The sequence below is a fragment of the Magnolia sinica genome, chromosome 11, assembly GCF_029962835.1.
Source record: "Magnolia sinica isolate HGM2019 chromosome 11, MsV1, whole genome shotgun sequence".
Classification (NCBI taxonomy): domain Eukaryota; kingdom Viridiplantae; phylum Streptophyta; class Magnoliopsida; order Magnoliales; family Magnoliaceae; genus Magnolia; species Magnolia sinica.
Window position 1 is genome coordinate 16,233,074 of NC_080583.1, and position 72,089 is coordinate 16,305,162.

Below are 72,089 nucleotides of genomic sequence, written 5' to 3' on the forward strand. Positions count from 1 at the left end.
ATAGACCTAGATGAAGGAAAAATAAATAAATATCAGCTTGATCCAAAACTTATGTGACCCCTGAGAGGTTTTCGGTGGTAAGCATTCAATCCCTACCATTTCCTATGGTGTGGTTTACTTGAGTATTCGATCTGCCTCATTTTTGGATCTATAACTAAAATGATTTTTTTAAATGGATGAACGGCCTGGATAAAACACATGCATCACGGTGGTCCCACATAGCACCTGACAGGACCGTCCATCTCTAGATGGGTCCGGGCGACGCGAATTGCGTTCTACCCGCGTCTCTAGCCACGACGGGACAGTTCTGTGGGCCCACTGTGATGTATCTGTTTATCCACTCCGTCTATTCCTTTTATTATATCATTTTAAGGTATGTCCACAAAAATGAGGAACATCCAACGCTCAGGTGGACCACACCAAGTAATAAGCTTTGGTTGCATTAAATGCAAGAGTCATTTGTGCTATTGTCTACTTGAGCGATGGATCTGTTGTATTTTTTTACTAATACCTTATAATAATCTGAGAGAAGATATGGACGGCGCGGATAAATAGTTATATCACGGTGGATCCGCCTACACAACTGACTGTTCGTGGCTAGAGAGAGGTGGGGTATATAGTACGCAATCCCCGCCCTCTTTTGAGAGTTCATTTGGAGACCAGAAATGGTCAGCAACGTTTGATTGGAGTATTCTTTGAGCAATGGATCTACAGCCAGGGCCCACTTAATAAGCAGTCCAGATGTCATCTACGTAAGTACATGGCTTTTATCATATGCAGAGACCATACTCCCATGATTTTGATATTTTCCTTTGTTTCTTTACGGTCACTGAATCCTTACCGTCCTTCTGGTGGGCCTGACAGTAGATAGTATACACATGAAATTCTACCCATCACATATACAAACCCTTGGACCATTGAACATTAATAATTGCACCATCCATTTGAATATAATGGATAAGATAGCGGAGCTTGCCTGATCGTTGTGGTTTTTCTAATATGGGCAGTACTACAAAGATGGCAACAGATGGATGGCGTGGATTCATCGTATTGAAGGCCACACGTGTGTTCACGAGTGGGTATGAACCGAATCGAGTTCATCACAACTAACTATAGAAACTTTGATGCGTCAATGAAAACAATTGCATTAGAAATTCTTGCTTAGATCATGAAGCATTAACGCTTACGATCAGCCTAAGACACCTCCAGACATGGGCTTCTGGACATCTCTGCTCACTAAGTTCTACTAATTCCGCACTCGTGTGGAGGCCTTCCATCCACATGCAGTCACACGTGCCAGTATAGAGCACATGTGCGAGATCAGATCTTTCCATCAAGTGGGCTTCATTGTTTAGATCATTTGACCTAAAAATCAGGAAATTTTACATGTCATATATGCCACAGCGTGACCCACAAAACAAGGGCTAGAAATAAACTGTCAGTTTACTTTCTAGATCGTGACCCACCTGAGGAGTGAAACATGTTGAATTTTGAGGATGAAGATCTAACCATTTATTCCTACCACACGGAAAGCTCAGATCTCACGCATGTGCTCCTTATGAGCACGTGTGCATGCATCTGGATCGGCGGGGCTCCACGTGGAAGCAGCCTGTTGTATAAAGATCCTGCGGTCAGAAAGCCCACCGTGATGTTTATGAGAAATCTACCCGTCCATCCATTTTGCCAGATTACATTATAACATGATCCAAAAACTAACGCAGATCCAAAATAGAAGTGGGCCGCACGACAGGAAACAATGGGGAATGAACTTCCACCGTTGAAACATTCATTGGGCCACGGAAGCTTTCGATCAGGCTAATATTTTTGTCTTTTCAGTTCATCCGAGTAGAAAAGACGTTATTAACCGTTTCGATGGCATATAAACATCATGGTCGAACTCAGGGAGGTTTCAATGGTAGGAATTTCCCTGCCCCTTTTTTCCTCTCGTGCGGCCCACTTGAGTTTTGGATCTGCCTTAGTTTTTTAGCTAAAGTCCTTGACATGAGTTGGAAAAACAGATGGACGGGGTAGATTTCTCACGAACATTACCTATCTTCTGACCGCGGAACTCCCTGCGTACTGAGTTACTGAGTACGCTCTCATGTACTGAGTAAACTATGTTGGCCCACCGTAACTGTATGTGGTTTATCCACTCCGTTCATCCGTTTTACTGGCTCATTTAAGATGTTGGGACCAAAATTGAAGCATATCCAAAGACGAAACCAACCATACCACAGGAAAATGTGGGAATAATGATTTTCACCGTTGAAACCTTTCCAGGCCCCACAGTGATTTTTATTTGTCTTCTAATCTGTTCATGACATCACGCAAACATAGATGAAGGGAAAACCCAAATATAAGCGTGATCCAAAACCTCTGTGGCCCCCAGGAAGTTTTCAACGGTATACGTTCAATTCGCACTGTTTCCCGTGGTGTGGTCCATTTGATATTTTTATGTGTTTCATTTTAGGATTAAACCCTAAAATTACGGGATAAAATGTATGGAAGGAGTGGATAAAATATATAAATCACGGTGGACCCCACAGAGTTTACTCAGTACGCTTGAGTTACTTCGCAATCCTCTTCCTTCCTGCCATACGACACTTCCTCTTAAGAGACCTTCGCCAAGCCCACACGCACAACTCTCCACGCCCACAAGCGCCAACATGCCACATGTGCGTGAAATCCTGTCCGTAGTGGTTGCTTGATCCTTCATAGCCGTCCATTCGTCTTTTACACCGTGGCTCACACGAGTCAAGCAGCTTAATCTTTCGGACCGAGGCATCTAGATGGTGGACCCCACCATATGAACAGTTCGGATGTCTTAAATTCGTTCCAGTCTAGTAATACACACGTGTTGACTTATCAAACCACCCTGACTGACGATTCATCTTAAATACATGAGAATCTCCATTTATTTCCTACATGATCCGTTTCCAGCAAAGGCATCAAAGAACACAACAGCAGAAATGCTGCACCCCATCACCTTTTGCCTACTCGTATTGATTTCTGTCCATCCATGGCCTGCAATCTCCCGATCAGTCATCAGTTCCTTACCAGGCTTTCCTGGCCCACTCCCCTTCTATCTAGAAACCGGGTAAGCTAATTAAAAAAAAAAAAAAAAAAGCTTCCCACAGTGGTTATGGGTGTTTTGATCGGTGATCTGATCTCTTACATAGACTTAGTGTGTTATCGCTGTAGGTATGTGGGAGTGGGGGAATCGAACGAAGACCAGCTCTTCTACTACTTTGTAGAGTCTGAGAACAACCCGAAAGAGGACCCACTTGTGGTGTGGATCACAGGTGGGCCAGGTTGCTCTGCATGGAGTGGCCTTACTTTTGAAATAGGTATGTATTTATTCGCCAACTTGTTATACGTGTGGACATCTGAGTCATTAAGAAGTTCCCCATCATTATGATCAGCCGTCATCAAAATTGAAATCAAGGGAAGGCCGACGATCTAAACCATGATACTGGTTTGGTCCACCTGATGGTTGGATCGGCCTGATTTTAACGACAGTGATCTTTAGCGATGGTCTGACAACTTGAATGGCTTGGATGCTCCACACATTTGACATCAATCATGAAAAGAGGGATAGTACGGTAAGCTTATGGTACTAAGAGGAGTGCCTGACCATTAAAATACTGTACCAAGATCTCCAATACTTGGGGCCTATTTTACCGTGATTTGCTGTTTCACAGCCACCTTGATTGGTTTTTTTACACCCAATTCCGATTTTGGGAAAATAAAATAGTAAAAAGTGTACTGTTTTAATTCTCGAAATCAAAGGGGGGTGGAAGCAAATCAATTTGATTGGGTGTAAAGATCATTTCCTTGGAATTAATTTATGAGGTGTGGTTTACTTGTTTGATGTCCTACAAAATTAGTGGGGCATACCAATTTCAGTTGTGGGCCTAATCGATGTTCGTGTATATCCTATCACTTCGCATGTGGGTCCCATGTTTTCTGCCCATTAGAGCCTGGGGGCCCATCTAATCATGTGATCCTATGAATCGCAATCTTCTCTCTCTCTCTCTCTCTCTCTCTCTCAGAGCACCGTATGCTTTGGAAGATGCTATTTACATCCACTTAATTGATAAATACACCCATCATTTGCACTTTGTTTATAACAATCTAACATTTAATTTAATTTTTTATTTCTAAAAGTCAATGAAGCAATCTGTAAATGGTGGCTATGCAACTCTAGTGTACCACTAGAATACGCGCTGCATTCATTTGTGATGCAAGGATGAACGTAATGAGGTCAGTCACCGTCTTCCTAAGGATAACTACTCCAAATGCATGGAGCTTATCTGAACTCCTCACGGAGATGTCTTGAATCCATGAGGAAAAGAATAAGAAAAGTAAAATAAATTCTAAAAAACTAATAAACTAATTGATAATTGAATATGTAAGTTTACACACCTATATAATTCTAAGCCATGCAAGAATTTTCAGAATTAAACTATAACTAAGACTCCCAGGAATCGCGAGTTACTATAAATAGAAATCTCTCTCCCCTATATCCACAAATTGCACCTGTAAGTGGGTTCTACTGTGATGTGTCACTCGTATCTAACTAATTAGCTATCAAGCAGCCTATCTTTATTCATTTGTTGAATATCCAAATGATTCAAACCGTTCATCTTGTGGACCCCACCATCACAAAATCACAGTAATCATGTGGTCCTAGCCACCCAATCGGGCACTCCTGATATTTACAGTTCATCATTGAATGATTATTGTCCTCGAATCGTGGTTAGAATCACTAGACTGATTTGATTTTTGGGGTATGGCTCATTCATAAGGCCAAAAAGATGAATGGCTTGGATCTTAATTATGCATGTTTACCGACCAAATAAGGAATGGGTGCGGAACATGTTCTGTCTGAATGTTTCATATCATTCAATATTGGATCATCCTTCTACATGATTATCCAGGCCGTTCATCTGGATGGTCCCATCTGTAGATGAGCCACACATGAAATTTCTGACCGACCAAAAATCCTCACCTTTCATGAATTGTCATTGAGAAATGGACTGTTTTTCCTTCAACGGTGAGGATCTTTACCGAGTGAAAAATATATTATGTTGCCATCCATCGTGGTTGGACCTTCTAATGCACGGCCAGGATCATAGGAGGGCCTAAAGGTGGAGCCTCCTTGGATTCATGATGTCCTGATGACAACTACCGAGGTGGGGTCGACGGTCAACATCACCAGTCGAGGCTAGATAAGTTTTGGTAAGGATCCTATCTTGCATGAAAGAAAATCTACCACCAACAGGCGAATCATGGACTTTAACGCAGATGACGGACACTAAATTCGAAGGAGGTTTGTTAGATCTAATACATCCGGACGTATTGCATTTGGACACGCCCGGACTTTTGACTGTTTATCTAGAGTCATTTTCCAATGACCTAAAACGTTTATAGCTGGCCGGCCCCACCTTAGATGGTGGATAACCAAATCATAAAATCTCTTAGATAGGTTCATTGAGCTCTTTTCCATTTAATATGAATGATCTCTGTGAATACCATCATATGAAAAGCAAACTCATTGAAAAGGACCCCAATGGTCTCTGCTCGTTGGTTGAGCTGGTAGAGACATATCCCCTCCCCATAATGACTTGAGTTCGAGTTCTCAAGGAGCCCCACATGTGGCTGTGGCATGAATGCAGAACGGAAGTTTATCCCCATCGTTCATAAAAATTTTCATATCATTTTAGAGTATGAGTCCAAAAAAGAGTAGATCTGTGGCTGAAGTGGACCATGTAGTGGGGATTGAATACCCACCATTAGAAACATCCTGGGGGCTACAAAAGTTTTAGATCAAGCTAAATTTTCTGTTTTCCCATCCATGGCTAAGTGACTTTATGAACAGGTTGGATTGCAACTAAACATTAAGGTTGGCCTTAGGAAGGTGTCGATGGTGGTCGTCATTATCACTGGTACTTCCAGTGGCGTTTTTTTTTTTTTTTTAAAATTAAATTTATGTGGACAGTGGCGTGGTTCATTTTTGGGCTCATACTCTAAAAATGATATGTAAATTTTGAAGACCGGAGTGGATAAAACCCATATATCATGATAACCCGTACTGATTTCCGTCCGGGCAATGGCAGGATGCAATCGGCTTTGACTTTGGACATAAGAATGTTGAAAACTCAGGGTGAGTAGTTGATTTTCGCCAAATGATTAAAAGTTTAATAATTGATAGTGAAATGTCTCGGGTTAGGTAAAAATTGTCATGTGTTAAGTCAACGGGGGTAGGGAAAAAAAGAAATAGGTAACTTTTTTCAAAAAAAAATTGTGTAATCGAGAGGGTTTATTTCTAAAATTATTTCATTTTAAGAAATATGTTAGCAAGAGTGAGCAAGATTAAGTAGGGTTGTATTTTTTTGCCAATCTCTTAATTTATAGATGAAATTTTTAATTTTTAATTTTTTTAAGGCATATCCACGCCTCACACTCACACCCACATTCATAGCACAAGATAAATCAATCTCATGATCTCAGTGTTGAAACAATGTCTATCTACCGCTAAATTATAGAGCCACAGTAACTAATTAAATCAATTTGCAAGATGGACGCCTTCCTTAACTCTTCCTTCTTCTTTTTTTCTTTTTTCTTTTATTTATATTTTATATTTTACGTTTTATTTTATTTTTGTTTCTTTTCCATTGATCGTGCATGGGATTTTATGTGGTACACCATCAACATTAGATCAGTGACTGATTCAATGTTGTGGGCCGGGTATGGCCCACAGTAAATTATCATATGGTCATTGTATCTTAACGTCATCTGTGACGTTGCATATCGTAATTTTCTTATTCTTCGGTCCAGCTTTGGCACGGTTTATGTTATACACAAATTGCATGTTAGTGGAAAATGAAGCACTGTTGGTTAACGTCATCTGTGACGTTGCATATCGTAATTTCCAGCAACAAGACAAATGGCTCACGTTCTCATGGTAGGTGCTAACATAGGGCTGGAAATTTCAAACAACAAACTGTACACGACACTTCATTCTCTTGACAGGTGCTAATGAGGAGCTCGTTGAACCGTGGTAAGATAGAGTTTGAATGAGCATATGACATGAGGTATTTGAAAACTACTTTTCAGAAAAAAATAAAAATTGAAAAGTACTCTTAAATGCGCATGGCTTATACTCATTAAGGCTCCACCTTAGTACCGTCCAACAAGCTCTACAGTATCATTTCCCCTTCTCATACCCCCTCTCTCTTTCTCTTAGCTCCACAACCACCCCTCCACATGTACCTTTATATGCAACACACATGCTAACTTGGTAAGCATGCACAACACGAGAGCAGAGCATACGGTGGCAGGTGCCACCATGAAGATTAGTACACACACTAGTTGAATGTGAACTGCTGCCAAGATATATTTTGGAATGCAAGCAATTTTTCCATTTTACTTTTAATTGGTATGCTAGCTTTATGCGTTTTGTGACATGGCCATTTCAAAATTAAAGGTACATACGAAAACATTACTAGTGTAGAGTTTAAAAATAACATAAAAGATTTGGTTCTCTCAACGCTAGCATTTTACCTATAGCCGGGCATCGAGTTTTGTTGAGCCGAGTTAGGGCTGACCTGACTCGATTTGGTTTTGAAATAGACCTTACCCGTACTTGACTTGGCTCAGTACCAAGTTTAGCATAACTGACCTGATCCGAGTTCGCGTCAGGCCACAAGTACTGAGTCCAATCCGATCACAAGTACCGAATCAGGTCTGGTGCAACGGATATCCACGGGTTGAAATAACAACTCAAAACCTAGGTGCACCTGCCTAATTGTAGCCTCTACATTAGCTACATGGTATCTCAGATCTAAAATGTCAAATGTAGGGTTTACACAAAGACACACAAGTCGGGTTTTGGATCAAGTCGAGATAGTATTGAGTTGGATTTTAGCTCAAATTGAGTCGAGTTACTAGGTGATCTGAACTCGACTCAGTTTGAGTTCGAATTGGATGAAGTCTACTTAGTTCAGATCGAGTTGAGTTACTAGGTGATCTGAACTCGGCTCAGTTTGAGATCGGATTGGATGAAGTCTACTTGGTTCGGATCGAGTTGAGTTACTAGGGGACCTGAACTCGACTCAGTTTGAGTTCAGATTGGACGAATTCTACTCGATACAGATCAACTCAACCACTCGATATAGATCGAGTCGAATCTGAACGAGTTAGACGAGCCGAGTTGTCTCGTGCCTAGCTCTAATTTCACCGGCCAAAGCAGGAGAAGACGCATGTAATTTATAAAATTATAGTGCAAAATGATTTCTAAATTCCATATTACAAGAAATTTGAATTATTAAGAAGTTAATTAGAAGACATGAGGTAGTTCAAATTAAAAGCTAGGAAAAGCTTAAAAGGGCCGGATGGTAAGGAACAACTTAATAACCTATAATTTAAAATATGATCATCAATTGAGTGAAATGGTAGAACAAGATTTATGTAGCTGACCCAATTAGTTAAGATAAATCTTATATGAGAGCCATATTACAAACAATAATAATGATGATGATGAAGATGATGATAATAATAAAATAAATTGATTTATTAAGAGTTAATTTGAATTACTAATAAATTGAGTTTGAATTGCTAACAATATATACCCATCCTTTGATCCCACTTGCAGATAGTTGCACGGTTTTCTGATCTCATCTTATGTTTTTTAACAAACGCGAGGAACGGGTTGCTGGTGCATCTCGGCGTGAATAAAGTCCCAATGGGTCCATTTACCACAATAGGTGGGCCATACAGTGTCCACTTTTCAAGGCCGTCGCTGTATTTTATCTGAATCGTTTGTTTCGTAGGCCTTTGAATTAAGGAATTAGTACTAATTTATATATAACAAAATAAAATTTATAGGGTCCCCCATCCACGGTGGGACCCAATACTTCAGCGGTCTCGATCACTGAACCATGGGTCCATGGCTGTCATTTATAATACAGATGCGTCAAGATCAAATAATTCATAAGAAGAAAACGCATTTTAGTGGTCATATTATATTCTTATTACAATCGAGAAAGTTTACTAACTCCACACGCAACACATGACAAGTGGGCCCACGTCATCACACCCGTTAACTTTTTATAGTAAAACTTTGATACTCTGGCAGCGCATGATAGACAATAAACACGTACTTAGAAATTACTTGGGTCCTTAAACTTGCTCGGGTGGTAGACTCTTCCGAGTTTCAACACCTGATCAAGGGTTCGAGTTATAAAAAAAAAAAAGTACTTAGAAATTACTTAGAAACTGCATGAATTCATTCAGAAAGTCAGATTAAACCGTACAAATTATGCTAGCCAGTGTCGATTTATTATGAACAAAAAACTAACATTATTTTATTTTATTTTTGTCGGACATTTTTTGGACGGTTAAAATTGACAAATATTCAATTTTCCTATTTCTACAAACAATTGTCCAAAAATCAGGCATTAGGCTCGTTCAACCAATCTAATATTTGGGATTGTGACATGGGGACAGCCGACTACATACTTACGTGGTTGTCTCGATCGATCCTTACATACAACGGAGAGAAAAATAATAATAATAATAATAATTCTCAAATACGGTTTAGATGAGGTTTGCTAAGTCCGCACATGTATGGTGCCATGCCCATCCACACGCGGCCACACGAGCTAATATGGAACAAGTACGAGATCCAACCTTTCCATCCGGTGGCACAATGTTTAGGTCCTTTAGGGCGAAAAAAGGTCATGTTGCTCCATCCTCATGTGGCCGGTGTGCAAAACTAATGGACGCTTTCTGAGTTTTCTTTTTCTAGCCATCCATATGTTTTGCAAAGATGATATTTCTGTCAAAAAGATTGGAACGGTGTGGCCCACCTAATAAAAAGCTTGGATATTTCATATGGGTCACATATAGGCATTTGTGGCGACGGGCAGGGATCCACACACGTGTGGCTTAATAAACATATGTAAGACTTTCCATATTTCCATACTCCGGCGTAGCATGAAGGTCGATATGCATGCACTCATAATCTGTCCGTATGGTACACGTGTAAGTAAATTAATCGTTCAAATCATGGACCCACCTTTGATGATCATAAACAAGCAACGCGTTGAACTCATATATTAGTTGGCTAGTTCATAGAGATCAATATTTAATAGTTCAAAATCTAGATGTACATGGATAAAAAGTTTCAAAGACACTGACAAACCTGACATAATTAGACTAATGAACTTTCTACAGTAGGTCCCACGATTTGGATGGTTTAGATTGAAGCACGCTATTCCTTATTCGGTCTGTGATATCTCAGCTACCTTATCTATATATATATATATATATATATATATATATATATATAATTTATTTATTTATTTTTTTTTTAAAAAAAATAGCCTGCCTGAGTAATTATCCAACTACTAGGAAAAGTTACTCCAACTGCTGGTTGGGCTGGGCCCACTGCGTTGCATGTATGCCAAACCACAAATCAGTCTCAGGAAATGCATGGCTCTTTATTAATCAGGTGGGCCACGTTAAAAAAATAATAACGGACAGCCAACCAAAAACCACTGAATTTTTGGGTAGACCGCGTGATGGTTGGATAGGCGGGTGTGGAGTCAGTCAGGTCATTGGGGAATGTTCGGTCAGGTCTTTTAGGTGGGGCTCACCTCTATGACCTGTTAAATATGTCCAATCGTTTTCCCAGCTCATTTTAGTACGTGGCCCAAAAATACGCAAATACAAATATCAGGTGGACCCCACCATAGCAAAATAGTGATTATTGATTACCTATCATTAAAATCTTCCTAAGGTCAACCGTAATGTTTATTTGCCATCCAAACTCGCTGATAATGTCATATAGACCTGAATGAAGGAAAAACATAAAACACCAACTTTATCCAAAACATTTGCAGCTATAAAAAGTTATTTATGGTCACTAATCATTGTTTCCAATGCTTTACTGGTCCACCTGAGATTTGGATATACTTCATTTTCAAGCCTTAAAATGAACTGGAAAAATGGATGGATGGCATGGATATACAGCACATACATCAAGGTGGGCCCCTAGTTCTTGGGAGGTCAAACTGTAATATTTCAGAAGACCCAGATGCATTCCTAGAATAAGCTTGTTCTACAAACGTTGTAGAGGATCCAGCTTCTAATTTAAGTTTGATGCATGTCACACGTGCAGTAATAGTATAATTTGAATGAATTCCATCCAACCAAATCATCAAATAACTATTATTGCCAAAGATGTTCTCTCTGGTAGCTCGTCCTGTTGGTAGTCCTTGTGCCACGATAGAATAATCCGACCGTCTATCTAGAACTTCCGAACTGGATGGTATCCGATAGGCGAGATTCTTTCATGTCGACAGTATATTACGGGTCAGGGCATCTACATAGTCGTACACACCTGATGGACGGTTTAGATTGAACTTCCACACACCATCGTGCGGTTACTTGCTACTTCGGCAGACTTTGATGGTTGATGTGATGTGCAAGCCCTCAGATATAGTACACGTGGCATATGAAAAATTAAACTGTCCAAATAGGGTGAATTACCATGGATAGATCAGCATCTCGCAATTTAGCCATTCTAACCTATGATTAATAGATATGTGATTGCTGACCGTTGATAAAATAAAACTGTCTATTAAACATCTACCAATTTGGGTAGAAAATAAAATCATCGTAATTTCGTTCTACGATCTCTATAAATTACGGTCCACGATTTAGACGGTCTGTTTTGAGTTTTTGCATTACACGTGTAATATTTCTTGAGTGATTGTGTACCACTCATCAAAAATTTCTGGAGTACTAAAGTTTTCGTCATCTCATCTCATCTGTCATTATGCACGTAGCGACGGACAGTCCACCTATGAAAGGCGATCTGCACATGCCAACAGGGCACATGTGTGAGCAATCCTTTACATTCAAAAGGTGGTCCTTATGGTCCATGTGCTGCACTCCAAAAATCAGGCTAGCCCACTGTCCATGTTATCAACACATGCAGGCTGTATATGGTGCCAGTTAATCCTTTTTTTAGCCCATTTCTTCTTGTATGGCCCACCATCTGAACATGATGGATCACTCGCACATGTGCCTCACTAGCTCGTGTATTAAAAAACTGAGATGTCTTTATTTTTATACTGTAGGTCCATTGTATTACGAGAATGAGGTCTACAACGGGAGCGTACCCACCATGGGTTTTAGACAAGATTCATGGGCAAAGGTTCGGATTTCTTTCTACAGCTACCTTTTATAGTTAGTTCAGAAAATCAAAACTCGGACTTGACTCGGTGTAGAGCTGGGACGAGTCGACTCGGTGTACTGACTTGGGCCAGTCTTTATTTGATTTGATATTTAATAAATTAAATAATATAATTTTAGAATGGTATTACATGATTAAAGTAGTTGTATGCACAAAACCATACTGAGTCGAGTTGACTCAGTTGAGTTGTGAGTCATGTCAGCGAGTTTTAGAACTATGCTTTAAATGGCTCATTTTGTTAAGTGGAGTTGAATTTTCAGGTTGCCAGTATCATCTTCTTAGATTCGCCGGTTTGGACCGGATTTTCTTACTCAAGTGGCTCAAAAGATGGAAAGAACGGGGATATAAGATCATCCAAGGAAGTTCATGAGTTTCTGAAGAAGGTGGGCCATCTTTAACGACACTGATCACTGTTTGAACAGTTGAGATTGAGTTAAAGAGCAGACTCCATCGCAGGACATGGACGAGCCTGGCCCACTGAGACCGCTCCTCAGTCCTCACAGATGGTGTATATGCAAGCCAATCAGGAGCATTTAAATCATGGGCCCAACTGTGCATATAGTCTGGGAAATGTACTAATTTTGTGATCCTGACTGTCCAATTTGCGAACAAGTGGATGGTTAGAAGTCAGATGATGAAGATCATCTAATCACTAATCAGTGCCATTTTCAGTCTATGGTAGTTGGAAGGTCCAGATTGACGTGCATGTTGCCAAGTTCCCATGGGAGCCATGTCTACCATTTAAGGGTTATAAATGAGCTCGTATGAAACGGCCACAGGTTTAAACGCGGCCCATGAAATAAATACCAGGGCGGGGCTCGCCCATCTCGCTAGATAACCATATAAGTCAAGGTCCAGGCAGGCCTGATGGGCCTGCTCAGCTGACCCACTTTCATGGCCTGAAATAAAATTCAAGGGTCATAGTTTCAACGTTTATTTTATTTCATTGGTGTACAGTGGTTGAATGATCACCCTCAATTCCTTTCAAATCCACTCTACGTCGGTGGCGATTCCTACTCGGGCATCACCGTTCCTATCATCGTTCAGGAAATATCAAATGGTAATCCTCATCCATTACTTTTTATATTAAGAAAATAATGGGTCATCCAAACCATTCATACTATGGGCCCCATCGTGGCGATTCCTACTCGGGACAATAGATTCAACAGCTTGATTCTGGTTTCGGGTCATCCAAACCATTCATACTGTATACTATAGGCCCAATCGTGAATGCTCTATCGGTAGTCAATGAAGAAATGGTTAATAAAGAAATATAGCAACGGTCTCCATTCAATTAAGAAAAGGCCCAATATTCTATAGCTAGGGCCTTCATTACATGGGACTTCTGCAATGTAGCCCATCAGACAAGTTGTTTTGATATATCCTTATATATATAAAAAAAGTTGTTTTGGACAACTGAACCATAGGCCCCACTTACTATAGAAACCTTTTGGCCCAAGCACCATATAATGTCAAGGTTTACTAGAATATCTGGAAGCATTGCAAAAAAGATATACGGGACTCTAGCCGTTGGATTTGAATTTTTCCAATGACCCAAACCGTTAATTGGTTTGGGATGCTCTAAAATAACTTTTAGACTGAATATTTGAATCCTTTGCTTGAACAAAGGCTACAGTGACCGTGCATAATGAAAGCAAAATGGTATCGATCCATAACTCAACTGGCAGACTGAGTGGAGATACCTCGTTTCAACACTCGAGGTCTTGGTATCGATCCCTAGCGGGGGTGGCTAACATAGAGTGTGTGTACTGACATTGGTGTGTATTAACAAGCTAACCCAAAAAAAAAAAAAAAGCAAAATGGCCAAATCATCAAAGGGTTAATCCAACAGTGAGTTTTTAGTTATTGCCTATCAACCATATAATGTGGGAAACATTATATAAATGGTTTGGAGCATTGGAAGGTTAAGGTCCTTGCATATCTTCTTGCAAAACGTCTGATGCTTCTAACCATTACTGCATGTAGACGAAGTTAGACCATTAGAATGAAGCTTTTTTAATGGCGTCGTTCGACTGCATAAAGTAAAGGTTAGGATGATCACTGCAGCGTGACTACTGGACTATGGCTTAATTATGACAGCACCGATGAGATGGATCGTTCAGATCATTGGAGATATCTAAGTATCTGGGTGCATGTGGGGGCATATCTGCTGAGATATTAAGTGGGGGAAACCGAACTCCAGTGTGCTTTCCATGCAGCCATGCATCTCTTCTATCTACCGATGACTCTTTAGATCTAGCACCACAATGTTGTATATGTGAAATCCACTCCGTCCATCAGGTGTGATTCTAGATGCTAGACCCTTTAGCCATAAATCAGACAGATCGATTACTCAATTGGGACACGACATAGGGAACAATGGGGATGGAACGTGAATCATAGGTTTGTTTTTGGGACCACCATGATGTTTATCTTTCATCAAGCCCGTTCATCAGATATGACTCACCAGGATGAAGGAATGATACAAAATCAGCCTGAACTAGGTGTCAGGTGGGCCCAACATGTGAACTTAGAGGTTGAGGTGCAATTTTGCATCTTCAAATTGGTGTGGCCCATATGAGGTTTTATCTGGCTATTGTGTTTGGCCTGTATAATGAAGATACGATTTGGCACCTAATGGGAGGAGTGGATTTCATTTGGGGCTGGTTAGAAACAGAAACTGCATTATGAATGATTCTATTTCTTGCCTTTTATGTCCCAAATCTATAGTTTGATAAAATCCCCGTAATGGTGTCATTATCTTTGTGATTTTCAAATTTGTATGGTGTTGCAGCTATTGAAGCTGGGCAGGAGCCAATCCTCAATCTCAAGGTATGCTTTTCTGGGACCACATGTCTGCTTTTCTACAACGAACAATGTTTGTTAAACACCTCTTGGGATTGTTTGGACAACTCCTTGAGACAATATGGATGTTCATGTCGATGTCCATATATTGGGTTTGGGTGCATCAACAACGGCCTAGTTGGATGTTGCTTTTTTTTTTTTTTTTTTTGCATTTGGTTGACACCTCTTGGGATTCTGCACAGGAGAATACATTGAAGAGGTGATACTATGGTAGATGTTCCAACATGGCACACATGCACAAGATTAGGTCCATAGTTAGCGGGTCTTAAAACGTGGACATTCTCTCCCTCTCTTTAAAATCGAGCCATATAATGTTAGGCTGCATCTGTTGGAATACAGACCATTTATTTAATACAAGGCTGTCTTTGATAACTGGATTCCAGCCTCTCTCTTGAACAGCATAATGCCTAATATTTTCGGGCAGCAATGTCACAATGGACGACTCTATTTTAAGTGCATGTTGCATCCAAAGCCAGGTTAGACATGCATGCACATCCATGTTTTAAGTAAAATGAGTTACTCAACACATCCAAACACCCCTATTCTCAATTCAAAACATGCATGTATGTTTAAAAAACTGGCATGCAACTTGCATCTATTAGCCATGTCACAAACTAGTCATCTATCTGGAGTGTCCAATGGGTGGGACTCTGCAATGATTTACTTTCTTTAGTCATCAGACCCAGAATTTCGGTGAAACTTCAATATGCAATTCTTGATTCAAAGTTTTGTTTTCAATAAATGACGGACTTTAATAGCCTAGTGCACACCAAGAGTCAGTACACCCATTATCTCCGGATGATAAAAGATGGTTTAGCAGTGTTATTTGAGGAATATAATGAGGTGCGGTGTCTCTCTACACACTTCCTTATTTACAGAAAAAATAAAGTGACAACAAAATTGTTGGGGGATTGCGGAAGCACACAAAGATGAATCTAGGAGAGTAATCCAATTGAATAAACCAAACACTAAGATAACACAACGATTTTAACGTAGAAAATACCCTTACAGGGAAAAAAAAAAAAACGACAGCACAAAGCAACAGATGAACACTATAAAATAAAAAAATACAAAGAGAAAGAGCTTATCCAATTCAAACAACCTCGAATCTAACCCTTGCTACACCCTTTGAGCCCCTTAGACGAATTTAAAACCCAAAGGAATAGTTTCTAATCTCATTTACACCTATATATATAGCCTTGGGAAGAATCCCAAACAAAAAAGAAAACTGGAAAGAATCTCAAACAAAAAAGGAAACATAAAAGTTGATTAATGACATCAAATACAACAAAAATCCCTACACTAATGACCCTATGAGCCATGAGCCTAACATAACACAAATATGGGCCCACTCCAAATATTCTAACACTTCCCCTCAAGCTGAAGTATAAAAATCATGCTTGCCCAACTTGAATAGAATGTGATGAAGTTGAGAAGATACAGAGCAACCTTCGACTTAGATGTGCTTAGTTAGTTTATAGAAGATAGGATTCAAGGTAATGTGGATCACATCTCAATTGTTGTAGAAAAGAAAACTAAAGTTATCATTGGAAAAGGGACCAAAGCCAAAGTACCTGGCACCAGCATAACCTATACAATGATATTTAGCCTTCGCATATGAGCAGACAACAACCAACTATTTCTTAGTCTTCCATAAAATGGGATTTCCACCACTGAATGTATAATTCTCTGAGGAAGATGGTGATAAACCTCATCATGTTCCTCCCTGCGTTAAGAATTGTTAGCTATTTTTTTTTGTCTTTCCACATAGGTTTTAGGCAGAAAATAAACTTCTATAAAAGTTTGTTCTTATGTTCTGAGAAGTTATCTTTGGGTCGAAGTAGAGCAATTGAACTGGAGCTGGGACTTCCTAAGTCTAACATCACTTTTATCTATTTTGGCTTCCCTATCATCAAAGGAAGAGCAAGAAAATCCAGGTTCCAACATCTGTTCGATAAAGTAATTCATATGGCTGAAGGTTGGAAGGGTGTGTGCTTTTCTCAAGTTGAGAGGGCCACTCTAATAAAGCATATGATTTGTAGCACTCCAGTGCATGCTATGGATGCAACTGACATTCTGATGTAGAACGTGTCATAGATATGTTCGTAGCATGGTTGGGCCAAAAGAAGGTGGACCATAACTTTTGATCTGAGTATCGTTACGGGGCACAACCTATCAATCTTTACTGAAACGGGCCATCCGAAGTGAAACGATCTACAAAGTGGGTCGCATCTATCCGTTTCGTCAAAAAATGCGTGCTTTCAGCTCAAAAATGAACTTTTAGGAAAAAAATACTATTTTTAGTAATTCTAAATATTTTAATATTTTCCTATTTTTAGAATTTTAGTTTTTCTTCTTTTTTAAAAATAACTTGTAATGATGCTAGGATTCTTCTAGCAAAAGTTTATTTGGAATTTTTATTTTTAGAAATTAGACTTTAGAAGAGTTTTACCAGAATTATGATTTTTATTAAAGTTAGAATTTTGCTATTTTTGTTAATTACGAATTTTAGTTTATTTTTTCTTTATTAATGGTGTAAGGGGACACATTATTATTATTCATCAATCAATTTCTAATTTTATAGAATTTATTTTCTATTTTTATTGTTCTTTTCCTCGTGAATTCGAGGAGTCTATGAGGAGTTTAAAGAAGTTCCGTGGATTTGGAACAGTTATTCCTTTGAGGAAGACGATGCTTGACCTCATGTCCTTCCCCGCGTTAATTTGGTATTAGAGTGGGGCTTTTCCTTGGATCGATGACTTCTAACGACGAGTCAGGCAAAAATTTTATGCACGGTGCTCCATTAAATCATATTTTAACAGCTTTCAAAGTATCACAACGAGAGAATCAGCAAGCCATGCAAGGGCTGTAGGCTTCCATCGATCGCATGACAGAATCCATAGGGCAAATGTGTTCTTAGCGGTGATCCGCCACCAACAATTGCTGGCACTCATAATCGCCTTGATCACAAGATGGTGCCAACAATGAACCATAAGATTACTCTTAAGAAGGTGAGATCCAACGACATGATTCCACAACATCCTGAATGAGGCAGTGATCGAATGGATCGAGAATTCATGATGATGATCAATCTTCCTAACTTCAATAACCAACTTCACGTCGAAGATTTCCTTAATTGACTTTCTAAAGTTGAGCGAGTCTTTGAATATATGGAAATCCTTGAAGGAAAGAAGGTTAAGTTTGTGGCCTGCAAATTGAAGGGCGGAGCTTCAACTTGATGAGAACAACTTCAATTCGAGTGTACGAAACAGATGAAAGCGCCAATTCGCACATGGTGGCCGATGAAGTAGTTATTGTGCACACAATTCCTCTCTCGATATTACGATCAGGTATTATTCAAACAAAACCAAAATTATTACCAGGATAGCCGATCAGTAAAATGTTATGTAGAAAAATCCTGTTATTTGTCTGTAAGAAACGACCTCATCGAAACGAAATTGCGATAGGTCACAGGATTCATCAGTGGCAAACATATGACCCCTATGGGAATGGAGAACCAACTCAAGACTCCTAAAGTGGAGGGACAATATCTCATAACTGAACGGGCCTTTATTAAATAATCTGAAGAAACGAGAGATATATATCCATTAGTTGAAAAGAAAATATATGTAGAACCTGTGAATATCCCAAAGGATTTGGAACTAGTATAGTAGGAGTTCAGGGTGGTTGTGCTCGATGAACTCCCTAATAAATTGTCTCTCATACGAGATATACAAGATCACATTAATCTCGTCTCAGGGGCAAGTCTGCCTAATTGCCACATTATTAGAAAGAATATGAGATCTTAAGGGCAGAGTGAAGAAACTAATCGATATTAGTCAAGTCAAGGAAAGTATATGTACATGTATTGTGTCAGCTCAAGAGTCTAATGGCAAGTACAAGAAAATGACTAATAAACATCGGCGTCAGAAGCTATCTCAGAATCATGAGCCAAGTCTCTTAAGTAACTCGATGACAAGTTGTTATTATTATTTTTTTTTAAGTGGAGGGGTCTGATGTAAAACGTGTCACAGATATGTTCCTAGCATAGTTGGGCCAAAAGAAGCTGGACCGTAAATTGATTGTAACTTTTGATCTGAGTATCGTTATGGGGCGCGAAACTTATCAATCTTTACTGAAATGGGCCATCCGAGGTGAACTGACCCACAACTATCCGTTTTGTCAGAAAATGCGTGCTTTCAGTTCAAAAATGAATTTTTTAGAAAAATACTGTTTTTAGTAATTTCAAAATTTTTATTATTTTCCTATTTTTAGAGTTTTAGATTTTCTTCCTTTTTAGAAATAACTTGTAATTATGCTAGGACTTTTCTAGAAAAAGTTTATTTGAAATTTTTATTTTTAGAAATTAGGCTTTAAAAGAGTTTTATTAGAGTTAGAATTTTGCTATTTTTGGTAATTACAAATTTTGGTTTATTTTTTCTTTATTAATTGTGTAAGGGGACACATTATTATTATTCATCAATCAATTTCAAATTTTATAGAATTTATTTTCTATTTTTCTTGTTATTTTCCTCGTGGATTCAAGGAGTCTCTGTGAGGAGTCCAGAGAAGTTCTGTGGATTCGGAATAGTTATCCCCTTGAGAAAGACGGTACTTAACCTCACATCCTTCCCCACGTCATATTCTTGCCCCATGTATAATAGAAATGGAGAGAAGCTCTGCCATTTTTTTATTTTTTATTTTGTGTTAGAGCAAAGGTAGAAAGAAATGTCATTAGTTGAATTGAAAAAGAAGCTCTGCCATTTCATTTTCGCTTTTTCAAGGGGCTTTGAGGAGGGATCAAACACTAGAGTGGAGGCCCGGGCTCTAGTACTCGGAGTGATCGCGATTTGCATCAGCTGGGATTTGACAAGATAGGGATAAAGAGTGACTCCAAAACTATGGTTGACCTCCTAAACAAAGGGTATCTAGAAAATTGGAGGATGTGGTATTGGTGGTCCAAGGTTGCTACCTTAGGAGAGGTGCTCAGATTACTGTAAACTATGTTTGGAGGGAAGCTAGCAAGGTAGTTGATGGTCTTACTCGCCTAGGCAACACCTTCCAAGGGGGTCAAATATTTTTTTCAGCTCCAGACCTCCCTCATTTTATAATAGAGGGGAGGCTTTTTCTGGACCGAGTAGGTCTAGGGTTAGTTAGTGAATTTTTACTATGTATAGTTAAAGGGGAATATGATAGATTGGCCCATGTTTTTCTTTTCTTGTGTGCATGTGATGTAGGGATGAACACCCTCTTCCTCAAAGATAACTACTTTGAATCCACAGAGCTTTTCTGGACTCCTCACTAAGACTTCTCGAATCCATCAGAGAAAAAGCAAGAAATAGAAATAGTATTCATGAAAATTCGCAAATTGATTGATATATGAATAAACCAATTTACACCCCTTTTGAATAGGGATACTAAGCCATGGAAGAAGTTTCGGATTTAAAATACAACTAACACTCTTAGAATTCGTGACTTATTTTATATATATATATATTAAACTAGGATCGTGATTCCTACTAATGCGCATTGTTTTTGGCCAAAAATAGTAAGTGTCCTATTTGGCCAAACCATGATGTTCTCCTAACTATTCTAAGCACTTTTCATGTTGTGCGCAACCCCTAAAGCCCAACGGATGAAGAGTTACAATCAAACTAAAACATACTATAAATAATAAAAACGAAATTAAAAGAGGAATTTGGCCGTCAATTTGATGGTATTTTGCAAATTCGGTGTGTGCAACTTGGCAGACTAGGTTGGGAGGCTAAAGTACCTTGTCCTACCCCAAAATCATCTATGATACATCCGATAGATGATTTCGGTTTGTGAGATAAGTACGTTTTAAGTTCTAACGGTCCGGATCACTGATGTCATCGACCGGGCCTTTTTTGATCCATCTTGGCCATGAAACTGTCCGCGACCCGCTCTACATCAGCCTAGGGCCAGCCTTAAGTTGTCTATCCTGTTTTGATTCTTTTACTATTAATAATAATTATTATTATTTTTTTTTTTCCTTTTTCCTTGAGAAAAAGAGAATTTGTTGGGTTGCAACAAATATCATAAAATTTCATGAGTTTAACCACCAAATGAACCCATATAAACCACAATCCCATAATCAGATTGGTTGAACATTTCCAGATGCTTGATAGTTGACATTCTGTAATAAGAATAATTTCCATTTTAGTCATCCAATTAATTTCTCAGTTGATAAAGTGAGGCTTGTCTTTTTCTGTAGCGCCCACCTCGAAGATTAAATTTTATGCAATATTTCTTCAACCAAATTATAAATGATGTGCTCCATATTTCTTTCAAAAAAAAAAAAAAAGAAAAGAAAAAAGGAAAAGAAAAGGAGAAGTAAGCTATAAAATGAGAAATGATACCATATGAAACTCTTAAGAAAAAATCAGAAGAAAATGTTTGTAAATCCTTTTTAGGAGCCACTTACCCCACTTTGATTGGATTACTACCCAATTATGGTAGGTGATGACCTTATGTAACATTTCCACGGATAAAATAAGTGTCTTATTTATTTATTTATTCATGATATATTCAAATTAAGACCCGTAAGTTGGGTAGTTCAAACTGAATTACGTATACAATTTTATCTCAATGAATGCATCATGCTTTACATGTCCAGCATCATCACCACCATCATGGCCATCCGTCGTAATAACATTCATCACCATGCTCACCAGTACCTCCCAAAACAAACGAGGTTCATCGAATTCCACAGATCTTAACCACATGCATATGATAACCACAATTTCTACCTTTGGAAATGGTTGCAGGGTTATTTACTTGGGAACCCAGGAACAGATCCCAAATACGACGGAAGCTCAAGAGTACCGTTTCTACATGGCGTGGGGATCATATCTGACGAACTCTACGAGGTGATTGCATGCCCCATATGCACCAGGACATAATTGCACATTGCACTTACCTGTTTTGGAATCACATGTTCATCCCCACAAAGACACTTATCAGGTTTTTAGTTTGTATGATGTGGGCATTGTGCATGCAACTAGTTTGGGGTGAGGCCACCATGGTGCGTATATGGAATCCATGTACACCGAATCGAGCTGGCCTCAGCTGGACTCGGCTTGGCCACTAGCTGACCCTAGCTTGAACTTGGCTCAACTCGTTCCTCGAGCGTGACTGGCCAGCTCGGCTTGGTTCAGTCAGCAGCTCGGGCCAGTTCGAGCCGAATTCGAGTCAAGATTAAGCTGATTTGGCATGTGCAGCATTTTCACAAATATATGGACTGTACCTTCAAAATCTCGCTGTATGTAAAACAACAATATTGGTTTTACAAGTATTTCATCAAACACCTTCTAAGCAACATAAAAATCAAGAAAAAAAAAAGGATATTTGTTTCATATACATACATTCCTTGCCAACAGCCACACTTCATTGGATCATTCCATCAAAAACTTGGTGAGCAACATCAATATCAAAGTAACCGAGACACCGAACTAGTTCAATTTGAGTTCGATTTGAGTTGTGTTCAATCTGAGTCGAGTTGAGCTCAGGCAAGCTCGAACTTGGTTCGAAATTTTTTTCAAGTTAAAAAAATCAGCTCGACTCGGCTCAAACTCAACTTCGAACCAAGTTGAGTTGAACTTTTTTAAGTCGAGTCGAGCAAGCTAACCGAGCTAGCACGGTTGGTGTGCACCCCTACCCATGTGTCTAACATGATTGCGTTATAATGAAAATGGAATGCCCCAAAAATCATGCCTATTCAACCATTAAGCAGGCTACCACATGAATTTCAAGGGTTTTTTAGGTGGTGGTCCATTTTCTATTATGCGGTCCATATGTTAATTCGATCATTGTATTTTTGGGCCATCCTAATTTTATATTAGGGCACTGTTAGGTACATTAGAAGTCATACACACGTTATAGTAAGCCCCATTTACTGATTATGGATTCGTGCCTTTTGTTTCAGGCAACCAAGAAGAGTTGCAAAGGTGACTATACAAACCCAACCAATCCGCAGTGTGCAGAAGATCTTCAAGCAGTAAACGAGGTGGGCCACGGTTCAGACATCAAACTTCATGCGTACATCATAACCTCTCCCACACGACATGGCACACGTATTTGAGATCTGGGCCATCTATAGAGTGATCACAATAGTTAAGAATATTCCTTATTCTAAAATCAGTTGGCCCATTCCAGGTGGACCACTCGTGTGTCAAGAAACCTCTACAACACTTGTTGCCCGCTCAAGCTCTTTGGGGCCCACCATGCTGTATAAATAAAATCGACTCAGTCCATCAGGCCGTTCCTCAATGTGCGCGTTGGGAGCACAAATCATCCAGAACCACTACTCGGGTGGACCACACATGACCACAAGTTTGTGTGTTAGGCCACCATTGTGTATATCTTTCCTCAAATCCGTTCATCAGGTGTGATTCACAACGATGAAGGGAATATACAAAAAACAGCCCGATCCAAAACTCAGTGAGGCCATAATGATTGGACTTAGAGGATTTGGGTGCAATTTTACAGTGGACCATTTGAGTGGCCCATCTGGGTTTCTTTCTCTGTCTGATATTTTTATGTACGGTGAACATAAGCGTTTTCATCAGAAATCGGATTGCGAGCTGAGTTACTCAGTACGCTCTTACCGTACTGAGTAAACTCAGTTGGGCCCACCTTGAATGTACGTAGTCTATTCACACCATCCATCCGTTCTTACCGTACTGAGTAAACTCAGTTGGGCCCACCTTGAATGTATGTAGTCTATTCACGCCATCCATCCATTTTTCCATCTAATTTAAGGCGTTGAGCACAAAATTGAAGCATATTCAAAGATTAAGTGGATCATACCACAAGAGACAGTGGGGATAATGATTTCCACCATCGAAACCTTGCTAGGCCCCACAGTGATGTTTATTTGTCATCCAACCTGTTCCTAAGATCATACAGACATGGATAAACGGAAAGAACAAATATAAGCTTGATCCAAAACTTCTGTGTCCCCAAGAAATTTTCAACGGTAGAAGTTCAATTCCACTGTTTCCTGTGGTGTGGTCCATTTGAACATTGTATATGCTTCATTTTTGGGCTCAACCCATAAAATTATCTGGGAAAATGGATGGACGGACTGGATAAAATACATAAATCATGGTATACCTCAAAGAGTTTATTCAGTACGCCAAGCGCAATCCGCTTCCTTTCATCCAATGGATGGAATGAAAACAAGATAGACGATTCTGGTGCATTTCTAACCTGATGAGCGGCCTGACCTGATTTTTTAGAATGGGATATTATCACAACCTGTGAACGTCCTGGATTGTACACACGTGTTCCACGTGGGAACGTGTGGGTTGTTTATGGAAACAGCATTCCGCTTTGTATAGGCCTGTTTTCACCTTTTCACTTTTGCATGATTCTATTGAAAATGCAGTGCACGATTGGACTAAATACAGTCCACATATTGGAGCCCCTGTGTTTTTTTGCTTCCCCAAAGCCCAAAGTAATGGAGAAGCGGAGGAGTTCTTTGGAGGAAGATTCAAGGGTGTCCCACTACTTCCAAGCGCCCTTTCAATCTTCTGATTGCAGGGTAAGAACACTTGTACGCCTCCATCTAGTGAATATTTCTTTCAATGTTTATATATGATACTGTGATTTTTTGCAAGAAGTGCATGTGCATGTGTGTCCCCGGAAAAATAAAAATAAGGTAAGAACTAGTGGGGGTGGTCGACTAGTGGGGGTGGTCATGTATCGAAAACAATACATTCACACTTTACGAAAGTTGGAAGTTTAGAAGTTGGATACGATGTCCATTTCAATGATCCAAACCGTTGATATGATGGGACTCACCATGAAACTGGGGTACCAGTAGAACTTTCCGATTGGAATTATTTCAACCTTTTTATTACACAAAGGCTAGGGAGAGTATGATCATGTTAGAAAAAAAATGAGTTAAATGATCAAAAGGTTTGAATATTCCATTCTAAGAGCTTTTACTATCAAGTGTTGGTGCTGCAAAAGCATAATATGAGTTGAATCACACAAACGAAAGATAAACACAAACAAAGCAAATCAAAGAATACATGATTTTATGTGGAAAAACTTTTGTGGAAAAAAACCCACGTTACAAATTGATGAGCAATTCACTATGAAAACGAAAGTATAAGTGGTTAGATGAACTTGCATATGCGAAAATCCTAGTTTCCTTTCTTTAAAACCCTAGAAATGATTTTTGCTCTCCTTTTCCTACCCTAATCCCATATTACACTCATATATATAGTATTACATCTGGAATATGAAACAAATCGTGCAATTATGTAAAACTGCATGTACCACCATTTTAAGCATCGATCGATCGACATCAATTGAGCAACCTTTGATCGATCGAGCCCTCATGTTCGATCAATCAAACATGCTTGAAAGTGTCCAAAGAGTTAACAAAAAAATTTTAAATTATATTTATCAGTCGAACTTCCAAAGGTCGATCAATTGAAAATGTTTAAAATTGTCTACAGATCAACTTGTTTAATCTGGGGTTCTCTTAATTGATCGATCGAGCAACCTGTTTGATTGATCAAAATCCCGTATTTTTTTCACAGATTAAAGCCGTTCAAACAACAATCACCATGGCTTCATTCATTACGAACCACGGCACCAAGCTCCATCTCCAATTGTCTTCATCATATTAATAACATTGTTGCTGCTTCTCGTGCACACTTCGTCTTCATCAAACCTTTTTTACGCCTAGAAAAGTTAAACATAATCCTTCTCAAGAATAACACTGCTTTCCTCATGCACATATCGGATAAAATGATGATGAACATCAATATGCTTAGTATGAGAATGATATACTGAATTCTTTGCTAATTAATTGTGCTTTTTATAGCACAATTAACCGTCATGACTTCCTTTTGAAGCCTAAGCTCGTTCATCATTACTCTCAAGCAAACACCTTCTTTGAATGCCTCAATCACTACCATATATTTAGTTTCAGTTGTGGAAAGAGTAACTACAGACTGAAACTTCAAAATCTAACTGATCACTCAACCTATTAGTACAAACAAGTACCTAAAAGTTGACCTTCTATTGCCTATATTTCCTACATAATCAAAATCCATATCGCCTATAAGTTTTCCTTCTAAATTTTCAAATGTCAAGATGTAATCCAATATACCTCATAGACATTGAAGTAGTCATTTCATTACTTCCCAATGTTGCTTGCCAAGTTTTGAAATGTATCTACTAACAACATCGACTGCATGTAAAATATCCTATCTCATAGAGACCATGTCATACATCAAACTGTCAATCGTACTCAAGTAAGGTACACGAGACAGAAATTTCTTTTCTTCATTTGTAGTAGGACATTGCTCTGAAGAAAGCCAAAAGTGAGCAGCAAGGGATGTATTTACCGGTTTAGCCTTGTCCATCCCAAACTTGTCTAATACTTTATCAAGGTATTCTATCTGAGACAACTGTAAGCTACTTCTCTCCATATTCTTGTGTATATCAATGCCAAGAATCCTCTTTGCAACCCACAGATATTTCATCTCGAGTGTTCATGTTAAACTAGTCTTCAATATATTAATCTTAGACATGTTATGGCTGGCAATAAGCATGTCATCAACATATAATATCAATATAGTGAATTCTCTATCACTTAGTGCCTTGAAGTAAACATAATGATCATATTCACTTATGGTAAACCACTAACTCGCTATAAAAGAATAAAATCTTTTATACCACTGGCTAGGGGACTGTTTTAGGACATACAACGACCTCCTCAACATGCAAATCTTATTCTCTACTCCATGTATCTCAAACCCCTTTAGTTGCTTCATGTAAATTTTCTCTTTTAATTCCCCATGTCAGAAAATTATTTTTACATTAATTTATTCTAGTTCCAAATTGTATTGGGTAATTAACACCAAATATAAATCTAATAGATACATGCTTAACTACAGGTGTGAAACTCTCACTAAAGTCAATACCCTCCTATGCATAACCCTTCGTTATCAGTCTAGCCTTATATCTATCCTATTTCTTTCAATAAATCTACTTACATACGATCACTTTACACCCACCAAGAAGCTCCATCAGCTCCAACGTATCATTCTTGTATAAAGAATTAATCTTGTCCTACATTGTCACCATCCACTTCTCAGCATCTCTCTCATCCAATACTTCGTGGAAAGTAGATAGATCCTCATCATCCATAATGAGAGTAAATACAACATTTAAGTCAAATTTGTATATAGTCAGTACTGTGAAATCTCTTGGTGGATTTCACCTCACAAGCGGCTGCTCCAGCTGCTCTTTTACCTCTTCTTGCGATTCAACTTCTACCAGTGTCTCACCCTTGTTGATTTCAATATCAATTACTGCCAACTTTTCATTTTTCTTATGTTCATCCTTATAGAATAAATAATCCTTATCAAACCTGATGTCACGGCTAATTGTATCTTCCGTGTGATCAAGTCATACAATATGTATCCTTTCACACCATTAACATAGCCCACAAAGGTACAATTTTCTGTCCTTTGGTCTATCTTATGTCTCTAAACTAATAGTACATGAGAGTAAGTATCACAATTAGCCCCAAGTAATTAATTTACATCAAGATCACTCTACACTTCTTCTGAAATTTCAGAATCTATGAGCATAGATGGGGACCGATTTACTAAATAACAAACCATATTGATGACCTCAATCCATACCTCCTTACCTAATGTAGCATTGCTCAAAATGCTTCGGGCTCTCTCTAAAAGAGTCTGATTCATTCGTTCTATCAAACCATTCTGCTTTGAAGTATGTCGTATTGTATTGTACTTCATGATCCCTTCATCTTTACAAAATTGATTAAATTTCTTTGAAGGGAATTATCTACCATTATCTATTCTCGTCACTTTCAACTTTTGTTGTGACTATTTTTTTACCATCGCATTCAACATATTGAAAGTGGCAAAAATATCGAATTTATTTTTTAGAAAATAAATTCATACTTTTTTAGAGAAATCATAAATAAATGTGATAAAGAATGACTATCCTCCCTCAGAAACCACGGGCGATGACCCACATACATCTGAATGCACATAATCAAGCACACCCTTACATCTTTTTCAAACTTAAAAGACTCTCGTGATTGTTTACGATATTTACAATGCTCACATACATTAAAATCAACACTTTTAAATACATGAATCAAACAACAATCATAAAGTACCTTCATACTTCGCTCGCTCATGTGGATAAGGCGCATATGCCATAAATGTGCAGATGTGGATTCCTCTATTGACGTCATAACTCTACTCAATATGATATTCCCAATTAGCTTATAAAGGTTAACGTTCCGCTATGCTTTCATAATAATGAGTGCCCCCTTTGAAACCTTTAAAACATTATCAAATCTAATGAACTTGTGCCTAAGTGCCTTGAGAACAACCTAAGATATTATATTCTTCCTTAGATTGAGGACGTGTCTAACATCCGTCAGGATATGCTCTATCCCATTAAATATCTTTGTTCACACCAATCTGATATCAACAACCTTACAGGTAAAGTCATTTCCCACAAACACCTAGCCACCATTGTACTATCTGTAACTGGTGAACCAACTCTAATAAGAGATAACGTGGTATGAAGCCCTCGAATAAAAAAAATTCACTCATTGTTAAGATACCCAGATCTGGATGCGATCAAAATGTCACAACTACACACCTCCTCACTGGATTCTATGATATTAGCCTCCCTTAGTGAATCATCTAACTTCTATGTTTTCTAAGCTTTGGGATTCTGACAATCCTTCTTCATATCCCAACCTCCCACAATTCAAGCACTTCATCTTCCCTTTACCCTCATACTTGGACTTAGATCTTGAATTTTCTCTCTCACTCAAAACCTCTTCCCCTAACAACCAACATATTCATAGAGGAACTCCCAATGTTATCCTTTTTTCTCAACTACTTTGAATGAATGGCTAAGATAACAATTTTGAAATCAATGGTCCCCCTAACTTGGCACAGTGTCTAAGAGACTCTTGTGTGACTTTAAAGGAGAATTCAATAGGATTAATGCTTACTCTTCTTCATCGATCATCATTTCCACACTTGTTAACTTGAAAAGTAATTGATTAAATAGGCTATGGGTTCATTAACACCTGACCCTTCAACCATCTTTAGATTATAGAATTACCTTTTCAAATTTAGACGATATGAGAAAAATTTTATCATGTACAAGCTTTCTAACTTAGTCCAAAGCCCTATGGTGGTCTTCTAATTAAGAATATTATAAAATATGTCATCTGCCATATATATTTTGATCGAGCTAATTTTTCTTTGATCAAGTTATTCCCATTCTTCATCGCTGATAATTGCTTCGTTATACCAAGGAGTGCCTGTTACAATCCTTACCAAACTAAAACGACTCTAATTTTCACCTTCCACCATTCGAAGTTATTTTTCCCAGTAACATTCTCTATCTCATACTTCACGTAAATCCCTTCATCGTCATGTCTTAGATTCACACTTGAATCCCAACGTATAACTCTGATACCACCTGTTGGGTGCTAGTGAAGCAAACCCCAAGTTAAATAACACAAATAAAAGATAAACGCAAATAAAGCAAACTAGAGAATGCACAATTTTTTGTGAAAATATACTTTTTAGCCCTGTGTTCTAGCTTATCTCTCTCAATGGACGGTACATGAGAGTAAGCTTCACAACCAAATATGCATAGATATGAGTAGTCGATTTTCTGACCACTCCATACTTCCTCTAGAATTTTACATTTAATTGCCGTTGAAGGAGACCAGTTCACCAAATAACAAGCCTTATTAAAGACCTCAGTCCATAAGTCCTTGCCCAACGTAGCATTACTTAACATGCATTTGGCCCTCTCCAGGAGAGTCCGATTCATTCACTCAGTCTCACCATTTTGCTCGGGCGTGTGGCGCACTGTGTTGTGCCTGATGATCCCTTCATCCTTACAATAATCATTAAACTCAATGGAAGTAAATTCTCCACCATTGTCAGCCTTAAAACTTTTATTTTTCGCCTTGATTATTTTTTCACAATTGTCTTCCATTGCTTGAATATGGTGAAAACTTCAGATTTATGTTTCATGAAGTAAACCCAAACTTTCTTGGAGTAGTCATCAATGAATGAAACAAACCATAATGGCCCTCCAATGGAAACTTCTGGAGATGGCCCCCATACGTTAGAGTACATATAATCAAGCATTCCCTTACAAACATGTTTTTCAGATTTAAAAGACAGTTTAGATTGTTTACTATATATACAATGCTTGCATATATCTAAATTAAAATTTTTAAAAGTTGGAATCAAACATCGATCAGAAAGTACCTTCATGCCTCGCTCGCTCATATGGCCCAAACGGGCATGCCACATACCTAGAGACGTGGAGTCTGCAATAGCTGTTGCCACTCCACCTGCTGAAGTGCTCCTAATCAACTTATAAAGGTTTTTGTACCTCTGTGCTCTCAAAACCACGAGTGCCCCTTTTGAAACTTTAAGGACTTCATCAATACCAGTGAACTTGCACCTTATAGCCTCAAGTGCACTAAGAGAAATCAGACTTTTCTTCATATCAGGAACGTGCCTAACGTCAGTCAATGTATGCTCCATCTCATTAAGCATCTTGATGCTCACCGTGCTAATATCCACAACATTACAGACATTGCCATTGCCCATAAAAACATGTCCACCATCGCATTCCTTATAACTGGCGAACCAACTCTGATGAGGAGTCATGTGATATGATGCTCCTGTGTCTAGGATCCACTCATCTACATGATTGTCGTGAACATGTCCGATCATAGACATGGACAGAACTTCACCACCACTTGTCTCTTCATCAGATGTGACAACATTGACCTCTTTGGAAGAATTCACTAAATTATCTTTCTTCGCCTTAGGATTTCTACAATCATTCTTCATGTGTCCAGACAACCCACAATTCTAACACTTTAATTTTCCTTTGTCCTTGCCCTTGGATTTGGATCTAAGCCTTGAGGATCGTGTACCTCAGTCAGAATCTCTACCCTTCGTAATCGGTGCATCGGAAGATGCCCCTATGTCGCCGTTTAACTTACTCATAGCCTTCCCCTGAAGGGCTAGGATAATAGTGTCAACACTTAGGGTTTTATTTGCAGTGCACATTGTGTCCCTGAAAGACTCATATGATGCAGGAAGAGAATTCAACAATATACATGCCTGTTCCTCATCTTTGACTACTTCCTCCAAATCCAGCAATTCGCGCATCAATTTATTAAAGTTGCTGATATGGGCTTCTAGATCTCCACCCTCTGTCATTTTGAAGATATAACACTGTAGCTTTAAGTAGCTTCAAGTATAGGCGATTTTCAGAGGACTTCTTTATATAGATGTTCTCTAACTTTGCCCATAAATTAGCCGCAATTTTCTCCCTCAAAATATTATAGAGAACCTCATCCGTGAGACATAAACAGATAGAGGCTAAAGCATTACTATCAAGGTTTTTCCATTCATCATCTTTCATGGTAGATTTTCGCTCCTTAAGAGCCTTAATCTCGCCTTGCTTGGTTAACAGGATAATCATATTAACCTTCCATAACTCAAATTATTTTTTCTTGAGTACTTCTCAATATCAAACTTGTCGTTTTCCATTATTACTAGTCCTGCAGATTCAGATCTGTGCCCCAACGATTGCATTGAAACCACTTGTTAGAGATTTATACTGTGGAATCACATGGATCTAAATCTATGATAGCAATTCAATAGTATCAAGTAATCACAGAAGAACACAAAGATTTAGCATGGAAAATCCTTGTGGGAAAAAACCACGGCACAAAGTGACAGAAATCCACTATGAAAAGAAAATTACAAGAGAGGACTTACCCGATTCGAACGACTTCGAATCTCACCCTTACTACACCCTTTAATAACCTTAGAACCCTTTATGAACCCTTAGAAAACTTTTAGAAAACTTTAGAATACCTTAGAATAGCCCTAGGGACCCCTATTTATAGTTTAGGAAACTCCACTTATGCACCTAGTCCGGAAAAGTCCAAAAACCGCTTCAAATTTATGCAGTCCGCGCAGGATCTGCGTAACCTCAACTGGTCGAGTTGAGGTCTCGACTAGTCGAGGGACCCCCTCGATCGGTCGAGTCATCCCTCGACTGGTCGAGCAACTTGGACACTAAAAATAACAGCACGCTGGACTTTGAGTCGAGTAGTGCTTGACTAGTCGAGCGGCTCAAGCCCCAGAAAGTTGAAGACTTAACGTCTGACAACATCATAATTATATAAACAAACATTCTAGACATGTTCTTATGAGTGTAACTGCATCATTATCATATGCACCTTATCCCAACTAGCTGGGGTTGGCTACATGAAACCTTTTTCACCATTCCACTCTTTTAAGGGTCATAACTTCAGTTATATTAAAATCATCAAGTGTTCTCTCACTACCCATACCCATGTTTTATTATAAACAAGATGAGGAAAAGAATAACTACATGCCATGTGTAAATGACACATATATTGACATGCACATGTGTGTACATTGGTACATTAATGCACTTCTAGATTTAAGAAGAAGTTATAACTGTATTATATTCTATGCAGTCATATGGTTATTTGCTCTCCTACTACTGGGCTAACAATGAACGTGTTCAAAAGGCTATCCACATCCGAAAGGTATGTCATGAAAATAGTAATTTCTATTGAGATATTTATTATATATAATGTTACTCAACGGTAAGATTTTTCATGGAATTAGTTCTTTAAATGTGTTAAACTTTTGCATCATTTGAAAATGTGAGAATGGTTGCTTTTAAAAAAAGAACATATTTGTTTAGTATATGGTGACTCTAGTTGCATGTTTGATAATGTACTGTTGATATTTCCTACTCTCTAAGGAATGGTAGAATATTGTTGATTTTAGCTACAAAAAATGAGACCTAAATTCTCAATGACAATGTGTTTCAAGAAGTAGGTACAACACCCGAGCTCTTTTGAGCTGACAATTTTGTATGTTTAACATCCACTCTATCCATTACATGCAAGCTCTCATGTTTATGTTTAGTCCAAAAATATGATGATTTTAAAACTCAAGTGGGCCACAATATGGGTGAACAAATTCAAATTATGCCTAAAACCTCTAAGTTCATGTGGTATGCCTGAGTCTTCTTTTTAAATAAATCTCTTTATTTCGGTGAATACTCACACTTGATGAATGGGTTGGGTGGAATATCACACCATTGTAAGCCCATACAAAACTATGGTTGAACCAATTCCAATTGTTACCTATGTTGTGGCTCACTTGAGTTATAAATCTAGTAGTTATCTTCATCATGGCGAGTTTACTTGATGCATGTAGTGAATGCCAAATACATTCTAAACAAGGTTAGCCCCATGGATTAGCTATTATACTCACTGAATATCTGACATTATAAAAGATTTCAATCCTTAAATACCTTTAACATAGGTACAATTCAAACTTAGCTCCCACTTTTTACCACCACTTCTCTTACATGTCTTGTAAACCACTTCCCCTCTTTCCACATGGCATATCCATTAGTTGTTATATACAACATGAGCAGTTAGGACAAATTTATTTTTTTTACAGGCACTTAGTTTTTGAGCGGCTTAAACTTCGCATTATCAAAGGACATGGTGAAGGTTAAAATTAAAAATATAACATTTTTGTACTTTACCCAGAACTAGTAGTATGTTTTAACCTAATCTTTATAATAAAAAAAACCTTGATACTCTAATAGAGTAAGACACTTGATACTAAAGCACTTAGAATGTAGAGGTGGCACAAAAAATATGGAACCTAGTTACAAAAATTATCACTCTAATTTAGATGACTAGTAAATTGAAAATTATGCCTATTTTCTTTCATAAATGGATGATCATTTAATATTTAATAGACAATCTAAAATGATCAATGCTCTATATTCAACATGCAAATGTTAATAATTTAAACGTAATGATAGTTAAATAAATATGGGTCGATTTGAAGTAAGTTACATGACTTGGATAGTTGATTGATTTAATATTTTTCATGAAGCAAAATTATTGAGGATCAATAAGCACACTATGTATTAAATCACTTCCGACAAAGAAAATATATTTTACTTGAAACAGTTGTTTCATGAGTAGATTTAAAGTTAATATAGTTTAATGATAAATATTCAAAATGTTTGGAATCAATAAAATAATAAAACAACCAATTAGAATGGAAATGCTCTCTCTTTGGTGAGTTCGTTCCTCGGGGCCTTACGAGCATTCGTAAGGCCCCTCTACCTCTTGCAATGAGACCAATGATTAATTTTGGGAGCTTTTCATTGTGCTTCTTGTGTCCTTTTTTGTATAATTTTTATATTTTTTTTTTTTAGGGGTATATGATAGGTAGGTCTTCTCTTTTTTTCTAAAGGCTGTCCCGAAGGTGTTCTCACTTTATTATTTAGCTTTGCCTTTATTTAATAAAATTCCTTTCTTAAAAAAGAAAGTGACTTAGTCGACACATCAAGCCAAGTTGACTCAAAATCTCATCAAGTAAAGTTGACTCAGTGAACTATCGAGTCGACCCACTAGTTTTATAATTATGATTGGTACATATAATGCATTTAAATGCTATGCATTTTTTGTAATGATGCGAGCATTCTTGCGAAATTGCCTCTAAATTTTAGTTAGTTTATTGCGATGAGTTCACAACACAATATAATATATTTTAATATTTTGAACACTTACATTACAATAATTTCTTATATGATGTGATGCATTTCAATATTTTAAATATGGGTAATTATGATATGGTTAGTTCCTTACATGGGAGGATATATTCTAATATTTTGAAAAATGATAATTAACATGCTATACACTCCAAATTAGATATGATACACTGCAAGATTTAGAACAATGATAATTATAATATTAATGTTTACAATAATCTATCAGGCATCAGTGAAGCAATGGCAAAGGTGCAACTATGGCATAAATTACGAGAAAGATGTTCATAGTAGCTTAAAATACCATCTCAATCTAACAACAAAAGGTTACCGTGCTTTAATATATAGGTAAACTTCAATTCCATCTTATCTAGCCAAGTTCTTCTATGTACTAACATATCTATTGATACTAGTTTTTTCCTCATATAGTGGTGACCATGACATGTCTGTTCCACACATCGGCACCCAAGCATGGATTAGATCTTTAAATTTCTCCATTGTCGATGATTGGCGATCATGGTCTGTTGATGGCCAAATTGCGGGGTAAGCTTACATTTTAATTGGAACTACATTCATAGATCAATATTGAATTTGATATGTGATTACAATATCTTTGTTTGTGTGCTGAATTCCTAGATATACAAGGACATATTCGAACAACTTGACATTTGCGACCGTGAAGGCAAGAAATTCTTTAATCTCAAATCTTTGAGCTGTCACACATACAGAATAATAGATTTTCTATGCTTCCATTGACATCCAATGGGACTGTGCATGGAAACTTAATCACCGGGTGGACTCCATGTACAAAATGCAATGGACCATTTAACCATGGTCGGCATTCTACTTGTATAAGGCCTTTCTATATTTACTTAATCTTTGGGCGAGGTCATTTGCATGGGCAGGCACAGTTGACGTGGGTCTAAAATGTTCCAAACACGCTCTAGGTTGGTAAATATGAAAACATGGATGAACTCTAATATTGTATTATCCATTTTATGTTTACAGGGAGGTGGCCACACAGCTCCAGAGTACAAGCCTAAGGAATGCCTTGCTATGGTCCAGCGATGGATTTCCCATAATCGTTTATAATTATCATGCATAATGGAGCTCTAGAGTCTTCCAAGCTTCCAACCTTAGACCATTGGTTTCTATATACTATCTAGTCAAGAGAAGCTCATATTTGAGTCTTCTTACAAGATTAAAATGTACTGTTTAACATCCATGCAAATCACTATCCCTAGTTGTAAAGTCTTTTATAGACATCCACATATTTTAGAAAGCAAAATAGGAAGAAAGAGATGATAAATAAAAAACTTCTTTAACTATAAATATATAATCTCTTGAGTCACCTTCTCTTTTTCTTGGTCATGTTGCTACATTATTAGTTGGTTTTTCTACTACATTATTAGTTGTTATGATAAAGGAATTATAATTGTATTATGTAATTTGTGTGTGAATGTTATCCATAAGAGTAGCACACTCACCTTCTTGGCCTTCATGTTTTTCGACGAAATTTTGAAGGTGACAAAAGAATGCATTGGGCGAGATAGGCAATGATCTGTCAGCCAACCATAGATTGGTGGCTATGAATTAGAAGGTTGGAGGATGTTAAGAACATATTCCAAATTAAGATGGGGTAGAGACTGATTGCAGGAAATTCTCTATGGTCGAGATTGTTCTCAGGAAAATACCTAAGCAAATTTATTCAATCCAATGGGAATTAAGATCATGATAATATCATTTAGTCATTGGAAGGACTTAGGGAAAAGACACGCTTTTGTGATTCACAACTCGCTATGGCTGGTGGGCAAGGGTATGATCAATTTTTAGAGCTAGAATTGGACGGGAGGGGGCCGTTGACTGGAGCAGCTACACGACCCATTCTTGATCATTTGTAGAATATAATTGTTAGAGATTGCTGGTCCCAGATAGGAGAATGGGATTTCTCTGCAGTTGAACACTATCTTTTAGTAAAAATCATGTTATCCATAAAGAAGAAGAACATTTTGGTAATGATAGAGAAGTTCAAATAATCTGGAAGATGTCCTTATCAGGTAAATTCAATCTGAAATCAGTTTGGAATACCATCCGTTGGCATCATCCGAAGTTTCGCTGGCCTGAGTAGGCTCTGAATGGATTCATTCCTCCTAAAACCGCAATATTTGTATGGAAATTAATAAATAAGGCAGTTTCGGTAGATGCTAAAGTGTAAAGAGTGGAAATTTAGATGGTGTCTAAATGAAATTGTTGTCTTAATATTGAAGTGGCATATTAGTGCGTAGATGTGTGAACCTTGTTTTTCAATTACATAAGTCCATGTGTTGCATAATTGACTGAGCCTTTAGAAGCTAAAGACTAAAGACACAAGCGGACATAAGCATCAATGAGTAAAGAACATGTATATGAGGTCGCTTGGTGACCCCAACCCTTAACCCAAATTAACAACCTTTGAACCTCTAGATGATCCTTCACTTTTTAGGTAAACCTTGTTAATGATCCCTTAGGCATAGGAGTCTTAATTGATTATCTTAAAAATAGGTTTAGAGGTCGAAGTGGGCAAAATCATGTTAGAAAAAGTAAATGTTTCCAAAATTTTTAATCCATTGATGAACCATTTCGACAGGTTAAAGGTCAAGTTTGACAGGTTGAAGAGAGGGTTGACAAGTTCAAAGTGACAAAAAATGGACAACAAGAAAAATCATGCACCACTTAATATTTCAACTGATCCAAACCTTCGATAAACAGGTCGAAGGTTAAGTTTGACCAGTCGAAAAATACCATGTAAAAACTAAACAGTGAAAAATGCCATCTAACACTGCAAATTTCGATAGGTTAAAACCTTGGGTCAACAAGTCGAAGGACCTTTTGACTAGTCAAAGCCTTAGGTCGAGAGGTTGAAAGCTAGCCGTTTATACTTGTTTTATAACTGTTGGAACTCGATTCCTTTATATAGAAGATTTGGTCTTTGGGCAATCCGAGAGTTTTTTTTTTTATGCAATAGAAGCTTAGGTGATTTCATGATCATATCTTACATCCCACGCATCTAATCCAATAAGTTTTAAGTCATTTTCCTTGATATTAATACTCTAATGAGGATTCTAACCTTTATCTTAAAGATGTGCTTAAACTCCACCATTTTCTAAAGATTAGACTCAACATGTATAGTCATATTATTGTTTAAATCCTCTAGAAGTCCCATTAAGTAGAATTCCCTAGGCTTTACAACTTCTAATAAGTTGTAGGAGATTCTACCCAATCCCTCATCACGTTGGTAACCACATTAAAGCGTTACATGTAAGGTGTTTGATCTTCGAGATAAAGCCTTGGCAAAGCATAAACATTATGATCGGGTGAGCAAAGGGAAGTTGATTTAAAACATGTGAGAGCATCAATCAAACAACCCAAGAAGGCGCTACAAAAGAGGCTCAATCTAACAAGTATGTTGTCATGTGTAAGTATGTATACACACCTTTCTTGTGTAGGATTGAGTGTAAGAATTTGAATTGCTAAACTCAATTAGGTTCTTGTTTAGGAACTTAGCTATTCTGTGGGGCGTAAATCTAGGTTCTTGTGCACGACATTGGCTCTTGCGTATGGCCTAAATCCAGGTTCTTATGTAAGACATTGTCTATTGTGTATGACTTAAATCAAAGTCCTTGGGTAGGCTACCAGACACGGGTGTGTACGTGTTATTCTCTAAGGGAGCCTCCCGCAAGAATATATGTAGGTCCTTATATTAGGATTGAGGTTGTTGGTTAGCATATAAAAAACTAACTAAAATCTCTTATGAGAGCTTCCTGTAGTAGTGTATGCTAGGGTCCTTGGGTAGGGCTCTAAAGGTTAAAGGTGAACCTAATTTAAAACTTCTGATAGTGAAATCCGGTACACTCATGAGTTAAGTGTATTTGTTAGGAGTGGAGTAGGGAAACTAAACTACTATACGTACTTGTGTTTGAGATTGTTATTTGAGCACTTATTTAATTATATTTATGTGATGAATGTTTAATTATATGTATACTTAATTAGATGAAATCTAAGAGTTGATAGTTAGTACATCCCACACATGCATGTACACTATTATGTTATAGACTATTTGCTTATTACCACATCCTTTGTATTATATTTGATTGGACCTTATAATGGCTTAGAAGCCTTAGAGTTAATTATCTTTCTTAGTTTAATTTATATATTAATTTAAGTAGGCAATTAAATTTAAATACATAATTTTTAATTGGTCCTAGTCAGTCCCCTTTGGGACATCGCCATTATTCTTTAGCTCCACCAAGCTTTCACACATAGTCGTTGTATCTCATTCCACGTATTCATGACAGTCCATGGCTCCCATGGAAATTATCAAAGTAGGACCGCCCATCCTTCTTTTGCTTCCTCCTATGTCCTTGTAGATCTTCAACTTCTAAATGGAATGAATCATTATCAGAGAAGGGTTGTTAGCTCGATGCAGTTGAGGAATCGAGTTGTCAGCTCACCTATGAGATGTCGTCCAGATAATGCTATTTATAGAAGTTGATTGGGTAGATGATTCAAGGGCTAATAGTGTAGAAGTCAAAGATGAATTTTGAAATGGGCAGTTTCTTAGAGTAAAAGGGGACTAGTTCCAACAAAGGTTAGAGAGGACATCAAAGGACCAAAAGAATCACCCTTGTATCTTCATGTAGAGCAGAGATTAGCTCAGCTCCCGCAGACTACGCCCCCTTATCCAACCTATGATAGGCCTACGCAAGATAGGATATCGATGGTTTCCAATGTTTAGCAGGATACTGGTCTGGTGCAAAATCAGTCAACAAACACGAGGTAACATTCACATATGAGGTTTAGCATGAGACAGCCCGTCATGCATAGTAGTTGTGAAGATTCAGACCATCTATTCTATAATAGAAGGGTAGCATTAAAGGTTTGGAAGAACTTTAGTAGACTATTTTACATAAATGTTCAACAGGTTGAATCAATTCAGCAGAGGATTAATTTTTAGATGAGTAAAGCCTCAATATTCTCTACCTTCTTAAGCCAAAGGGATATAATTCCCTATTTCATAGTATGGGAGATATGGTTGGGCTTTAATGCCATTAGGTTCGAAGAGAAAAGGATGTCAGGAAAAGGTGTAATCATGAAAGTTAGTATGTGGTTGATAAAAATAGGTGGTAAATGTAACGCCCCGAATTTTCAAAACTCGAGTATACGACCTGTATCCCAAAAACCCGAGTGTTAACCTTAAAGGATGGTCAAATTCGAGTATACATTTTTTTTTATTCGTTTAGAGTAAGCAGATGAGCGTACAATAGACAAATCAACGTAAAGGAAAATTTCATTTACATTCGGAATATACAAGAAGCTGCCCATAATGACTTATACAAACCAATGCCCCTATTCTTACAATTACAAAATGAAATAATATTACATGTGAAATAAAATAAATTACAATAATCTTGAGCTGTGAAATCCTTTAGTAACCCTTAACAAATACAGTCATGCACCCTTATCAACCATAGCCTGCTCCTCATCAATATGAACATGAATGTCATCTAGACCACCTGTACTACCTGTACAGTTATATATTTGATGCATGAGTGGCTAACTCAGTGTGAATTCCCCTCAAGATTACACATCGCCGCATTAGGTAAGAAATAGTATAAAACATCCAAGCAGCCAAAACAAAGTAAGTGTAGTCTTATTATATGCATGGATGTATGATTGCAATCATCGCCCCTGGGATGTGCATCTGTGCGGACATTGGGCTAGTCACCCATGCAATCATTGTCCCAGGAAAAACATCCAAACGGACATTGGGCTCGTCACCCATGTAATCATCAACCTGGAAAAAGCATCCAGACGGCCGAATACATACATCACGTACGATAACAATAGATGTTGGTCTGTGTCATGTATGCATGATTAGCTAACTCATTATTAGTCCGATTACGACCAACCAATTTATATAAGCTCAAAGGTTACTATGGGGGCTAGTTGCCAGCGTAGGCTAACAGCTCGGGCATAGGTCCCATACCACCATCCCCGGCTCATGAGACTACCACCTTAGGATGTTTAATAGAACCCTGTCAACTAGTAGCCAATCATATTATAATATATGGGGCTTACCAGCGCATGATTATACAGTATAAAACATCAAACTCATATAGGAAAAATACCAAAATAAAGCCACGTAGGGCCAATATCAAAATAAGCCACATAGGGCAGATATCAAAATAAGCCACATAGGGCGAGTATCAAAACCAGGCGATAAAAGATTATCCTTGAAAACTAGTTAAACACAACAACACTGGATGGTAGGCCCACATCAATGATCCATCTAGACCACCACTTAATAACCACTAGATCGAAGGTCCATTGCAATCACCATCAAACAAGTTACATCCCAAGTATAAATGCACATTTATAAGTGGGGGTTTCCCACTAATGTACCAATTTAAATCCCAGAAGTAATCCACAAGTAATCCAATAGCATGAATTAAATATACAGGATAAATATTAAGCATATGATGCAACAACTCAATTCCAACAATTAACACATGTCTGGTTATAGAATGGGGATATCATTTATAAATTAAATAAAACTATAACTTAAACTAATGAGAAAATGGAAAGCTCAAGGGGAAGAAATCATCACCTTATGTTTACATCGCCTACCAGCATTGCTAGGAAGCACGTGTGCCCTTAGAATCAAATCCTACCATGAATTGTGAAATTTGCATATGAGATCAATGTTCTACCAAGTGTCTATGGTCAAGATTTATACAACTTAGGGTTTAGATTACTTTTATGATTTTAATATAGGATTAGGGTTTGATCCCAGGGTTTAGTTATAGGATTTAGATTCTAGGATTTGAACCCTAGATTGGTATTACTATTACTATTATTATTATTATTATTATTATTATATGATGGATCGAATAATATTCATAGTAGAAGTACTAATCCATTATTAATAAGGGTTCCTAGGTTCCTATTTAAATGTACCGACATTATCTAATATTCCTATAATGAATAAAAATCTCCTAAATAATGTAAGTAATAATGATAGAATTTTTACTAATGATAATAATAAGGGACAATACTACTAGTTATATTAACAAGTATTTTACTAATCCCATAATGAAAAATGATAAATACTTCTCGACGCTAATAGTCATGACTATCAATAATAATAGATACTAGGAGCTGCCCTAGATTATGAAGTTCTACCGTTAGATCCAATTCTAACACATTATTTTGGGTTAAGGTCTTAACGTAGGATTTAGATGACCTGGTTTTAGGGTTTCATCCTTAAGTTTAGCTCTAGGATAAATTTTAAGATTCAATTTCTAATGGATGTAATAACGGTACTAATAACGTTACTAATAGTAATACAATAATAGCCAATGATATATAGTTGATCGCAATGCTAATAATACTAATAATTTCAAAACGATTATTAATATTAACAGAGTACTTAATATTAGTTAACAAGGCACTAGTAGCTATTGTAATGAAATAAATAGTATGTTCTAATCACTAATGATAATACTCAAGGTTGATAAAATAGGTTTTAATATTCGATAATGATAATTTACATGTAATACTAACATTAATATAGGTAATTTACTAATGGCTATTCGCATATAGAATTAACAATCCCAATGATGATAGTAATGATAACAGTGATATCTATTATCGAAATAATTTAAATATGGAAGGAGAAGGTGGATTCACTCAGGTTGACTCGGTTCAAGCCAAGTTGACTTGGCTCAACACAACCATTCTTCTCCTTTTTCTTCTTTTCATTTCTTTTCTTCCTTTTCATTTCTTCAACACCCATGGCTAGAAATGACCAGCAAGAAGCTGGACTAGACCAAGCCTTATGATTCAGCCGAGTTGAGCACAGTTGACTCGGCAGTGAGTGCTATGAAGAGGACAACAATATTCCTCTCCTTCTTCTTCTTCCCTTTCTTCCCCTCTACTCTTTTCTCCTTTTTGTCGGAACTCCAACCGTGTTTGGACCAGTCCCAAACCCAGGTCAACCCAGCTAGACTCAGTGGGCTTCAACCGAGTTTAAACTCGCCTACAATAGAAATGTTGCAGCCGCAATCCCCTATTCTCTCTCTTCCTATTTCTTTTCTCTTCTTTCCCTTCCTTTCCGCCTCTTCCAACAACCCAACTATGGCTTGGACAGACCCACTCACCTAGCTGGCTTGACCCAATGACTAAGATAAGTCGAGCTATTACGGATTTAACTCGAACCTAACGTCGGCCCTTTCTCGCTCCCTCTTTTCACTCCCATTTTCTCTCCTTCTTTCTCTCTCTATTCCCTGGAATCTAGGCTGCAATCCTGAGAAAAATACAGCCCTATTATAGGTGTGGAGCTCAATTTTGGATCACATCCAACGGTTAAGACAAATGGCCATGTGCACGCCTCCAGTCCCTTTCCTTAGTTGTGTGGGGGAAATCCATCACGAGGGATGGATTCTACTCATCGTGGCCCACTGGAAAAATGCTCTGGATTAGTAGATGGGGCCCATATGATCATGATGGGTCTGGTAGCTGGACGGGGAAGATGACGACATCTCCCATGACGGATTTTAATCTAAGGAGTATCCTGATGATCTGGTCCATTTGCAAGTCTCGGATGGGGCCGTTGATCATTGCAGGACCCACTTTTCCCAATAATCATAGTTATTTTCCCACACCTCATGATATTTCCCGCCTCTCACGAATTTCTCACGAGATGAGAAACTCCAGGCGGTGGAGCCATCGCTGCCCTAGAGGGGACGACTAAGATCTATCCACGGAGCCTGTTATGAGGCTCAGATTGTGCTAGGGAGACCTTCCCGAAGTGGAACTGTCTCCCAGGCCGGCTCGTCTAGTAGGCATTTTCCTGCCTGTTTTTGGCACTAAAGGAGGGGCGTTGTGAAATTGCGGTGAAGACCGCTTTAGTCGAAGTAGGAATATGTTAATATGTCCTAGAGGGGGGTGAATATGACTTTTTAAGGTTTTATGGTTTATTTAAAATCCTATTACACTAATCCTAACAGTAGGCACATGTTAAAATTACTCAAAAGTAATTCTACTGGCTTCCAAGCCCGTAGAGGATCCAATCACAAACTATTTAAGAAGTAAACAATATTCAAACTAGTTTATGATGGATATGACTGTGTAAGTGTGTGAGGTGTGATCATAGAAATTCAGATATGAAAATATTAAAGCAAATCACACAAACAAAAGAATAGCAATCCCAAAAACAGTCATTTTTATAGTGGTTCGACTACTTATCTACTCCACTCCTGGCAACCGCACTCAACCCTTGAGTGTACCGAATTTCACTAAGGAGGTTTCACAGCGGTTCACCTCAAACCTAAGGTTTTAAATCAGGTTCACCTTTAACCTTTACAACCTACACTGAGGCTGATTGTTTATGCTCTCACGAGCAAGGGTTAGCATGACGCACCCACTTTTAAGTACACTGGCCAAGGATCTTTTATAAGACCCTATCAGAAGTTTTACATGGTTTACCTCAAACCCAAGATTTTAACTGGTTCACCCCTAACTAGATGTTTATGCTCTCCACAGAGTAAGGGTCCACACAACGCACCCACTACGTACACTCCCGCCAGAGGCCTCCTTCGAGAGCTTGCAAGGGTGAGAAACACCTTAGACCCAATCCTACAGAGGAATGATCAAAGGGTCCTCTGGACTCTAGTTACTTACAAATAAGAGAATGAATCTCATTCAACTCATTGACGAAGATCTCCTCCTTTGTTGATGAAGAGTCTTCTGCTTCCTTGATCCGTAACTCAAATGATGTACCAATATATGGCGACGGGTTGGGTCAAGGTTAAGATGGAATCCTACTCTATAAAATGTTTTCCTATATGGAAGATAGAGTGATTCCAGTTATGCATTTAAGGCATTCTAGCTTAATGATATGCCATTAAGGTATTAGCTAGAGGATCCTTGAATGTGGAAGTTCATTCCCCAATCCACTCTATTGAATATCAATGATGAGGGTAGATTGGAGGATGAACTCCCTTGAGAGAAAGGGCTTTGAGTATATGATCTAAGGTAAAACACTCAAAAGCACTCTCTTCTTTCTCTACCAGCAACAATAGACAAGCTCTCTTTATATAGGTAAAAGATTCCAACGGATATAAAATGGTCACATTTATGACAGAGTTCGATATCATCGAGCAGGGTCGATATCATCGAGCGTATACTCTCGATAGCATCGACTGGCCACTCGATGAAGTAAACTCAAATGTCATACACTTTTGAAACCTTTTGTCAGCTAGTCGAGGGAATCGATACAAGCGTCGATGTGATCGAATTTCAAACTCTGATTGTAACGCCTTGAAATTCGGGGGTCGAGCATAACTCAGCTCCCGAGTTCCAAAACATCACTTATGCAACATATTCAATGATGGATGTATGTTGTCTGTATTAGTGCATAAAACATGGAATAGATTAAGCCAAATAGCAAATATAATTCAGGGATGAGTGAAGAAAGCAAGCGGAAGACTTATAGAAATATATGTGTATAAGTGTAAATCCCTAAAGTACATATAAATACCAGGTCGTAATTCAAGTGTTACTATCAAAATTACATCATTTAATTCCCAAAAGAAATCCCAGCATCCCGCGCATCAGAACGAGGTTCACTAGAACCCGTCTGAAAACTGCATATAAGAGAAAGCAGCCTCATCATCATCCATCTCCCGCTTTGCCTCAGAAGTCGCCTCAGCATCTGCAACATCATCAGCTAAGACAGAGTCTGGTGGGTGTTTAACACCGCCCCAGAATGTGGGAGTGAGTGATCAACTCAGTGGAACAAAAAAGCACAGGTTAACATGTTATCAGTTCAATTAAGCAGTAATGATAAAGCAGAATAAGTAAACAAGTCTTAAGTACTCTTGTTAGTGTAAGGATGTATGCAGAATGATGTGTGCCCTCACGCGTACACCCTCAACGTCTTCATCTTACATTACGCATGACACCACCTCAAAGTGCGCCACATCTACAAAGCACATGCAAATGCAATGCATGAATATGATTACCAAGTTGTTATTAGTCCTTTTCATACAGCAGGATTGGGAAGCTAAGATACCTTCCTCATATCACCATCCAAACAGTGATCCATTCTAGGGTCGTCAATCCTAGGCATCTCATACGATCATATAGTTTCAGGTCGTAGCAAAGGGCTCATCACCAATCAATGCACGCCTATCATACCTTCGTTACTACACCAAGGCTCGTCACCTCAATGCAGTATTCAGGCATGCTCGAGGTCACTACAAAGGGCTCATCACCAATCAATGTAGGCCGACAGCACGAATATAGTGTCCCATACCACCATAATCGGCTCACGAGTTTAGTTACTCACTAGTCACTACGGGGAGGCTCCTCACCCCAGTGTAGGCCGACAGCTCGACCACGGTGTCCCATACCACCATGTCCGGCTCATGAGTCTTAGCGGATCAAGGTACCATGGTTAATAGGATTTTATTGGTAAGTTCGGTACCCTAGATTCAAACAGTAGCATCCAATACATGGTGAACATACATCGGACAATCGGGTTACTTGACGAACTCGACTAGCATGAGCGCACGTTGAGTTGAACGACATAGAGTGCGCAAGCACTCCACGTGGCCAAACCACTGCCGACAACTCTAATACGACTCGGGTTTGTCTAATCCCGTCCTTTGTGGCGAAAGCAATCTCAGCCACAACCTCAAGGCAGATTACCGATTTCCTGGACTATTCATAGTCCCAAACACATTACCCTACAACAGATATTCGTATTAAATGTAGAACAGTAATGGAACAACTTCAATCATGTGGTAACCAAGCATTTGAAGAATATCAACTTAACATAAATGTAAGCATAAGTAATGCTTGAATTTAAATAGCAAGGAATGTAACTTGCAAGAAGGAAATCATACACACTAGTGGGAGAGTTGAGAATCGCTTCTTAACACCCATACTAGGTTGAAATATCACACTTTAGATCATTCAGACATTTCTACAAACACTTAGAATACATAGTATAACATATATGACGTATGTTGAAATACACACATTTAGACAATTCCTTTTACTAAGGAGTTGTCACACATACATCTAGCATACATACATGACAAATAATCATGGCAAACACAAGTGCATATTTTATACGCATACGGTACTTTATACATACACGTAGAATACACAAATCTCAATATAACACATGCATATCAGGAACGCAACATAAACACAACATTTGGCATGTGAAATCTCATCCATAACAAGAATAAATCATTAACTGGCATTGAAAGCCTTGAAAACCATAACCTATACACTTAAAGTTCGCACGTTAAGCCAAAAAAGAACACCAAACTGATTTCAGACGAGTTATCTTCGTCAACGGCGATAGAATACCCTAAAGCAAGGATAGAAATGAGATACAACAACACCAAGACTATTCTAAGCTCTAACATAGATTAGGGTTAGGTTAACTTACCCTAAGATGAACTCAGAATCATCAGAATAACGATTCAAAGTGAAGGTTCAAGGATGTAGAAGAATGGGAAAGAATCTAAGATGATTCACCAACTTCTCTCTCACTTTCTCTCTCTTTTCCTCTCTCTCACTTAGCTAGGGTTAGGAAATTCGTATGGAAAAGAGAGCTAGGGTTTAAGGACTATAAATAGGCCTAACATTGATGAAAATAACCCCAAGGCCAAGGTATACTTAGGATATAACCAAAAACCTGCCTCTCACGATCCAACGAAGCACTTCCGGTGGGCGTATAACCATGAAAGGTCGGACTTAACTCACTGACTATGGATCTAGGTCAGGCTGAGTTTTCGTACCGACCGGCTCTTCAGATCAGCCGTGGTGAACCACACTCAATTCAATAGTCACTGAATCTCGATCAAGTCCACAAGCACAAGGACATGCCTGGGCCACCTTCCCTGATCAGAGGGTAAAATTGGGTCAGAATCCAACGGTCAGATAGCTTAAAATCATCGCGCAAGCGACACGACTCAGATTTCATAAAAGCTTAATAAATTTCCAACCGTTCTCACACTCTTCACTCCGAACTCAATCAAATCGACCCAGAACATCACATGGACTTGATTTTCGAGGTGATGGTCAAGCCCAACATGGTGACCGCAACAGCCTAAGATCATCGCTATCAGACTTTCGACGCACGGTCCAGGTCCGATCCAAAACTTTCAAAAATTCTCCAGAACAACTGGATATAGCGATGGATCCCAGATTTCAGAGTAACATAGCGCTAACTAATTTATAAGTTTTGAGTCATGCAGATCTAATTTAAAGTAATTGATGCAAATTTTACAAGTAATCGAGTATAGCGCTAATTACCCCAAAAGCAACTACTTAAGGAAAGATTAGCACAAAAATTCCCGGGTCATTATAATCTACCCCCCTTAAAGAAAATTTCGTCCTCGAAATTCATACCTTCTCATATTCCTCAAGGATCAGAGGGTAGCTTTTTCTGACCTCAGCTTCAGATTCCCAAGTAGTCTCTTCTTCACCATGATGCGTCCATAGCACCTTCACAAGAGGGATAACCTTGCTACGCAATACCTGCTCCTTCCTGTCGAGGATACGCGTCGGTCGTAGTACATAAGTGACATCCTCACTCAACTGCACTTGCTCCCAACTGATAATATGCGAAGGATCAGGAACGTACTTCTTCAGCATAGAAACATGAAATACGTTATGCACACCCGCAAGAGGTGTGGGCAAAGCAAGGCGGTATGCTACCGCTCCCACTCGATCTAGAACTTGAAATGGACCAATAAATCTCGGCGTCAGCTTCCCCTTCTTACCGAACCGCAGAACTCCCTTCATAGAAGAGACCTTCAGAAAAACATGGTTTCCAACCTCAAACTCAAGCGGTCGACGCCTCGTATCAGCATAACTCTTCTGCCTACTCTGGGATGTCAGAAGTCGACGTCAAATGATGTCAACCTTCTCTGAAGTCACCTGCACCAACTCTGGGCCAAGCAAACTACGCTCGCCAACTTCTGCCCAACAATGTGGTGCTCTGCACGGGCGACCATACAGCGCCTCATAGGGAGCCATGCCGATACTCGCCTGGAAACTGTTATTATATGCGAACTCTGCATACTGAAGACAATCATCCCAACTGTCTTTGAAATCCAAAACACAAGCTCGCAACATATCTTCCAAGACCTGATTCACGCGCTCCGTCTGCCCATTTATTTGCGGATGAAACGCGGTGCTGAACTTCAGTTTCACACTCATCGCTTCCTGAATATGAGTCCAGAAGATAGATGTGAAACGCGTGTCTCTATCAGACACAATCTCCAGTGAAACTCCATGCAGACGTACTATCTCCTTAATATACAACCTAGCCAACTCGTCTGCAAAGTTTGTGACTCTGATCGGTAAGAAATGCGCCGACTTCGTTAATCGGTCGACGATCACCTAAATAGAGTCATATCCCTTCCTCGTTCTCGACAACCCAGAAATAAAATCCATAGAGATGAAGTCCCACTTCCATTCAGCTATGGGCATGGGCTACAGTAACCCAGGAGGTCGGCGATGCTCTGCCTTGACCTGCTGGCACGTGAGACAACGAGAAATAAACTCAGTAATCTGGACCTTCATATTGTCCCACCAATATGATATCCTCATATCCTGATACATCTTCGTGCTACCTGGATGCATCGCAAGCTTAGAACTATGGGCTAACTCGAGAACCTCCCGTCTCAAGTCAGGGATGTCAGGAACACATAACCGGCCATGAAATCGTAAGCCCCCATCAGAACTAATACTCCAGTCGGAGTTCTCATCTGTACCAACCCGCTTCCTCATCTTCACCAAAAGCTCATCATCTGTCTGAGCTGCAATGATCCTCTCATCGATAAGGGGCTGTACACGAATGTCTGCGATAACCTCATACGGCTCAACACCGTAAGCTTCTGCTCAAAATCTCGCATAAACTCCAACATATCCCACTCTGCTATCATTAGTGGAGCCGCAAACTTAATAGCCTTCTTGCGACTCAACGCATCTGCCACAAGGTTCGCCTTGCCCAGATGGTAAGAAACATCGAACTTGAAGTCCTTCAATGTTTCCATCCATCGGTGCTGCCTCATATTCAAATCACACTGCTTGAAAATATACTTAAGGCTCTTGTGGTCGCAAAAGAGCTCGAACTCCTTACCATAGAGGTAATGTCTCCAAAGCTTTAATGCGAAAATGACAGCTGCTAACTCCAGGTCGTGCGTAGGGTAATTCTCTTCGTGTTTCCTCAATTGACGCGAAGCATAAGCAATCACCCTTTCCTTCTGCATAAGGACACAACCCAGGCCAACGCGAGAGGCGTCAGTATATATAATATACTTAACCCCTTGCTCTGGTAATACTAGCACAGGGAAGGACGTCAACTTGTCCTTCAGCTCCTGAAAAGTTAACTCTGTTTGCTCACTCCAAGCAAACTTCAAATCCTTCCGTGTCAGCTGCGATAACGGTCTGGCAATCTTCGAGAAGTCTTGAATGAAGAGTTGATAATAGCTTACAAGACCCAGAAAACTCCTTACCTCAGTAACTAAACCAGGCTGCTTCCAGTCATGCACTGCAGCTACCTTGGCAAGATCGATAGATATCCCTTCCTTGGACACCAGATATCCCAGGAACTTGACTTCCTCTTTCCAGAAATCACACTTTTTGGACTGTGCAAAGAGCTGATTCTTCCTAAGAGTATCCAAAACCGCTCTTAAGTGCTCCTCGTGTTCTTCCCGACTCGCCGAATAAATCAAAATGTCATCAATAAAAACAATGACGAATCGGAACAAAAATGGCTGAAACACTCTGTTCATCAGATCCATGAACACGGCCGGTGCATTCGTAAGACCGAACGACATCACAAGGAACTCATAATGACCGAAGCTAGTCCTGAAAGCGGTCTTCTGCACGGCCCCATCCTTGACGCCAACTGATGATACCCTGACTGCAGATCAACCTTCGAGAAGTACCGTGCCTTCTTCAGCTGATCAAACAGATCATCAATCCTGGGCAAAGGGTACTTATCTTCACAGTTACCAGATTCAGCCTGCGATAATCAATACACAATTGCAAGGAACCATCCTTCTTCTTCACAAACAAGACAGGTGCTCCCCAAGGAGACACACTAGGCCGAATAAAACTCAAATCCAGCAAACCATCTATTTGCTTCCTCAACTCCTCCATTTCACTCGGAGGCATACGATAGGTGGGTAATGAAATGGGCGCCGCACCAGGCATGAGGTCGATAGCAAAATCGATCTCACGCTGAGGAGGTAATCCAGGAATCGACTCAAACACATCTTCAAACTCCCGAACTACCGGCGTGCTAACTAACGCTGATTCAGCCATACTCTCCAACAGAGAAGAATAATAATCAATATGAAGAGGGTAACTGACCTAAACTGGGAAAGTAACAGTCTCGCCCTCAGGTCCATGGATCGTCACTGATCTGGCTTCACAATCAATCTCAGCTCGCATCCTCGTGAGCCAATCCATACCCATAATAACATCGTAATGATAAAGTGGTGCGACTAAGAAATCAACACGGATCGATCCACTTCCAAGATCGACCAAACAATCCATACAAAGCTTTCCCAAAGCAGAGAAAATTCCCGTAGCGGTAGTAAGCGTCACTCCTTGCATAGGAATAGACCTCAAACCCAAACGCCTAACTGTCACATAAGATATAAGAGAAGTAGTGGACCCTGTATCCACCAACATAGAAATGGGAATACCTTTAATGTGCGCTGTCACCTCGAAGGACCTCGGCACCAAGTCAGACATAGGCGCTTCAGCTGAAAGTGCATGAACTCGAGCCTGCTGCTGACGATTCGGCGGAGGAACCATGCGCTGCTGATGTGGCCTGAAGCTAGGAACTACAGGTCTGAAAGATAGATGAGCTGGCGCTGAATGAAGAGGTGGAGGAGAGATAACCCGAGGCATCGGACGGCTAATCCTCTACGGTAGAGTAAAACCACTGGCCCGCATACGCGAAAAGTAAAAACGGTCCAAATGCCCCGTCTTCCCACAATATGAACAGCGAACATCAGCTCTCATCTGCTGAGTAGGTGGCGCTGAACACCTAGGAGGAGAATCTGCTTGCGGCCTCTTGCCGAGAAAAGGTGCACCCTGAAAGTCCGGTCACGGCCTAGGAACCATCGGTGCTCGCATGCGGGACGACCAATCCCCGTCCTGCTTTGCTCGCAAGGACATGCTCACTAACTCCGCATAAGAAGAAATGCTAGCACAGCAAATCTTCGATCGGATCTCAGGTCTCAATCCCTCAGAGAAACGCCGCATCCTCATTGGCTGATCGCCCAGGATCAAAGGAACATACCGACCCAGCTCAGTGAACCGGTTCTCATACTCCATCACCGACAACCCTCCCTAGCGGAGGCGAAGGAACTCACTCTCCTTCTCATGTCGGTACGTAACCGGAAAATACTTCTCGTGAAAGCGTGCCTCAAACGCCTGCTACGACCACACAAAACCTTCCTCGACAGTGCGAAGAACACTGTCCCACCACAGACTGGCCTCCTTTTCAAACATGAAGGAGGTAAGCTCAACCTGCTCAACCTCAGAGCAGTGCAACGGTCTCAGCATCTTAGAGATGCAGTCGATCCAATACTCGGCCTCCTCGGGTCTATGAGAACCCGCAAACGTAGGAGGTCGCAAGCGCTAGAATCACTCAAAAGTGCCGCTGGCACTGGCGCTCCCAGATGGAGGCATCGGTGAAGTAGGTGGAGTCACCCCCACTGACTGAGCAAAGATGCCAGCTATGGAAGAGAGGAACTCCTGCTGCTGCTGCTGCATCAACAGCATCATCTGCTCAAACCTATCAGACGGCGGAGCAGACGAAGGTGCACGGCTCGGCTCAAGAACCGAGGGCATGACTGGAGGAGCCATAGGTGTCGGCCCAACACCGGCGTGAGACGGGCTCGCCTATGGATCCGTCTGGTTATCGCTCAAGGGAGGAACCCCAGCAAGCGACTCAACCAAAGAGAGACGGGACGAAGACTTCGAACCCTTAAGAGGCATCCCTACATTCAACAGAGGATGCAACCTGTCAAATTCTACGTCACATAATCCATCCATACAGCATTCACAGCACAACTCCAAGTAAAAACAACATGCATTCCATTAAACAAAATCGTCGCAATACAAGTAGTGCAGCATTACTTGAATCACGACTAGGAAAGCATGTGAACTACAACATCTAACACTTCAAGCAACAACAAACAACTACAAACAACTCCAACTACAAAGCCAACAATGGCTATACACAGAAAGAAATAACAAACAAAGCAAAGGATGGCTACACCGATAACTACTCGTCGAAATCAGGAGATGGAGGCGGGACACCCTTATCCTGCAAGCAACACAGGATAGACTTTAGAGTTCGAGTCACTTTCTTAAACTTATGCTTCACAAAGGCTCAAAAATCTACAATATCTTGGCGCAGAACAGCCTACCCTTCTTCAAGCCTTGCGAGACGGGCATCTCTGGCAGTCGGATCTGCGCTTTGCTCTGGTGCCACAGGAGGAGAGCTCTCGTTCGTATCCTGTGCCTCAACCTCTTCCTCGTCCTGCTCTGTTTCTTCCTCAATCTTAGCACCACCTTCAGCATAACTCTCTTCACCATCGCTCTCTGACTCATCGTCACTCTCTGAGGCATGTCGACCAGAACCGATCTCCATCTGCTTAAGAGTCCTTAGATTAATATAACGAACAGGAACCAGCTTCTCTGCTCCAAGCCTATAGCCAAACTCATGTGCAAGCTTGCAAATGAGGTGGCCAAATGGAAGCGACTCGGTCCTCCTAGTCGAATGAGAGATGAGAATAATCTGGCGCAGGATGTACGTCGGCACACACAACTTCACTTCTTGCCCCACCTGATATAGGAAATCTACCATCAGGCGCGTACACTCGCTGCAGTTGCTCTACCTTGGGTATACATTGAACGTACACATGTGGTGAAGCAAACGGAAGTCGTCCGTCATGTAGGTAACTAGAAGACTCCTATTAGGCTGCCATTCGACCAGACGACCATACAAGGATCGAGTGCGACGATCCCTCTCGCGCATATTGTTCACATTCTTCTCACTGGCATGCACTTCACCAAGTGGCACATTCAGGAGTCGGAATATCAAGGCGACATTGACTATAGCTTCCCGACCACTACCACAAGGAATCTTGAACTGCAGAGGCTCTAGCGAAGGATCACAAATATTGGCATAAAAGGCTCGAACAGTACTTGCATTCGCGCGATACTCACCTTCAAACAAGGGACACCAACCAGCCCCTTCCAGGCGCTCCAACAATAAAAACTCGCCATACAGCCGCGGATCAACAAGAGCCTCAAAAAGGACTCTACGGCCTTCATAAACTCCATGCGATAGCTCCGCCAATAAAGTTCTACCAATGAGAGCTCAAGGATCGATGTCCCGCTTGGTCTGAAATTCACGAGTGGCAGACGTGCTCGCGGCGGCACCTTTCGACCTCCGTGCACGGGTTGGGCGGCTAGGCCCGGCTTCATCCATGGGCGCTCTCTTCTTCCCTATCAAAGAAAAAAGGGAGGAAATGGAAAATATGGCTGTGATAAACTCAAAGAGGGCCATGAGAAATGAGAGAAAGAGAGAAATAGGAAGATAGTGAAGCTTCCACACACTTGAGAGCCCAAAAGGGAATGTGAGAGCTCAAATGAGAAGGAAAGGAAGGGTATACAGCAATGGGAGTGAGGGTTTTGAGATGGGGTGATGGGATTTTTACACGAAAATGGAAGAAGAAGAAGATTTGGAGAATATTTGGAGAAGATTGGAGAGAAACTTGAAAGAAAAGAGAGCTTAGGAGGGAGAGTTATGAAGGAAGTAGGGTATAGAAGATGCTTAAAACAACAAACTGTGGAGGGGTGGGCCACACAAGGCCTAAAATGAGTCGGCCCGCGCCGGCCCGCTCGGCCTGGCCCGCTGATCGGCGAGCCCTCACAGAACCAGCAATGGCATCGCCGGTCTTTGGACTGGCCTGCAATGCCTCGCCATTTGGGCGAGGTCCTCCTGGTCCCCCATGCTCAAAATGATGTGGTTCCCCCCTGGACCCCACTAGAAATGCCCTGATCGGCCCCTTGCATGATTTGACGCCTATCGGGCTATTCGGGCAGAAATCTGATTCAAATAAAGATTTCTTAAAGATTAAAGGGTTGAAAAGGGAAGATAGACCATCTAAACTCATTAATAGATGGTCTAGGAAAGGTTTCGGGTCGCTGTGTGTGATCAGGAGAGAGTACAGACTCGATCTCGGTGAACGTTTTCAGGAAACTTTCGCCGATAGAAGCTATGGAACACAAACACACAATCTACAATAAACTCGCACCTAAATACACTAAAGTGGAGACAATGTGCAGTGTGTAACCATAACCCAGGTCTGGTTTAATCCAGATCATGCTCTGATACCAACTTGTAATGCCCCTGAAATTCGGGGGTCGAGTATAACTCAGCTCCCGAGTTCTAAAACATCACTTATGCAACATATTCAATGATGGATGTATGTTGTCTATATTAGTGCATAAAACATGGAATAGATTAAGCCAAATAGCAAATATAATTCAAGGATGAGTGAAGAAAGCAAGCAAAAGACTTATAGAAATATATGTGTACAAGTGTAAATCCCTAAAGTACATATAAATACCAGGTCGTAATTCAAGTGTTACTATCAAAATTATAAGTATCAAAATTACATCATTTAATTTCCAAAAGAAATCCCAGCATCCCGCGCATCAGAACGAGGCTCACTAGAACCCGTCTGAAAACTGCATATAAGAGAAAGCAGCCTCATCATCATTCATCTCCTGCTCTGCCTCAGAAGTCACCTCAACATTTGCAACATCATCAGCTAAGACAGAGTCTGGTGGGTGTTTAACACCGCCCCAGAACGTGGGAGTGAGTGATCAATTCAGTGGAACAATAAAGCACAGGTTAATATGTTATCAGTTCAATTAAACAGTAATGATAAAGCAGAATAAGTAAACAAGTCCTAAGTACTCTTGTTAATACAAGGATGTATGCAGAATGATGCGTGCCTCACGCGTACACCCTCAGCGTCTTCATCTTACATTACGCATAACACCACCTCAAAGTGCGCCACATCTATAAAGCACATGCAAATGCAGTGCATGAATATGATTACCAAGTTGTTATTAGTCCTTTTCATACAGCAGGATTGGGAAGCTAAGATACCTTCCTCATATTACCATCCAAACAGTGATCCATTCTAGGGTCATCAATCCTAGGCATCTCATACGATCATATAGTTTTAGGTCGTAGTAAAGGGCTCGTCACCAATCAATGCACGCCTATCATACCTTCGTTACTACACCAAGGCTCGTCACCTCAATGCGGTATTCAGGCATGCTCGAGGTCACTACAAAGGGCTCGTCACCAATTAATGTAGGCCGACAGCACGAATATAGTGTCTCATACCACCATAATCGGCTCACGAGTTTAGTTACTCACTGGTCACTACGAGGAGGCTCGTCACCCCAGTGTAGGCCGACAGCTCGACCACGGTGTCCCATACCACCATGTCCGGCTCATGAGTCTTAGCGGATCAAAGTACCATGGTTAATAGGATTTCATTGGTAAGTTCGGTACCCTAGATTCAAACAGTAGCATCCAATATATGGTGAACATACATTGGACAATCGGGTTACTTGGCGAACTCGACTAGCACGAGCGCACGTTGAGTTGAATGACATAGAGTGCGCAAGCACTCCGCATGGCCAAACCACTGCCGACAACTCTAATACGACTCGGGTTCGTCTAATCCCGTCCTTTGTGGTGAAAGCAATCTCAGCCACAACCTTAAGGCAGATTACCGATTTCCTGGACTATTCATAGTCCCAAACACATTACCCTACAACAGATATTCGTATTAAATGTAGAACAGTAATGGAACAATAACTTCAATCATGTGGTAACCAAGCATTTGAATAATATCAACTTAACATAAATGTAAGCATAAGTAATGCTTGAATTTAAACAACAAGGATTGTAACTTGCAAGAAGGAAATCATACACACTAGTGGGAGAGTTGAGAATCGCTTCTCAATGCCCATACTAGGTTGAAATATCACACTTTAGATCATTCAGACATTTCTACAAACACTTAGAATACATAGTACAACATATATGACGTATGTTGAAATACACACATTTGGACAATTCATTTTACCAAGGAGTTGTCACACATACATCTAGCATACATACATGACAAATAATCATTGCAAACACAAGTGCATATTTTATACGCATACGGTACTTTATACATACACGTAGAATACACAAATCTCAATATAACACATGCATATCAGGAACGCAACATAAACACAACATTTGGCATGTGAAATCTCATCCATAACAAGAATAAATCATTAACTAGCATTGAAAGCCTTGAAAACCATAACCTATACACTTAAAGTCTGCACCTTAAGCCAGAAAAGAACTTCGTCAACGGCGATAGAATACCTTAAAGCAAGGATAGAAATGAGATACAACAACACCAAGACTATTCTAAGCTCTAACATAGATTAGGGTTAAGTTAACTTACCCTAAGATGAACTCAGAATCGTCAGAATAACGATTCAAAGTGAAGGTTCAAGGATGTAGAAGAACGGGAAAGAATCTAAGATGATTCACCAACTTCTCTCTCACTTTCTCTCTCTTTTCCTCTCTCTCACTTAGCTAGGGTTAGGAAATTCGTATGGAAAAGAGAGCTAGGGTTTAAGGACTATAAATAGGCCTAACATTAATGAAAATAACCCCAGGGCCAAGGTATACTTAGGGTATAACCAAAACCTGCCTCTCACGATCCAACGAAGCACTTCCGGTGGGCCTATAACCACGAAAGGTCGGACTTAAGCTCACTGACTATAGATCTAGGTCAGGCTGAGTTTTCGTACCGACCAGCTCTTCAGATCAGCCGTGGAGGACCACACTCAATTCAATGGTCACTGAATCTCGATCAGGTCCACAAGCACAAGAACATGCCTGGGCCACCTTCCCTGATCAGAGGGTGAAATTGGGTCAGAATCCAACGGTCAGATAGCTTAAAATCATCGCGCAAATGACACGACTCAGATTTCATAAAAGCTTAATAAATTTCCAACCGTTCTCACACTCTTCACTCCGAACTCAATCAAATCGACCCAGAACATCACATGGACTTGATTTTCGAGGTGATAGTCAAGCCCATCATGGTGACCGCAACAGCCTAAGATCATCGCTATCGGACTTTCAACGCACAGTCCAGGTCCGATCCAAAACTTCCAAAAATTCTCCAGAACAACTGGATATAGCGATAGATCCCAGATTTCATAGTAACATAGCGCTAACTAATCTACAAGTTTTGAGTCATGCAGATCCAATTTAAAGTGATTGATGCAATTTTCATAAGCAATCGAGTATAATGCTAATTACCCCAAAAGCAACTACTTAAGGAAAGATTAGCACAAAAATTCTCAGGTCATTACACTGATATTATCAATACTAGGATCGATTCCTCAACACATGAAAATGAGAGAGACTTGCTATGAAATATTTCAAGTTTATAAGAATAATCGAGGGACCTTTGAGATCATCGAAATTTGAATGTCGATGATATCGATAGAGAGTCGAGGCATCGATAAATCCAAAGGATTTTCATTTAAGCTTGTTGGACAGTTTTTGTCTCTGTTCGATGCCATCAAAATCGTACTGATATCATCGATATTTGAATATTGATTCTATCGAGTGCCCCTCGATCGCAGATAAACAATCCTAAAATAATTACTGGAGAACTTAGGCGCCCATGACCGATAACTTCGAGAGACTTCTGATATCATCGAGATTTGAACTTCGATGGTATCGAGAACGACTTCAATATATCGATGCACATGAGATTTTCTTAAGAAAAAATAGGGGCGTCAGATATCTGCCTGTCGATATTATCGAGCCACTTTCAATGGGCTCACGATTTAAATATCGATGATATCGATATGTATATCGATACATCGATAATTCTGTCCAAATAAGTATATGGTTGCTAGATAATTTTGTCCTCATTCCGATAGAATCGATTCATTCATAAGGACATCAACGGTGTAGGTCAAGCATATCGAGATGTGTATCGATACAATCGACAGAGCAAGAAAATTTGAAGATTTTTTTATTTTTGAAAAAGTTTTCTCACTTATAAACCCTATAATGTTCTAATTTGTTTTAAGGGTTTTATGTACCTAGTATTTTGGGACATGGGATGTGAGGCTTAGATTTACCTGAGGCGAGCTTGCACACATCCCGGTTGAGGCAGACGCTTGAATTGATCTTCCTATGAGGCTCTACAGTCTGTTCGACTCAACACTCACGCTAATTAACAAACCAGGGCACTTTCAATCTCCCCCTTTGTCAATTACGTGACAAAATACCAAAACACCATAGAATAGCTTCTATACTGACATCCTAAATTGTGTACACATACTTTACACAATTTTACAATGCTAACAATGTTACACACACAACATATTCAGAAGCTACTCCCCCTTACTGTAGACTCCCTTTTTCTTGGTGCAGCTGCTCCCCCTAACACCTGCAACACCATTCAAGCAGATATACAATTTCCCGTTCGAGGTGTTTGACTGTTCTCCCCCTTTTTGTCAGTTATTGACAAAGATATGACAGTTGATATTGACTGAATCTTGAAGTATTTGGGAGAACCACTCATCCAGTAAGCATACATATATAAAGTATTGATGTATAATGGTTAAATCAATTTAGGTAGACAACATTTCTAAAACCTATGTATGCATAGCAGATTAGATAGAGTAGTTAGGATAATCATGAAAATCACATGTACTCTATGTCAGATGAACCAGGGGATCTAAACTCATAGTCATGGCAGTAAAACTAGAATTATATTCAACCATATCCAAACCAATAAAAAATATCCAAAAGCATATTGATATACTGCCCCAGACAACAGTAAACTACACGGGCCCCCAACACCAAAGTATATTTTTTACTTTGAGGATATCAACAAAAACTATTCACACTTGGTGGATTAGTAATGCATAACACACATATACATGAGCGAATAGCATTCAAAAAGACATTTTATGCCCTTCACATTTCAGGGAGACTCCAGGTGTGTGATGCATTGGTTATACGTTAGATAATAAAAAACTATTACTATGCTGGTAAGGCATTGAGAATTTGTTAAGTAGCATATTGCTGAGTTACCAGCATGGTTTTGATCTCCAACAGACAGGCTTCACAGTCATCTAGCCGCTTCATGATGTAGGATTGTCTCTCGAGCAGATCCTAGATAGTATCTTGTTTGGGAACGGCCTGAATGTTCTCAACAGAGACGGGGCTGTATACAGGATAGCCTTTGTCTAAGCTTAAATCGATTTTTCCCTTACAAGGTACTTTAGCAATGATATTGCAGATGTCTTCTTGATTAAACCAGGAACACGGGTGTAGGAGATCATTAGTAGGAGACAGCCCAAATTATCGAGATAGCTTGGATATAAGACATGGGAATGGAAGTACAGTGATGGATTCATAGACAATCCTTGTCTACCATTCTCTCATGGATGAGCTTCCTACTCGTGTATTTTGGTGGACGTGAAGTTACTCCAGCTGGAGGTGATGCCGATGTTTCAGACTAGGACCCACCACGTGAAGTTTGTCGAGATCTTTGACGGGTGACGGTCCCACGTTCCGGGGTCCTTGCGCCTCCTTTTGAAGCAAACACTTTTTGTCGAGTAGATCTTGATGACTCACCTAGATCGGACACTTTTCCCTTGTCTTTTCCCATGTGGACAAAGAGAGGATTTGAAGGATTTGGGAAAGAGGGAAAGAGGACAAAGCCCAATAGAAATGGAAATACCATAAAAAATAACCCTTGATGATTAGAAAGGTATTACCATATTTTTGGAACTTTTGGGGCTGTCTGACAATGTATCGAGTCGTCCGGTTGAGAAGAGCGAGCAAGCAAGAGGAAGGGAAACCCTGGAACAAAAATCCCTTTTTCGCACTCTACCGACTTATATCTGGCGGCATCTGTCAATATCATCGATCCTTATTTCAATGATATCGAGGTTCCCTAATCGATTTTATCGATCTTGTCTTCGATATCACTCTCAATCACATGACTTTTCTTATTCCAAGGAGGCGTTAATGATATCGACCCTTTATCGATTAATCGAGAATGACATATCGATAGTCGTATCGAAGATGAATAATTCTTCATTTTCAGCATTCAGATGACCCTTCAAGTATACTTTTAGTATTTCTATGAATGAATAGTATCCTCAGCAAAATTATGTACAATCACTGCACACAACAAAATTATAAACATTAGAATGTTTATATACAAAAGATTGAGGGAAGGAACCTCAGATATATCATTTGAAGCTCAGTAAAATTTGCATCATTTCAGCAAATATCCGAATCTAGATGCATGATTTGGACTTGTCTTTTCATGCTTGATATTTTAGGTTAGACAATTCAAATTTTCTTTTACTACCCATTTTGAGGCAAAATTCTTTAGTGTGGTAGATTTAGTTTTTAAGGTTATCTCACCCACTTGATCCAATGATCCCTTCATCCTGTCTTTCATTTTGGGTGGTGATGGATGAGTGTTTCTCCTAGGTGGACTTTTGACATTCTGTATTTCTCTGGTCGGTTTAAATTTTCCAATATGATTTTGACCAGAGTTATGTAATATCCTTCTAGGTGTCAAGCATTCAAACTTATAATGACCCATATCACCACATAAATGAGAAACCGGAGCAGTTCTCATATTACTACCTAAAGCAGCAAGTTTTTCAGTTGTTGGGGCTTTATTTCCATTTTTCGTTTTAGTTTTCTCATACCCTAGGCCACTCTTGTCTCTTCCTTGTCTTCCCATCCCTAACAGTTTTTCGAGCTTTTCACCACTCTAGAAAAGTTTATAGTTTATTTCAGCAAATTTTCTGGATTTCTCTAAGTCAAACCGAAGTGTGTGATTCTCATTCTGGAGATGCTCATTTTCATCTTTTAAGGATTCAACCTGTTTTATAAGCTTTGATGATTCTGTTTTTAGGGATAGATTTACTCTTTCTAACTTATCATTGTTTGAGTGATATTGTTGTAAATCATTGATTAAATGTGTATTAATCTCCAAGGTTTTGTCCAAGTCTCTTTGTAGCAATTCCTTTTTATTTTTAGACATTCCAAGTCTTTTAAGTATGTGGATGCTATGAATATAGAGTTGATTATAGGCATCTTGCAGTTTATCCTTTTCTATTTCTTCTTCTTCTCCAGTTCCTTCATTATCAGACGGAAATAATTCACTGGCTTGCTATTCTTCCTTGTTTTCAGATTCTGTGGGAATGATTGGAGCAGTGGAGACCATAAGAATTTTCAAGGATTTTTGGTCATCACGCTCTCTAAGTCACTAGATTCTGAGTTTAACTCTTCTGTATCATCCCATGTGGCAACCATCGCCTTGCCCTTAGTTTTTCTTTTTGTACATTCCTTAGATATGTGTCCATACTTCTGACAGGCATAGCATTGTGGTTCTTTGGTCTTTTACCAAATTTGCCTGTAGAAGGTTTGTTATCTACTCATTTTCCTCTGGATGGACGGCCACGATTCTTCTAAAAGAATTTTCTGAATCTTTGTGCCAACAGAGCCACTTCCTCATCTTCATCTTCTTTTTCACTTCCACTGTCCTCATTTGTTGTTTTCTTTGAAGTTTTTAGGACAATATTTTTGAATTTTTGGGTTTGTTTGAAGTGTAGTTCAAAAGTTTGTAGGGAACCTACCAGTTCTTCTACTTTCATTTCATCAATATTCCTACACTCTTTAATGGTTGTTACTTTGGGATTAAATCATTCCGGCAGTGATCTCAGTATTTTCCTACAGATTTTAGGAATCGGAACTTTTTCTCCCAAATCACCCATGGAGTTGCAAATGATATTTAGCTTAGTGAAAAACTCCATAAAGGTCTCATGCTCTTCCATTCTGAGACTTTCGAACTGTGAAGTCAGGGGTTGAAGTTTAGATCTCTTCATAGTGCTTGTGCCTTCATAGGTTGTTTCCAATAGATCCCATGCTTCTTTGGATCTCTCACACATACTTATTTGATTGAATATATCCTGGGACATGACACAGTAGATGGCGTTCATAGCTTTAGCTTCAACAGTTGTCTTTCTTTATCGAACGTTGTCCACTTTTCCTTTGGTTTGAGCTTTGTGATGGTTGTGCCACTGTCAAGTATAACGTATTCAGATGGTGACACATATCCACTTTCAACTATATCCCAAACATTATGATCCAAAGATATCAGAAAGTAGTGCATCATTGCCTTCCAGTATGCATAATTTGATCCATCAAATACTGGAGGTCTAGTGACCGATGAGCTCTATCCTTTGGCTATATTCCTAACTTTAGTCAAGATCACTCTCTAGGCGATGAAGCCCTTAAAGAGAGACCCGCTCTGATACCAATTGAAATTATAGTGAAGACCATTTTAGTTGAAGTAAGAATATGTCATTATGTCCTAGAGGGGGGTGAATAGGACTCTTTAAGGTTTCATGGTTTATTTAAAATCCTATTACACTAATCCTAACAGCAGACACATGTTAAGATTACTCAAAAGTAACTCTACTGGCTTCCAAGCCCGGTAGAGGATCCAATCACAAACTATTTAAGAAGTAAACAATAATCAAACTAGTTTATGATGGATATGACTATGTAAGTATGTGAGGTGTGATCACAGAAATTCAGATATAAAAATATTAAAGCAAATCATACAAATAAAAGAATAGCAATCTCAAACACAATCATTTTTATAGTGATTCGACTACTTGTCTACTCCACTCCCAGTAACCTCACTCAACCCTTGAGTGTATAAGATTTCACTAAGGAGGTTTCACAGCAGTTCACCTCAAACCTAAGGTTTTAAATCAGGTTCACCTTCAACCTTTACAACCTACACTGAGGCTGACTGTTTATGCTCTTATGAGCAAGGGTCAACGTGACGCACCCACTTTTAGGCACACTGGCCAAGGATCTTCCATAAGACCCTATGAAAGATTTTACACGGTTTACCTCAAACGCAAGGTTTTAACTGGTTCTCCCCTAACCAGATGTTTATACTCTCCACAGAGAAAGGGTCCACACAACGCACTCACTACGTACACTCCCGCCGGAGGTCTCCTTTGAGGGCTTACAAGGGTGAGAAATACCTTAGACCTAATCCTATAGAGGAATGATCAAAGGGTCCTCTGGACTCTAGTTACTTACAGATAAGTGGATGAGTCTCATTCAGCTCGTTGACGAAGATCTCCTCCTTTGTTGATGAAGAGTCTTTTGCTTTCTTGATCCGCAACTCAAATGATGTACCAATATATGGCGACGGGTTGGGTCAAGGTTAAGACGGAATCCTACTCTATAAAATGTTTTCCTATATGAAAGATAAAGTGATTCCAGTTATGCATTGAAGGCATTCCAGCTTAATGATTTTCCATTAAGGTAGTAGCTAGAGGATCCTTAAATGTGGAAGTTCATTCCCCAATCCACTTTATTGAATATCAATGATGAGGGTGGATTAGAGGATGAACTCCCTTGAGAGAAAGGGCTTTGGGTATATGATCTAAGGTAAAACACTCAAAAGTACTCTCTTCTTGCTCTACCAGCAATAATAGACAAGCCCTTTTTTATATAAGCAAAAGGTTCCAACAGATATAAAATGGTCACAATTATGACAGAGTTCAATATCATCGAGCAGGGTCGATATCATCGAGCGTATACTCTTGATAGCATCGACTGGCCACTCAATGAACCAAAATCAAATGTCATATGCTTTTGAAACCTTTTGGCAGCTAGTCGAGGGAATCGATACTAGCGTCAATGTCATCGAATTTCAAACTTCGATATTATCGATACTAGGATCGATTCCTCGATACATGAAAATGAGAGAGACTTGCTACGAAATATTTTAGGTTTACAAGAATGATCGAGAGACCTTCGAGATCATCGGAATTTGAATGTCGATGATATCGATAGAGAGTCGAGGCATCAATAAATCCAAAGGATTTTCGTTTAAGCTTGCTAGACAGTTTCTATCCCTGTTCGATGCCATTGAAACTATACCGATATCATCGATATTTGAATATCGATTCTATCGAGTGCCCCTCGATCGCAGATAAACAATCCTAAAATAATTGCTGGAGAACTTAGGCGCCCATGACCGATAACTTCGAGGGACTTCTGATATAATCGAGATTTGAACTTTGATGGTATCGAGAACGACTTCAATATATCGATGCACATGAGATTTTCTTAAGAAAAAACAGGGGCACCGGATATTTGCCTGTCGATATTATCGAGCCACCTTCGTTGGGCTCGAGATTCAAATATCGATGATATCGATATGTATATCGATACATTGATAATTCTGTCCAGATAAGTATGTGGTTGCTGGACAATTTTGTCATCATTCCGATAAAATCGATTCATTCATCGAGGACATCGACAGCGAGGTCGAGCATATCGAGATGTGTATCGATACAATCGACAGAGTAAGAAAACTTGAAGATTTTCTAATTTTTGAAAAAGTTTTCTCACTTATAAACCCTATGATGTTCTAATTTGTTTTAAGGGTTTTATATACCTGGTGTTTTAGGACATGGGATGTGAGGCTTAGATTTACCTGGGGCGAGCTTACACACATCCTGGTTAAGGCAGACGCTTGAATTGATCTTCCTATGAGGCTCTACAGTCTGTCCGACTTAACACTCACGCTAATTGACAAACCAGTGCACTTTCACATTAGATCGTTTCTCCGAAGAGAGGTTGGGATTGAAGGAAGGCATTTAGCATTGATTGCCAGTGTGGCAGTGAGATGTGCCTTCCATTTTCGGTAGAAAGCCGCATGCGTGACATAACTCGTACATATGTATCCTCCTATAAATATGTAGAAATTTTGAGGTTGGGTCTGATTTTTACCCTCTATAGGATGAACGACTTAGATTGGATCAAGGTGTCCCCCCTTGATCACAATGGTCGAGTTTTGGAGCAGCAGAAAACACAAACCTTGCTTGCACTCTTAACGACTTTCTGTGGCCACGTAAGTGTGTTTCCATGCGCGAGAAAGGGTTGGTATTGGTCGGTTTTGACCTCCCTTCACAATGGATGCTTTGGATCATCCAAACACGTGATTATGGTGGGCCACCATTTGAAGCAACGAGCGGCATTTTCAAATGCCGTTGCTAGTGGGAGAAAAAGGGGAGAAAAACTCTCTTTTACGGGTGGAAATCGGGTCAAGACTATTTGACCGGGTTTTACTGTCCAGTGCACCATACGTGCACGTATTCTATGTGCACAGGCACCATGGTGTGGGGTCCACATGGTTGTTTTTCCTTGATCCACTCCATCCATTTGCTTCTAGGAATCCATGTAGGGCCTTTGGCCAGTTAGCAGGTAGATCTAGAGTTTAGGTGGGGCCCACCACTTGATTTGGGTCATCTTGGTGGATTTCTGTCAATCCGACAGTCAGATCACCCCGAAATCAAATGTCAACGGCTGAAAGGGTCGCATGGCAGTTTGTATGTCTTTTGTAATGATTTACTAACCAGATATTAACATTAATGCTAATGTTATTATTATTACTATATATCATTATTTATTTTCATTTATTACTATCCTTATTACTGTTATTATTATTATTTTTTTATTATTATATTACTATTATTATTTTCTAAGTTGTTTATTGTGACTTGCATCTTGATCAATGCCATTTATAGGGCTTGATAAGAAAGATTTAAATTTGTAAGTGAGCCATGCTTTCTAAATACATAGTTTATTTGATCTATGAAGATCTGACGGTCAGATCATTACCAAATATGATCAGTGATGATTCCTAGGGTTCTCGGCCTAGTTTAGGTGAAAATCATTGGAAAATTAAGTAATCAAGTGGCCCTGGAGACTACTCATATGGAAATCAATGGTGATCATAATGATTTGAACCCTTAAGTCCCATTTAAGAGGAACCTAGTGCTAGTGGGTTGATCAAGATGTTCCTTGATCCACGATGAATAATTGGATGGTCGATCTTTTGGTTAAACATGTGTATAATCTAAACCTATGATAGCTCTTACAATCGTATGGTTGGATTATTAATGATCATGGCGTAAGTTGAACAATTAGTGGATCGTGTGGTCTAAGGCCTGCGATAACTACCGTGAAATTCAATTGTCTAGCAAGGTTATTAAAATCTTAAATTAGGCTTCTCTAATGACTCGATAATCTATCTTAAAAATGGACGGCTTAATTGGTGTTTATACTAATCTACGTCTTCATGGCAACACTGAAATACTGAAAGTACGGGGCGTTATAGTAAACTTCTAGATAAGGCATCTCTTTCCATGTCAGAGGGCATGACTTTTCAAACACTGGGCTTGTTTGCCATCAATTAGAGTAAAGATCATGGTTTCCTAATCATTAAATGGAGGAGACCACATTGTGGATGGCTAAAACTAAATATTGACGGGTCGGCCAGAGGGAATTCGGGCATTACTGGGGGGGTGGGGGTTGTCATGCCCCAGATTCGGTGACCGGAACTCACAAGAATCCCAATAGCCGATTCCGGCGCCGACAGCCTCCATAGTACTCCATTCTCGACTCCTGGCACCCATTCACCAGGTTCTGATCCTATGATCTTACAAGGAGGATTTCTATAACATAATCTGATCCATAAAGAGCATACCCAAGATCATAACATAATAAACACAGATAATAACTATAGGAACACCATTACAAAATCCACTAAGAATTTAAACTTTTACAAGATACAAGGCACAAAGGGAAATATAAAGTCTATATAAAGGAAACTCCAAAAGGATCAGTGGCACGCTCTAGCTCATGCTCCACTCTCTGGCCTAAAATTACCTGTACGCATCAATCGTGTATAAGCTTATAGAAAGCTTAGAGGGCAGTGTAAGTGTGTGCAGGACAGGTGTTGTGAATGCGATATCAGAGTACGCGGAAGAATGCGGTATGAACCATGAATATCATTAATGCCACCAGCCATACCGAGGCTATGCTATACCAAGCATGAATGCAATAAGCCGTACTAAGGCTATGATATGCAACATATGAATACTGGGTGCCATACCAAGGCAATGCACAAGAGGCCTACGTAGCTAATGTTGTATGCAAGGTGCAATGTAATCATGTCAGTCCTCATATCAAGTCCACAAATCAATATAATTCTACTGTAGGGAATCCATCGGGGTCAAATACACTGCCAGCCGACTGCCACTCTCCTAGCCGCATAGTCTAACGAGCGTAAGAGACCTCACTACCCACCTGTGGACAGCCAATCACCAACAAGGCTTGACGATAACAGACCCATTCACGAGTTGGCCAAACTCAGCCTAGCTATTGCCCCCTAACTCAGGTGGGTAAGGCCATACCCCATCTCAACCGACCACGCTACAGTGGGAGTCGTGGCCTAATGGTATAAGGCACTCGGGCGCTCATGCTTTTCACTCGATCTCGACGTTGAGGCGCCCCCTAGTACCATGAAGGTTTAGGGGCTTTCACCCAATGGCATCCTAAGTGACCTAAATGCTCAAGTAACATTTTTGGTGTCAAAATCCGACCATCTACGATATGCATGTGGAGGCTACGACCCTGATCAAGCAAGGGCGAATATTCACTTACTATGCAATGTCAAATGCATGAATCACACGAATAGCCATGCATCAGTCCCAAGCATCCAACTTGCTCAAGAGGGGAAACTCCATCCCTTAGGGAATAACAAAATATCCTGCCCAATGGCACAACCATGACCAATCACATCTCAACCAAGCATGCATATAATGCATATAGGAGTAGGTTATGAAGACGAACAAAGATGCCAATGCGGTGAAGATGTACTCTCCTCCTTACCAAGTAGGGTCTAGGTACTTAGACAATTTCTCATAAGGAATACAACCTCTAGTAGGGGCCTAATAGCCTAGGGTAGTTCACAAGTCTAAGATAGACAATGACATGGGCCTAAATGATGATAATGGGCCTAACAAAAGTCTATGGTGGACCTTTAACCACTCATAGATGCAAGTGGGCCTACCATGGAGCCACAAATGTGGACATTCAACCACCATTGTCCCAAGAAGGTAACCCAATAATATTCTACCAGGAATTAAGGCCCGTGGCCTGAGTACAATCATACAAAGGAAATGGGCAGCTATAAACATACCACATACATCACATGTTGGGCCTCAAATAAATGGCCCAAGGCCTACATACATAACAAGGGCAATACATGTCCCAAACCATACCCAATATCATGGACCCAAAGGGAAGGTTATGGCCTAAGAATAAGGTTACCAAGTCCATACATTATGGTGGGCCTAGTGGGTAGCCCATCATCCCAATCACATGAGCAAGAATCACATTCAAGTTAAGCAAATTGGGTCTTACAACCTTAGCCCAAGAATCTAGTTGATTTGGTGGGCAACTAAGGGCTCAACCACACCTATATTTCCAGCCCATCTAGCACAACATAATAGTGGACATAGCCTATGAATCTACTAGGCCTAACTAGGACATTCCAGCCCATTTGGGCCTACAAGGAGTCCTAAAAATCTGGTTGCACATAGGTCCATATAACCTAACCAAAGTAGGCCTCCAAAATGCATTAATTAAACCCAAAGGCTAAGGGAATAAAAGCATGAAAATATTCCTCCAAATCCTCACAATATGGTGGGCCCCACACCCTTAAACTCTAGCCACAAACAATGTATTTTAATAAGGTACCTAGCTGGATTTTTGGTCCACTAGCTACCTGGGCCTGTTGGAGCCCAGTAATATAAATTTCTGATTTGGGATACAAGTCCAGGGTGGTCCAGCATCATGCACAGGGGGTCCCACCACATAGGGAGTGCACATACAACACATAAATAAGTGGAATTTGCTACTGGACCAAAGGTCCAGCAACAACTCAAGTAGTGGGCATCCCACATTGGCTTGGACGGTCTAATGGCCTGGACGGCCAGCCCACACCAAAGCTTAAGGTGGGCCACACCTTGGACGTCCCACTTAGAGGTGGGCCACATCTAAGTGGGCCACACAAGATGGATGAACGGTGGATGAAACACTACATTGAGGTGGGCCACCAAATGGTGGGACGGCCAGCCTTGCTGGACGTCAAAGGCTGGCCGTCAAACACCATAGGACGTCTAGCAAGGTGGCTGGTCCAGCCACCTACCCCAAAAATTCGATGGCCCTAGTGGCCTATGATCATGCAAGGTAGGTCCCAGTAAGGGTGGGCCACCATGAGAGTAAATTTTAAGATTTTAAACACGAGCTAAGTATTTTTACAAAGATGGGCGGCAATGCATATCCAGGAATTTTTGTTCCAGAAAATGTTGTTGTCCCCATGTTTGACACCTCATGGAGTGGGCCCAGGCTTGTCCAAATCACTAGAAAATAGATGAGATTGATGCTCCCATATGTGGATAGCAAGTGGGGTCCACTAGAGTAGCCCACTTACTCCAAAATCAAGATGAAAAATGATCATTTCCAACATGCAACCTTGCTGGTCTGTCCAGAAATTTCTAGACAGTCAGCCTCCTTTGGCCCATCCCATAGGTCTTAATCAAGGGGTATTCGATGTGGGCCGCATACCACATCAAAGTGGGGTCCACGTCTCTAGAAAACCATCAAAGAAATCAGAGATAAAGAGCATCACAAACAGTCCCAAATGATGCCCAAAATCATACCACAGATGGGCCTGAAATTTAGACAGCAACATATGCAGTCCAAATTTAGTCCATAGAAAAATCACTACAAAAAAATGAGCAAAGGCTACGGATTATAGGAGGCTTTAGCTACGGATATAAACCATAGCTATATTACTATGGATTTAATCCATAGCTAAATAACCGTAGCACCACGACAAAGGCACATCCATTAAAAGTTCTATGGGGCCCACCAATTTTTTTGTATTTAATCTAAGCCGTCCATCCCTTTTGACATTCATTTTAATGCATTAGTCCCAAAAAGTAGATAAATTGAAAGCTCAAGTGGACCACACCATGGGAAACAATGGAGATTAGGTGCCTTTCGTTGATTTCTGGGGTGGTCCATGTGAGCCTTCTATTTACCAAATTTTTTGGGATAAAGCCTTAAAAAATTATTTTAATTTAATGAATGGCACATATAAATGACATATATTATGGTGGGCCACACGTTGGCCTAACACATCACTGTTCGTCTCAAGTGGGCGTCCGCGTGCACAAAAAAAAAAAACCTAATTTCATTCTCGCGCCCACCTTTCATTCCAGTGCCCACAAACATAGCCCTCTCGCTCCTTTCTCTCCATCTTCTCCCCACTTCTCTCTCTCTCTCTCTCTCTCTCTCTCTCTCTCTCTCATTCTCTCTCCATCTCGACTCCCCATCTCTCTCCATCTCAACTCCCAATCTCTCTCAATCTCTCTCCATCTCGACTCCCGACAAAAATAGCCCCATCCTCGTTTGGCCGAGCGGTGGTACAAGGCCCTCCCTATCCACACACCACCTTCATTCCTCTCTCAATCACGACCTCCTCTTCTCTCTCTCTCTGAAGCTCTATTGAATTAGATTCACGAACGCGAGTTATTTCTCTCTCTCTCTCTCTTAATCTCAATGTTGATTTATGAATTTGGGGATTTAGTAATTTGTGGATTTCCAATTCGAATGTGGACCCTCATTTAGGGATTTGGGGATTTTAAGGCTTACAGATTTGAATGTGGACCCTGAATTTGGGTTTTTCTGATTTTACAAATTGGGGATTTGGGGATTATAGGATTTTAAAAATCTGAGAATTTTTAGAATTAGGGATTTCACCTTCCAGATTCGAGAGAGCGATTTTGGTCTCTCAAGTATAGTTGGAATGGGGCTGGAGGAGTGGCTGCTTTCTGGCATTTGTTTGCTCCCTGTTTGTAATTGTTGTTAATTACATAGATATGGAGACATACAGATATGGCTTAGGTTTCCTATTCTTTCAACATGCATGCAGGGCTCTCTTTCATCTTCCATAGATTCTATTGCCTCTTTTACTTATTCTTATATTTGTTAGACAGGAAGAAGTAAAGCATGACATGACATGTTCATTATAATATGTGATGTTTACTG

The 72,089-nt window shown here is 39.7% G+C and overlaps 1 protein-coding gene and 1 long non-coding RNA gene across 2 annotated transcripts in view; one reads left to right on the forward strand and one right to left on the reverse strand.

Annotated features, from left to right (window-relative positions):
• Positions 1-2,917: 2,917 nt before the first annotated feature.
• LOC131218874 (serine carboxypeptidase-like 1) lies at positions 2,918-36,177 on the forward strand. Its single transcript, XM_058213741.1, has 14 exons — positions 2,918-3,097; positions 3,202-3,347; positions 12,150-12,226; positions 12,526-12,648; positions 13,223-13,325; positions 15,060-15,097; positions 21,919-22,020; positions 23,076-23,156; positions 24,540-24,695; positions 32,730-32,801; positions 35,070-35,188; positions 35,270-35,383; positions 35,477-35,522; positions 35,849-36,177. The coding sequence occupies exons 1-14, from the start codon at positions 2,970-2,972 to the stop codon at positions 35,930-35,932; spliced, it is 1,389 nt and encodes a 462-aa protein (XP_058069724.1). The 5' UTR covers positions 2,918-2,969; the 3' UTR covers positions 35,933-36,177.
• A 35,094-nt stretch (positions 36,178-71,271) lies between these two features.
• Positions 71,272-72,089, reverse strand: part of LOC131218268 (uncharacterized) — a 1,180-nt gene continuing 362 nt past the window's right edge. Inside the window, exons 2-3 of the long non-coding RNA XR_009157590.1 lie at positions 71,391-71,580; positions 71,272-71,343 (exon numbers count right to left, since the gene is read on the reverse strand). This is a non-coding gene — a long non-coding RNA (uncharacterized LOC131218268). The remainder of the gene's footprint in view (positions 71,344-71,390; positions 71,581-72,089) is intronic.

Coding starts and splice junctions, on each gene's coding strand:
- LOC131218874 (XM_058213741.1), top strand. CDS start 2,970: ATGCTGCACCCCATCACCTTTTGCCTACTCGTATTGATTTCTGTCCAT. Junction 22,021..23,075: donor TATCTGACGAACTCTACGAG/GTGATTGCATGC, acceptor CTTTTGTTTCAG/GCAACCAAGAAGAGTTGCAA. Junction 24,696..32,729: donor TTCAATCTTCTGATTGCAGG/GTAAGAACACTT, acceptor TATTCTATGCAG/TCATATGGTTATTTGCTCTC.